This window comes from Gymnoscopelus microlampas (assembly GCF_963454915.1).
Source record: "Gymnoscopelus microlampas genome assembly, chromosome: 4".
Taxonomy (NCBI): domain Eukaryota; kingdom Metazoa; phylum Chordata; class Actinopteri; order Myctophiformes; family Myctophidae; genus Gymnoscopelus; species Gymnoscopelus microlampas.
Window position 1 is genome coordinate 37,677,104 of NC_139941.1, and position 72,089 is coordinate 37,749,192.

Genomic DNA, 72,089 nt, shown 5'->3' on the forward strand with positions numbered 1-72,089 from the left:
ACTGTGTGTGTGTGTGTGTGTGTGTGTGTGTGTGTGTGTGTGTGTGTGTGTGTGTGTGTGTGCGTGCGTGCGTGCGTGCGCGCAATCAGCCGCAGCTGTTGAGGTCAAGCTGAGGTTGTGCTCAAACAGACACACAGACAAAGTCAAATGTAGAGCGGTTGGCACCGCTAAAAACAAATACCGGTATATGACTAGAAAAGGGCGCTCCTTAGAGCGCAGATCTCTGCCAGTCTGTGTGGCACCCAGTGCTATGTCAGTCGCGGGGTGCAGCCGATAGGACGCGAAGAAGCTGCAGGGGGAAGTGTACGACAGTGAACCTCTCTCCTTGAAAGGAGAGTGCATTACTGCACACTAGTCTTTCAACGCTTAGCTTAGCTGCAGCTGCTGGATCACATAACTTGACTTTATTCTTTACGGCATGCTTATGCTTATCTGTAATGGACAGTCACTATTAATATTTGAATATGTTATTAGCTTCTGGATTACGTAACTTGCTGCTTATGTGTCTCTGTAATGTACAGTCGGTACTCTAAAGCCTATTAATGTGTGAGCATTTTTGCCGGTCGGTTGCACTAGTCACTTGTAATTATGTTTAATAATACTACAACAAGTTTACATTTCGTAGTGTCTTATGCAACAACGTACATGTTCTGTCAGTGTTTGCATGTATCAGACAGCGCAAGTGAGTGCACATCAGAGAAAAGGCACATCAGAGAGAGATTGAATTGGCCCGGGCTAATACATTGCAGACCAAAGGCCAGGGCTGGGCTTGCGCTGGAGTTTTGGGCCTGTGCAGGGCTCACGGACACATGGACACACGGGGCCAAAACATAATCCAGCCTTGCGGACATAAAATAATAATAACATATAAATGATAATGCTGATTTCTCCTGGGAGGGCCAAATGCCACATATCACCCACATGCATGCTTATTGGTATATCTAGTCTATGTGTGTTTGTGTGTCATTATAATATTAGAGAATATTATAGAGGGCTGGTGACATTCGATAAAACCCAAGGCTACACAGAGGATTTCTTGCTGTGTGGCCCCATGGTGAAAAGTGAGAGTGGGTGTCTTCCCCCTGCAGAGAAGACCTTAGGAATAAAAAGCCAGTTCCATGTGTGGCACAATTATCTTCTCATAAAACAGTAGATCAAAACGCAAATGCTTTCATCAACTTTCCAAATAGTCTGGTCTGTCGGTAAGGTTTTATTTTTCTTGCGCCATTAATGAAAAAGACTGTGTGGGATGCTGCCATCTTACAGTTCTGTGGCTGTGTCCATTACTGTTTAAAAGCAACTTTGTAACACAGGCAACACACATCTTTTGAATGTCCATGTCCATCAGCATCGTTGTTAGCAGCTAACTAATATTAAAAAAATAGAAGTCTGCACATTGTAACTTTGCAAAAAGATCCCCGTCAAGACTTTTTTTAATGGATGAATGTTTTGACACAAGGTCTTCTTCAGAATGAGGCGCAAGACAAACACAACACTTTTTATAAGTGGTAACACCTCAGACCAGCCACCAATCAGTGCTGGGCTGAAATGATCACACAGGTGCAATCAATATGCTGTTGACTTACTCAAGGTTCAAAAACAGCCTTTAGTAGGACTGAACTATTTATATATACTGTAGCCTTACAGTATCTCCTCTCCTCACTCTCTCCTCACACTCTCACCATCCTCCTCCCAGCATTTCTCTCGTTCTCTCGTTCTCTCTCTCTCTCTCTCTCCAGCTTTTCATGATAAGCTGGTAAGGGGCTCCCTAAAGTTTGAAAGCTACTGTATTATATTTGTGTGTACCAGAAGCTAGAGTAGGGAGGATACGAGAGGTCCTAGCATAAATCAGTTTACAATTTGTACCGCCAGAAGACACCTAAACATTAAAACAAGATAAAATATAGCTGCAAGCAGCGATAATACGGGGCCAGTGAATAGAGAGAGAGAGAGAGACATGGAAACGGAATAGATTGAAGAGAGAGAGAGTGACATGGAAACAATAGATTGATGAGAGAGAGAGATGGAAACATAATGGTTTGATTGGACATCTCAACCTACTGCCATTAACAGGATTCAAACTCTCAACCTTCAGACTAATAGGCTGCAACACTACCTATAGTGCTATAGCTTTGTCCAGGCTGATATTGTCTGTTGAAGATCATAAACTCTTGCCTTCTTTCATGAACCAAGCCCCTGTTTCACTAACACTAAGATCACTCGTTCACAAACCATTTACCAATGAAGAAATTGTACATCTCCTCAGAACCAAAACTAGTGAAAGTAGCCGATCTACAAGCTCACAAACCATGAAAAGTTGTGAGATTGTAGATCAGCTATTTTCAGATAAAGTATGTCATACGTTGAAAAAACGTACTCTCAAATAAGCATTTCAGGTTATCTTTACCCTTTGCACATGTATTCATTGATACAGTCATGTTGTTTGCAATTCAACTTAAATTAAGTCTGCATCAAGTGAGGCTTGAACTGGCGACCATACGATTGTGAGGCATTCATTTAAGGGAGACGCCATTGGCCCAACAGACAAGTAACTGTGAAAAAGGAGATCACACAGATGATACAGTTTCACGCAAATAGCTGAAAAATCCTGGGTTTAAGTGTTTTTCAAACTGCTCAAAATTGCGGACAATCTAAGGGCGGAGCTTAATGGTCAAATCGATACGTGTGTTCCTCATGAGTCAAGGCACATGTGTAAGCAAGTTTCACGACTTTCGGCGAAACGAGGCATGACTTATGCCTGTTTAAAGTCTGCATTTAAAAAAAATTGCTATAGCGCCCCCTTTTGGCCAATTGGAGTGAGATTGGTTTCAGTGATATTTGGAATGACCCTGTACATTTCTGCAAAGTTTCAAAGAAATGTGAGTCTGCATGTATGTTTTAGGCACAGATGAATAATTTTCATAAAACTGTAATAGTTAAAATCTATCTCCTCCTGGGATTTTTGAGCAATCTGCACGAAACGTTTAACACTTGAACTTTGGACCACTGCCTACAAAAATTTCCAACGGATTTTCCATAAGTGAAAAAATGCAGAAGTTAGGAGCCAATGACTGTTTTTCATATAATTCAAAATGGTGGGAGATCTAAAGGTCAGAGGTCAAAAGTCAAACCACGAAAGTTGTCGGGCATGAAGAGACGCATGTGTGTATCGAAGTTTCATGGCTGTAGGTCAAACAGGGCATGAGTTGTACCTGTTCAAAGTTGGTATTTTCAATTGAGTGCTATAGCGCCACCTTTTGACGAAAGATTGTGAGAATTATTTTTTGATCGTTTTTCATGACCATCTACCATATGACCGAGTTTCGTAAAAAGCGTATGCACGGTTCAGCCAGAACTAAGATTAGCCTTGAATTGAGAGGGAGCGAAAAACAATTCGTAATATAGCTGCAAGCAGCGATAATACGGGGCCAGTGAATAGAGAGAGAGAGAGAGACATGGAAACGGAATAGATTGAAGAGAGAGAGAGTGACATGGAAACAATAGATTGATGAGAGAGAGAGATGGAAACATAATGGTTTGATTGGACATCTCAACCTACTGCCATTAACAGGATTCGAACTATCAACCTTCAGACTAATAGGCTGCAACACTACCTATAGTGCTATAGCTTTGTCCAGGCTGATATTGTCTGTTGAAGATCATAAACTCTTGCCTTCTTTCATGAACCAAGCCCCTGTTTCACTAACACTAAGATCACTCGTTCACAAACCATTTACCAATGAAGAAATTGTACATCTCCTCAGAACCAAAACTAGTGAAAGTAGCCGATCTACAAGCTCACAAACCATGAAAAGTTGTGAGATTGTAGATCAGCTATTTTCAGAATGAAGTATGTCATACGTAAAAAACGTACTCTCAAATAAGCATTTCAGGTTATCTTTACCATTTGCACATGTATTCATTGATATACAGTCAACTTAAATTAAGTCTACATCAAGTGAGGCTTGAACTGGCGACCTTGAGATTGTGAGGCATTCATTTAAGGGAGACGCCATTGGCCCAACAGACAAGTAACTGTGAAAAAGGAGATCACACAGATGATACAGTTTCACGCAAATAGCTGAAAAATCCTGGGTTTAAGTGTTTTTCAAACTGCTCAAAATTGCGGACAATCTAAAGGCGGAGCTTAATGGTCAAATCGATACGTGTGTTCCTCATGAGTCAAGGCACATGTGTAAGCAAGTTTCACGACTTTCGGCCAAACGAGGCATGACTTATGCCTGTTTAAAGTCTGCCTTTTCAAAAAATTGCTAAAGCGCCCCCTTTTGGCCAATTGGAGTGAGATTGGTTTCAGTGATATTTGGAATGACCCTGTACATTTCTGCAAAGTTTCAAAGAAATGTGAGTCTGCATGTATGTTTTAGGCACAGATGAATAATTTTCATAAAACTGTAATAGTTAAAATCTATCTCCTCCTGGGATTTTTGAGCAATCTGCACGAAACGTTTAACACTTGAACTTTGGACCACTGCCTACAAAAATTTCCAACAGATTTTCCATAAGTGAAAAAATGCAGAAGTTAGGAGCCAATGACTGTTTTTCATATAATTCAAAATGGTGGGAGATCTAAAGGTCAGAGGTCAAAAGTCAGAGGGTGAAAGTTGTTCAGCATGAGGAGACGCATATGTGTATCCAAGTTCCATGGCTGTAGGTCAAACAGGTCATGAGTTGTACCTGTTCAAAGTTGGCATTTTCAATTGAGTGCTATAGCGCCACCTTTGGACGAAAGATTGTGAGAATTATTTTTTGATCGTTTTTCATGACCATCTACCATATGGCCGAGTTTCGTAAAAAGCGACAGCACAGTTAAGCCAGAACTAAGATTAGCCTTGAATTGAGAGGGAGCGAAAAACAATTCGTAATATAGCTGCAAGCAGCGATAATACGGGGCCAGGAGAGAGAAAGAGAAATGATAATTCCTTTAACAGGTCAGTTCATGAAAGTCCTTGCGGTCTTTTTTCCAATGAGGGCCTGTGAGCAATTAGGGGTTAAGAGTCTTGCTCAGGGACAAATTTCATCGACACATTTGCTGACCTGGCCTGGAATCGTACCTGGGTCAACCAGAGCCTCTGGCTCCCTAGGCGGGCTCACTAACCACTCAGCTATGGCCGACCCTCAGAGAGAGAGAGAGAGAGAGAGAGAGAGAAGAAATAAAAGATAGAAAAATAGAAAAGATAGAAACGGAATAGATTGAAGAGACAGACATGGAAACGGAATAGATTGAAGAGAGAGAGAGAGCCATGGAAACGGAATAGATTGAGTCATGTTTTTTGCAATTCAACTTAAATGAGTCTGCATCAAGTGAGGCTTGAACCGGCAACCTTGCGATCGTGAGGCACGCTTAGGTAGCTGCAACACTACCTATAGTGCTATAGCTTTGTCCAGGCTGATATTGTCTGTTGAGGATCACAAACTCTTGCCTTCTGTCATGACCCAAGCCCCTGTTTCACTAACACAAAGATCACTCGTTCACAAACCATTTACCAATGAAGAAATTGTACATCTCCTCAGAACCAAAACTAGTGAAAGTAGCCGATCTACAAGCTCACAAACCATTAAAAGTTGTCAGATAGTACATCGGCTATTTTCACAATGAAGTATGTTATACATTGAAAAAACATACTCTCATTGCTATCTGAAAAGTTCTGAGATTGTAGATCAGCTGTATGTAAAAAACACTGAATTAAGTATTTCATGTTATCTTTAACAATTGCAGATGTATTCATTGATAGTCATGTTGTGTGAAATGCAACTTAGATGAAGTCTGCACCAAGTGAGACTTGAACTGGTGACCTTCAGGTTGTGGGGCACACATTTAAGCGAGAAGCCACCAACAGACAAGAACCTGTGAAAGGAGATCACACAGATGATACAGTTTCACGCAAATAGCTGAAAAATCCTGGGTTTAAGTGTTTTTCAAACTGCTCAAGATTGCGGACAATCTAAGGGCGGTGCTTACTGGTCAACGTGATAGATGTGTTCCTCATTAGTCAAGGCACATGTGTAAGCAGGTCTAATGGCTGTCGGCCAAACGAGGCATGACTTTTGCCTGTTTAAAGTTTCAATTTTCAAAAAATTGCTATAGCGCCCCCGTTTGACCAATTGGAGTAAGATTGGTTTCAGTGATATTTGGAATGGCCCTTTACATTTCTGCAAAGTTTCAAAGAATGGTAAGTCTGCATGTATGTGTTAGGGGCAGATGAATAATTGTCATAAAACTGCAATATTCATTGGCTCATTAAAGCTTAATTTTTTCACTTATGGAAGATATTTTGCAAACGTTTTTTGGTATAGGTCCAAAGTTCATGTGTAAAAAGTTTCGTGCAGATTACTCAAAAATCCCAGGAGGAGATAGGTTTTAACTGTTTTTCATATAATTCCAAATGGTGGGAGATCTAAAGGTCAGAGGTCAAAAGTCAGAGTGTGAAAGTTGTTCAGCATGAGGAGACGCATGTGTGCATCGAAGTTTCATGGCTGTAGGTCAAACACGGCATGAGTTGTACCTGTTCAAAGTTGGCATTTTTCAATTGAGTGCTATAGCGCCACCTTTTGACGAAAGATTGTGAGAATTATTTCTTGATCGTTTTTCATGACCATCTATCATATGGCCGAGTTTCATAAAAAGCGACTGCACGGTTCAGCCAGAACTGCCAAAAGTGGCAGAAGAAGAAATGGAATAATGCGAATAACAATATGGGTCCATGCTGGAAGCCTGGCCCCATAATAATCTTCAATCTATTAATTAATAAAAAACCTGTGGATGTGTGTATGTATGTGTGTGTCCCAGGCATAACTTAGGCTCTGTTTGACTGAACGGACTCAACCTTGGCTTGTGTGTCCCATATGATCTTGGGGTGTGCAGTGCCAGGTGACGAATCTGTATCTGTCTGACCATGGGTCTACGGAGAACGCACCGAATCTCTGTGTGTTTCGGGGAAGTGTATGCATCGGCTTTCCTGATTGGTCAACCTGACATGTCAATCATTATTGATTGACATGTAACACTACTGATGGCTTTGATGAGCACACAGGGCAGGGTGTCTTGCTCCGAGGCACTTTGACACATACATACAGTATACTGGGAGAGACCGGAGTCAATCCAGCTACCTTCCAATTCCCAAAAGGCCTCTCTACCCACTCAGCTACAGTATGGCAGCCCCATTATCTGAGTATTGAAATGCCACATCACATACTCATTGCTGTTTCAACTTGCATGGGCATCTCAATCACGTTTTGTTGTCTTGCTTCAGGAGTTAAGCGCATGTGTGACTAATAGCTCATCTGGGAGAAGGAGAGAAATTTGCATATCATTTCTCGGCTGTTTCCCCTTATTAAGTCAGGAAATAATTGTTATGCCATGGCTCTGCAGGAGGCTAGTTGTCTATAAGAGGGTTGGTCTGTATGCCTGTCTGTCTCTCTGTGTCCAGAGCTAATCTCAAACTGATGGACCGTGCGCACTTGCCAGTATGTTTATTACTTTTTTAAATATTTAATTTTGTAATGGAAGTCAACGGGGCTCAGGTTGGGCTGTAAGTCAGCCAGTATGTCAGCCAGTATGTGGCTCAGGTCGGCCATTATGTCATCATTAGTAGCTTAGAGGTAAAGAGAAAAGGTGGCCATTTGTGTAACATTTCCAATCAGACAAGGAGATCCACTTTAATATTTTATTGCATTTAGTGTTAAATAATGCCATGTGACCTGTCAAATAGCTCTAATTACCGGGGATTGAACCCTGAACACAAGGTTGCTACGGGATGGTGTAACCGGCTTTGTCGGGCGTCTTCGTGAACACAATTGGCCTGTGTTTGGGAGAGGGAAGCTGGGCAGGGAGAGTGATATTGGTCATTGTATGTACTCCTACTGGCTGCGGTGGCACCTGTCAGTGGGGAGTGTTGTGCGGGAGGAGTAGGATGAAGTCTTACGTCCTGCTGGTGAGGGCTCCTCACTGCCAGGTGAGTCAGTAGGATACATCAGCGGCGTCAACACAAAAATGAGTGTGGGGAGGAATCAATTGGCATAACTAAATTGGGGAGAAAAGGGGGTTTGTAGTGGTGTTAATTGTATGAGTCAATAACAAGGAAGCGAACAGAGATGACATTTTAGGTAGAGTTGGAACAGGTGGGCTGAGGGAAACTGCAGATTTGTGGAGCCCTATGTATCAGCACCAATGCACTGTGACAGGAGGCAGGTGAAGATTGACCGCTTCCGCAACTCATTTGGACAGGGCTAAAGCACTGAGCTGTACTTCAACACACATACTGTACAGTACTCTCGCACACATACTGTACCCATGGACTAAATGCATGCTGTCAGTCCCCACTTGACAGCCTACTGTACTTCCTACTGCCTCAACAAACTGACACAGGCAAGCTGCGCAATTTAGTCCCCACCTCAATCGCTTCACAACTCCACTCAAGTTTGAACTTCACACGGTTTTTAAGTTTCATCCTAAAAATCTGCGCTTCAATGCAACCACTGGGTTCTGGGGGCTTGGTATAATATCCTATTAAAATTGGCTAATGGGAGGGCGGGCGGACCTCTGACGTCATATTAGGAGTTGTCAATGCAGCTACACCCAAATATGGAGTGTGTTGTCTAACCTCAATGTGTAGTCATGGCATCGGCCTCAAGCAAGTCAGTCAGCTCCATATATGGGCACAAAAGGTGGCATTCCCATAGATTGGCATAAACTGATGATATCATCGATCTCCCTATATGGGCATAAAAGGGACAAGAACTGACAGAGAGATCGGGTTGTCCAGAGACATGCAGATATCCGACCGCTATGCCCATATATGGTCATATGCATACTATATGGGACTAACCGACTTCAAACGTGGCGCTCGCATCGGCAAGGACTCGAGGGAGAGTGGTGCCTGCCATCGTGTAGTTTGGTTATCCAGTTGTCCAGAACCGCCGATCCAACCGATATGCCCATATGGGCATTACGATATATGGGCATAAAAGGGACACAGGTAGACAAACAGAAACAGACATCTCCATATTTGTGCACAAAAGAGACACAGACAGACGGGCACAACGGGTACTCTGAAAATTCCCCCAACACCATGACTCAGACTTATTGGTCGGACCGGCAGTGCGACGTAGGTGTGAATGCGGCCCCAACCTCACGATAGGAATAAGCAGCAGGGTGTACTGGCATAATGGCCATGAGCAAGAAACTGAACTGCTGCCGACGAGCAGGTTGGTGCTCTGCGTGGTTGCCTCCCCCATTGTGTGAATGGCTGAATTTAACCCACATTGCACTTAGGATATATAGGCACTATACTGTATACTGTACCAAATTAATTCAGACACACAGCATGCTTATGGTGTATGGTTTCCACGATAGGGAAAGGTTGTTTTATTGCTTCAGTTCTGTCTTGTTTTTTTTATATGAATATTGATGTGAAAATGAAATTGTACTGTGATGTATCTCGATGACACTGCAAATGAGGGCAACCTCACTGTCTTTCGAGAATAGGGGCGGCCATAGCTGAATGGTTAGTGAGCCCGCCTAGGGAGCCAGAGGCCCTGGTTGCCCCGAGTTTGATTCCAGGCCAGGTCAGCATATGTGTTGATGAAATTAAATTTGTCCCTGAGCAAGACTCTTAACCCCTAATTGCTCACAGGTTCTCATTGGAAACAAGACCGCAAGGACTTTCATGAACGACCTGTTAAAAGGAATTATCCTTATCCTTATCCTAATAAACAAAGGTTTGAAATGAAATGAAATGAAACAGTAAAATCCTGTCAAACTGGTGTTTTTGCCCCACTTTTGATAGAGCTGCATTGAAGTGGTGAGACAGCCACAGATAACTACAGTGAGTGAATGTGAATTCTGAAGCCCTTCTACAAAACAGAATGGATTAGTGTGTAAATTCGAGGTGGGATTATATTCATTCATATTTTAGTATATCCAATTTGTTTGTTTTTGTCATGAGAACCTAATTCCTTATTGGTTCTGTATCAAATCACTAAAGGGATGTATTCAAAAGCTATCTGTGGTACAGTGTGTTTCTGTAAATTATATATATATATATATATATATATATATATATATATATATATATATATATATATTACATAACAGCTGATTGCTCAATCAGTTTGATAGCCTTGATGATACCATGGCACATCTGCTATTTGAGGATTTCTCAAGGGGGCTCTTTCAGGAAGCAGGCTTCAGTTGGCTTAATGTTTAGTGTCAGCTGAATGACTAAATTGTCAAATGAAACCGGATGTGTATGAGGTATTCAACCTTTTTTAAACCTCAGTTTCACATTGATGGGAGATTCCCTCATTATTGATGCATGACATCTATTACTTTCACCAGTCAGATTGGGTCTCTAAGGTTACAATTTAACCATTATCTCCCACACCCTAACTGTAGATTAAACAGATTACAACTGCACCAATAGATCCTCAATCTCTGCCATTTCTGATTTTTTGCAACACTACACCATTTGATTACCACAAAAGTTGATCAGGAGCCCCCTGATCCCTTGCTTGGTCCTGAATGGACCAGGCTCTTTAAAATGTGTTTATATATTTGAATATTATAGCAAGCTTGCATGCACACGCTCGTTTGCGCTCGTGTGCACACACACACACACACACACACACACACACACACACACACACACACACACACACACACACACACACACACACACACACACACACACACACACACACATACAGTATGCACACACATGCACACACACAGCAAAGCTTAATAATGATCAGTATAATCCTGTTGTGAGTAGGAGGACATTTTTGGCAGTGAGTCTCGTGAACTGTGCAAATGCAAGGTGAATTGTCTCAACTTAAAGGTAGGGTAAGTGAAATGTAAGGTTAAAGTACTATATTCTGATAGATAGTAACTTGCTACAGAGCGTTTGGGAGAGCACTGAAAATGCATTTTCTGTTTAATAAAGAGCTGGAGAGACATGGGAGACTCCTTTTACTGAACAAGCACTCTATAGCAATGAGTACTATCAGAATATATATCTATTTAACACTTATTTTAACTAAAGTAAATCACTTACCTTACCTTTAACTCTAATAATGAGCTTTTATGGAAACATTCTCAATTAGGTGGAATACAAAAACCTTAGTTGACCAGAGTCCCCCAGGGCTCTATAATAGGCCCCCTTCTGTTTTTCCTCAACACTAAATATCTTTGCTGAAAATAGCTGATCTACAAGCTTGTAGCTCGAACTTGTAAATCTATACTTTTATTGAACCCAGAATAGCTACGGTAGTGATCATGTGGTTAAGAGTTACCTAGATTATTTCCTTTTAAGTGGATTAGGGGGAGAGGGACTGCTGTGTACTGTCCCTTTTGATGTTAAGAAGCATTAAAAAGAAAATTACCTTGCAGCAGTCTAGCAGCATACCAAATACAGAAAACTGCCTCCAGACATAAGAATAGAAGCAAACAACAATTGCAGCTGTCAATTTGCAACTTTTTAAGTAGCCCCTTAATGCGTTAATTTGCTATGGGCCAGTCCCTTCAGGGATTGACACCAACTGATATCAGACTCACTGATTGGTTGGCCACAATATCTGTCGGCACAAGTTTATATTTCAGGTCAAACCATGTAAATTGGATTAGCCTTTAATTGGCATGTTTACAGTTTTATTTATAGTGGCTGTTTTGGTGGGAAAGTGTGGATCAAGGCTACATTCACAGTTCAGTTATATTAGAAGGGTGCAATGCCCCAACAACACTTTAAATTGATGCATTTGCAGTATATTATAATAGCCTACATGTACAATGTGCACAATTCTATACAGATACTGCTGATCTGGTGTGTTGTTAATATCTCAACTTAAAGAAATTGATACATTTAATACATGTTTTTTAACATTAAGTAAACAAAAAGTGGGTTAACATGCATAATATGGTGTGCTAAATCACATACTGTATTCTCTCATTTACCAAACCTGAGCAAGTCTGAACAACCTGCAGGTTCCCATGCACTCGGGCACTGAGACTGCCCTAGTAAAAGTTATAAATGACAATATAGCTGCAAGCAGCGATAATACGGGGCCAGTGAATAGAGAGAGAGAGAGACATGGAAACGGAATAGATTGAAGAGAGAGAGAGTGACATGGAAACAATAGATTGATGAGAGAGAGAGATGGAAACATAATGGTTTGATTGGACATCTCAACCTACTGCCATTAACAGGATTCGAACTCTCAACCTTCAGACTAATAGGCTGCAACACTACCTATAGTGCTATAGCTTTGTCCAGGCTGATATTGTCTGTTGAAGATCATAAACTCTTGCCTTCTTTCATGAACCAAGCCCCTGTTTCACTAACACCAAGATCACTCGTTCACAAACCATTTACCAATGAAGAAATTGTACATCTCCTCAGAACCAAAACTAGTGAAAGTAGCCGATCTACAAGCTCACAAACCATGACAAGTTGTGAGATTGTAGATCAGCTATTTTCAGAATGAAGTATGTCATACGTTGAAAAAACGTACTCTCAAATAAGCATTTCAGGTTATCTTTACCATTTGCACATGTATTTATTGATACAGTCATGTTGTTTGCAATTCAACTTAAATTAAGTCTGCATCAAGTGAGGCTTGAACTGGCGACCTTGAGATTGTGAGGCATTCATTTAAGGGAGACGCCATTGGCCCAACAGACAAGTAACTGTGAAAAAGGAGATCACACAGATGATACAGTTTCACGCAAATAGCTGAAAATCCTGGGTTTAAGTGTTTTTCAAACTGCTCAAAATTGCGGAAAATCTAAGGGCGGAGCTTAATGGTCAAACTGATACGTGTGTTCCTCATGAGTCAAGGCACATGTGTAAGCAAGTTTCACGACTTTCGGCCAAACGAGGCATGACTTATGCCTGTTTAAAGTCTGCCTTTTCAAAAAATTGCTATAGCGCCCCCTTTTGGCCAATTGGAGTAAGATTGGTTTCAGTGATATTTGGAATGACCCTGTACATTTCTGCAAAGTTTCAAAGAAATGTGAGTCTGCATGTATGTTTTAGGCACAGATGAATAATTTTCATAAAACTGTAATAGTTAAAATCTATCTCCTCCTGGGATTTTTGAGCAATCTGCACGAAACGTTTAACACTTGAACTTTGGACCTCTGCCTACAAAAATTTCCAACGGATTTTCCATAAGTGAAAAAATGCAGAAGTTAGGAGCCAATGACTGTTTTTCATATAATTCAAAATGGTGGGCGATCTAAAGGTCAGAGGTCAAAAGTCAGACCACGAAAGTTGTCGGGCATGAAGAGACGCATGTGTGTATCGAAGTTTCATGGCTGTAGGTCTAACAGGGCATGAGTTGTACCTGTTCAAAGTTGGCATTTTCAATTGAGTGCTATAGCGCCACCTTTGGACGAAAGATTGTGAGAATTATTTTTTGATCGTTTTTCATGACCATCTACCATATGGCCGAGTTTCGTAAAAAGCGACAGCACGGTTCAGCCAGAACTGCGAAAAGTGGCAGAAGTGACAGAATACTGCCAATAACAATACGGTTCCAGAGCAGAGCTCTGGCCCCGTAATTATGACCAAAATGGATGCCAACAAACTCTCCCTCTTATTATTACTTGACCTGAATGCAGCATTTAACATCACGAATCATGGATCATTAATTATTTTAGAATGACTCCACAATCTGGTTGGCCTCTCTGGTACAGTTCTTAATTGGTTCAGGTCTTTTTAATTGCATTTTAAATATATTTTAGATATGGAGCATGGATGGCTCAGAACTTTCTGCACCTGAATCAGAACAAAACTGAAGTACTGGTTATTGGTGCTAAGGCCAAGAGAGAGAAACACTCCAAAAAACGAAACAACAAAAATATCATACTGTACCTTGCTTGGTAACCAGGTCACCAAGTATCCCAGAACCTCACAAAGTAAAAAATAAGGCTGTTTCTCTCTCAAGCCAAGACCTAGAATGCATGCTTTTATCACATGCAGGCTGGATTACTGTAATGCTCATATGTCTGGCCTCGCAAATAAATATAGATATTTCTAACTTGAAACACTCTTTTAGCCTGGGGTTATATACAGTGCTTTTTAGTTTATTTTTGTTAGGCATTTTACTATTTGTGTTTCATAACTTTTTTAAATCTCTGCCAGGCTGACAGCAGGGCCAGAGGTCATGTTTTCAGCCCTGTTTGTCTGTGCGACTCTTCTAATGAAATGCGGCTAATCTACTCTATCAGCGACACATGTATTGTGCACAGTGGCAATAGGCAAAGGAACGTAAGGGATCTATTAATAGTGAGACAGTGCATGCATAATCCAACTCCACTGTTTTACAGTTCACCAGAGAGAGAGAAGGAGAAATAATCTGTGCATGAAAAACATTTATATATTTCCAGTGAATCGCTTAGTTACACCTACATTGTTGTGGTGAAATAACAAATTCATTGCACAACCCACGGTTCAAGAGTTACAGGCCAAAATGTAAAGCAGCCTGGATTAGCACCATCATGAGGCCGATTCGGGTGGAGTGACTTCCTTGGCCTACTGGCAGTGTGCACAAAATGTTTTAAGATGAACGGTCCAGTGGTTGATATTAGCTGTGCACAGACAGACACACACAGAGACACAGACAGACACACAGAGATGGGGGCGAAAACATAACCTCCGCCTCCCAGCCTTCTGGCCTGGCAGAGATAAAGATCGTTTGTGACTCTAATAAGTGCAGAGTGGCTGCCTGTCGTGAGCACTCATGTGCTCATAGCCCGAGAGTAACGCCTGTTGACGTTGCTGCTGTGAGGTTGGACTGTCATGGAGGAGATGCAGGCGGTCCACTAGCGATGCCTGTTACTTCATGTTATGAATTGAAATGTCAACATGCTGGCCAGGGCAGTTCTTCTGTTGACCTTGCTGATGCAAACCTCTCATTCTTAACCTTTATTTATCATTGGCTGAATACACTCCCTCGTAGGAATCCTTGCTTGACACTCATACAGTTGCATAAGTGTGCATCCCAATGCTCAGGATGCTGTTGCATGAGAGCCCTTTTCTTTACTCCCTTATTAGTCAGAGTTCACTAAGTAATATTGTGATTTCAAGAGCATATCGCATGCCTAAATGTGTTTCTTTATGATATATCTATCTGTCTTGCTGAGTTGGAAAGTAAATTTGCATAATGCACCGTATGTATGTCTCTTCTTGACAAGGAGGCTATATTATAATAGTGGATATAGTCTCCTGTGTGGAAAGATAAATTGCGTTTTCTAACTGAACCAGTGGTTTTTGAGCACATGAACCTTGTATTTGATCTGATTAGTGTTTGCGCATGAGTGAACACAGCAGCCCCCTGATCCCAGTGACCTTTTAAAACCAACTGCTTTATTTACAAAGTGAAGAAATGCACTGCCACTGTCACAACCCTGACACGTTATCTCAGAAAACGGTAACAATGCACTTACAGTATCAGAGGGCTACATCGTGGGTCGGCTCCAACACAATAAATAATAGTGGTTTATTAATTTATAAATATGACAGTCTGTCCATAGGATTGTTCATAGGATATGCACAATAGATTAAAAAAAAACAGAGGTAGAGCAAAAGCACACACTGCTTAAATGATTACCTTTGACATGGTTTGATAGGCTACAGGTCATGTAGAGTTCATTTGTTCAGATGGGAGTGTAGTCACAGAGGTGTCAACCACATCCTTGGCTGAGAAGAGCACGAGGAAACACCTTCAACAACCAATCATAGCAAAGTCCTGAGTGTCAATAATAACTCTAAGGGTGTAACATTTTTAAATGAACACTTGGGATTTTAGCTGTGATGGAGCAGAAGTGTTTCCTGACATTGTTACTTTTGTCTCTTGTAGATTCAGGGGTTAGCCTGGCTCCAGCCCCTGAATCACTAGCCACGCTTCAGGGGTCTGGTGATGCCGGCCCAATGGGGATGGGGATGATCCAGTAAGATCCCACTTTGGCCATGCCCCCATCCCAATGGCTGCACTGAGAGGGCTTTCAGACTGAATAATGGAGTGAAACAAAATGAAAATTCAGGCTGAGTGTCAGGCTACCCAGGAGTGGTAATGAGCAGTGCACCCGCCTCATTTTCAGTTTCCTGCATCAGCTTTTAAGTAAAAACCCAGCACGCTAGCAGCCAACCCTGAAATTAAATGGATCATGGTAAAAGAAAAAAAGAAATGTCTTACATCATCATCGTTCAATCACAAAATGTATATTGTGCACTTCTGTTTTCTTATGTGTGGGTTAACCGTGGTACTTTACTATGAAATGTACTATGCATTTGTTTTTGTGCCATGATTAATGAATACAGTAGCATGTTAGACAGATGTGTTCATGCAGACACCAATGAACAAAGTGCTAGAGGTGGGTTGTTTATGTTTGTCTGCTTTCAGTAACCTGGTATTATTCATCAGCTATAGTGCAATTGAATTAGATGACATGATCGAATTGACAGATATGAGAGACTGGCAATTAATTGATCAACATAATGGCAACATAATCTTTACTATTTTTTTTGTTCAAACTTGTTTTTGTCTTGAAAACGCTTTTGAATACTGGAAAATTAATCTACAGCATGTATAGTTCTATAGATCTCAGAAGTCCTCCCCTTCATACTTAAGTTTGACCTGGAAAGTCATCGTCACAATCCAATAGTTTCACATCAGTTTGGCAAAGGTGTGGTAACTCAATGAACTTTCAATCCGCAGAGTTATTGACAAAGTGTGCCTGTCTATAAAAACATTAAAGAGTCGCCGCAGATTCATGGCTTCAAGTGATTTATTTAGGCCGTAGATCACTAAAATAACTGACATTTTGACATTATGGCTGCCTTCAAATGTGCTTGTCTGTCATCTCTTCTTTGTCACTATAGGTATAGAACCAGGGCTGAACCATGGAATGTGCACAAAAGCCTTGTCAACTTGAATAGACCATCAACTACACTCCGTGATCACTCCCCTCAAAGAAATAGAATGACTGAGTCATACAGGTCAGACACTAGTCTGTCTAAGTGATCATCTACTGCCGTGGAAGAGAAAGCCTCCAACAGAGCCTTCTGTTCTGTCACACTGTGTCTTATCTATAGGGTGGAGGTAGGGTGGCAGTGACTCAGGAGGCGCAGCGGCTGTCTTGGAATCGGAAGGTCCTCAGTTTGATCCCTGGCTGTGTGCCGAAGTGTCCTTGAGTAAGACACTTAACCCCTTACTACTTCCGATGAGCAGGTTGCCTTGTCTCCTCTGCCGTCGGTGTGTGAATGGGTGAATACAAATACAATGTAAAGCACTCTGAAGGACAGACTAGAAAGGCAGTATATACAGTAAGGTATATGCAGTCCATTTACCATGTACAAACCCATCAGGCACAAGCTGCCCTTTAAGCTGCAATTATACAGGGACTGTATAGCCTCATTTTTGTAATGTTTCCATTCCTGTTGCATGGTGGAGGCTCAGCTAGTGCGTACTGTATACCACACTGGAACAGTCCTGGTCTTGCCATCAAGGGTTTGAATCCAAATTCAAAGATGTCCCTGTGTCTCTTCCGAAAATATTATTTCCAATATGCTGAGTGAATTGCCATCAAAATCATCTGTAACAAAATAATGACACAGGAGCTTCTGCTCGTCACACTTTCAGGGCTTCATGCACACCCACAGCTGACAGGCGGCGGTTGATGTTGCGATAACGACAGCGGAGCAGGTCCCGGTAGGTCGAGCGCAGGTCACGGTTGAAGAAGGCGTAGATGAAGGGGTTCATGAGTGAATTGGCATAACCCAGCCACAGCAACGTGCGCTCCAGCCAGATAGGCATGCAGCTGCACTCGACACCACAGATAAAAGGCCTGGCTGTGGTCAGGATGAAAAATGGCAACCAACACACAGTGAAGACCCCCACGATCACCCCCAGCGTGGTCGCCGCCTTCTGCTCCCGCTTGAAAATGGAAATGTTGCGTCGCTCACGACCCAGTAGGCGTGATAAGGTGGCACACTCCTCAGGCACGATGGCGCTACCCCCAACTCCGCTGGGAGCCTTCAGGCCCTGCATTCGCAGTGCCTCACTGGCAGCAACCGCGATCACTGTCATCTCTGCCCGCTCGTATCGCTGCCGACGCGCCAGGTCAGTGAAGCGATGTTTGGCACCGCTCTTGCGCGCTGCCCGGAAGATCTTGTAATACATGACCAGCATGACCAGCATAGGGATGTAGAAGGCTACAGCTGTGGAGTATATGGTGTAGCCAAAATCCTGGCTGATCAGGCACACGCCGGCCGTATGCACATTCTTGGCCCAGCCACAGAATGGAGGCAAGGTGATGGAGGCAGACACGAGCCACACGCCAAGGATCATCTTGGCCATTAGCTGACCATTCTGACGGGCAGGGTAGGTGAGGGGCCGTGTGATCCCCAGGTACCTGGTGGAGAGGAGAGGACAAGAATTAATTGAGTTTAAAGTGACAATAACTTTGTATAAGATAATGATAAGAAACTTGAACCCAAGCATCCCTATTCTGGAGGGAACATTCTGCAAAAATAGCAGATCTATCACAATGTCTTGTAAGCTTGTTGTAGATCTGCTATTTTCGGTAAAGAGATTTGGTGTAGAGGGAAATAGTGGCGTGTATAGAGCCCTGGGGCACTCCGGTGAAGTAAGTATACAGGGTTTTTATAATAATAATAATACATTTTATTTGTAATGGCATGAAGTATCATTTCAAACATGGGAACATGATATAATCACGATATTTCATCCTAATTGGTAAACATTGGAAGGTTTATATTTAGAACTGTGTTTGATTTTGAGACAATTATAAGTGGGCCTAAGTCAGAGAGCTAGCAGGAGGAGATATGAATACAGAGGAATGTTTCTGCTATTGATGTGAAGTCTGATTTAATCAGTCACACCCTGAAATTCCTGCCTTTTGTTCTGCAACAGCAGAGCCCAGCTTTAAGTGTGAACCAAAACAAGTCACCAGGCCAATCCTTTTGTACCAAGTGGCTGATCATAAATACTATTGTCCTTATGCAAGGTGATGGCTAATGTGAATGCAGCTGTGCTCTCTCAATCCCCACAGACTTCTGGTAAAGCCAGATTGAAGTCATACTGTATTATTCTTATTTCTTGGTAAAAGATTATTTTGTATTAAGTAACACAAGTGTGAACGAATGTGGATGGGAGAAGCCAGTTAGTTGCACGTAAACTTTTCTTCTTGTCATGTTGTTATAATCATCTCTTTTGGTTTAACTCATTCATACCAGAATAAGAGTCTTATACTGTATGACTTGTGCTGTTAACAAAGAGAAACATCAGAAAGTATTCAGTCTGAAGTAACTGCTGTCTTTTAGATTCATTGTATTTCTAACTGCTGTTTGTAACCATGAATGTATAAAGTGTGTGGAATCATTCTAGAGCTTGAGAGATGCTGAATAAGAATTATCAAACAGGTTATATTTTGAAATACTGTGTCTAAGTATAATTGATAATTTGTATGTGTCATATAAGAGAATACATTCTAATGTGTTTCAACTGACTGTGGGCGGGGCTCGGCCACGAACCTCGTAGTAATGAATGTATTTGATGTGTGATAGGCATGTAGAAATTGGGGGCTGGGCTTGAACCACCTGGCCCCGCCTCTGGTTGCAGAAAGTGATCTCAGTATAGGGCATCGCAGTTCGCCCACTTCCTGGTGCCGGAAGTAAATACTCAATGCATTTTTCCCATTGACTTTTCCAAAAATATTTATATCAATTAATTTCAGCCTAGAATCAAGCCATCCAGGATCCTGGTGAATCATGACCATAAAACCTTTTTTTCTGTGATTTTTTTTATTTTATATTTAATGATATGATATACTATATTTAATAAATACCCTTTTTTTTGCCGTTTTCAAAAAAGTTTTTTCACAGAATCAAACGTTTTATGGTCATGATTCACCAGGATCCTGGATAGCTTGATTCTAGGCTTAAATTAATTGATATAAATATTTTTGGAAAAGTCAATGGGAAAAATGCATTGAGTATTTACTTCCGGCACCAGGAAGTGGGCGGGAACTGCGATGCCCTATAAGTTGTTGTGTTTTGACCTGTGACTGCGCGCTGCTAATCAGACCTAACCTGGCAGTTGCCATGGGGAGGCATACGTAAGTCCGACATCCCATTTCTCCGACTACGTGGCATCCGCGTGCGGTTAGGGTTAGGGTTCGGGTTAGGTATAGGGTTAGTATAGTAAACGTCGGAGGCATGCGCTGTCGGAGGAATGGTCTGTCGGACTAACGTATTGCACCCGTTGCCATGTCGGGCGGAAATAAAATATGCTCTGACTTGAAACCTGGACTGGACTTCTCTCCTTAAAAGCCTGCTTTCCCAGGAAACTGTATTATTGCCCGCCTTTTGGATCGAAAATATACTTCAGGCACTTTACATTTTCACAAATCTCAAAGTGCTACAGAGCTTTAAAAACATTGTCATAAAAACAGCACAGGCAAAAAACAACATAAGACTACTAGGAAGTAGACTAGTAAAAACTAAGTATAATCAAGGCAAAGGTAAAAAAAAAAGACCAAAGGATAAAACTAAGAAAAAGCTTTGTTAAAAAGGTAGGTTTTTAGTCCATTTTTAAAAGCGATAAGTAGACTGTGGTGCTCTCGTGGTCGGAGAGGACATTCCACAGACATGGAGCAGCAGAGCAGAAGGCCCGGTTGCCCATGGTGTGGAGCTTGGTCGTGGAAGGAGAAGGTTGCAAGTGGAGGTTTGTGGGGTGAGGAGATCTTTGAGGTAGGGGGGAGCATTGCTGTGGATGCACTGATGTGTTAGAAGGGAGATTTTGTATTCGGTCCTGAAGGAGATGGGGAGAGAGTGAAGTGAAGGAGGGGTGTGATGTGGTGGTATTTTCGCACTCTCATCGCTGTTTTGAGTGTACTGAAGCCTCTGGAGGCTCTTGCTAGGGATCCCGATGAGTAGTGCATTGCAGTAATCCAGCCTATAGGGAAGACAAGCACGGATTTGTCACATTAAAAATAGCACATTAAAAAAAGCTTTTCCCTAAAAGTTTTAAGTGTACGTAGCACTGATTTAGCAAAATAAGTACCTCGGTAGTATTCCGGCTACTACACATTGATACAGCAGCTGATCAGGTCAGGCCAGTGCATTAAGAGAAATGTGGCAGAGAGATAGAGTATAGCTGAGCTCCACTACAGTAAATTGAGGATTTATTTTTCCCTTCAAATTATGCGGGGTTATCTTAGCTCAACAAACCTGTTATTTTATGTTTCATTTGGGTGCTTCACACACCCACGCAGTTTCCCACACTCGCATCTGGTGCCGTTCTGTACTACCACGGTCTATTGTTGGCTGCTGACCAAAAGAAGACCATAATATTCCGCTCATTTTCTATTCTATTGGGATTATCATTATGGACGTCATGTCAGTCATTAAGGTTGCTTAACGTTGTGCCAAGGACTCCTGAATAGCTATAGCCTCTGGCTGCAGCCCCCCTATTATTGGGCAGTTCCGGAGTTCCATGTATGGGTATAAACAGACTTGCCCGCTCGCATCTCCTCCATCCTCATGTGAGTCTTACATGCAGCCGATTGCTCGCATCTCTGAAATGATGTTTGTTTTTGCTTGTTATTTTATCTTTAGCGGTGCCAGCCGCTCTACTTTGACCGTGTGTGTTTGTGTGTCAATCCATCTCTCCCTCCGTCCGTCCGTCCGTCCTGATGTATGAGCACGGCATCAACAGCTGCAGCTGATTGCAACACAAAGATGCAACCAATTACACTAATGAAACACATACAGGAGACAGTGCAACACATATGCCACAGGCTGGCACAGCACACGTGTGCGCAAAGCATCAGGAATATCAGGACAGAACCTCAGGACAGTAGGAACATCAGGGCCGAACATCAGTGTGTGTGTGTGTGTGTGTGTATATATATATATATATATATATATATACTGTATACTGTACACACACTTACAGTATAGGTATAGTAATCTACATCTGCAAAGTAACCAGTAACAAAAGTTGTCAAATAATTGTAGTGGAGTAAAAAGTACAATATGTGGCTCTGAGATGTACAGTAGTGGAGTAGATTAAGTATAAATCATCGAAAATTTTAAATACTCAAGTAAAGTAAAAGAACCTCAAAATTGTACTTCACAGCTAAATGCATGTGTAGCACACTTACAGTACATATTGTTCCTGGGCCGTTGATATACTGTATGGAAGGGCAGTCGTTTTGCGCCTGCTGTTGAGTTAAGTACACAAATCCTCTGTGTTTAACTCTGAGAATGTACAAATGAAACGTGTCCATTTGGTTACATTTGTACAGTCTCAGAGTTACAAATGGATAAATCAACACTGAGGACTTTACTGTGTATGTAGTCAAAACATACGCCTACACAGTGGTGTACTGTGGATGTTTTACCTTGCACTCGTCACCTCTGTAATTAAATTCATGAATAGATTGATTAATTGAACACTTTATTAACAGTTTGCAGTTAGTACAGAGGTACGATTTACAATGATTGTTAAAAGGATAATACAAGAAGCCCTAGGGGCTTGTTTCCATTGTGGTCCTGTGTATTCAATTCATTAAGATTAATCAGAAGAATATCTGACAGTATGCCTACACCTACAGTACTTAACAGGTCACACAATGGACCATTGAAGTGCATCCAGCCAGGGTCATTCCCATGTTAAGTCACACTGTTGACACTCGGCAGCTTTTGTAAGCTTTTTTTAAGAGGTGCGAAGGTGGTTGTTTTTGATCGATACGCATGGTAGACACACTCTCACGGGCGAGCGTGCAGCTCAGACAACTAGTCAAAGGCTCTGAACTAGTGGAGTGGCGCTCCACCGCGCCCCACCTCCAGTACACCCCTGCGCCTACACTGTAGAAACCTTGCAGCTGGCCTAGACCCCTTGACAATGTCATCCTAAAGTAGTGGATCTTTACGGTTTCTCGTTTGCGTCCTCTTAGTGGTTGTAAAGCAGTCCCGGTATGACTGTTTTATGACCTCAGAAACATAAGCTGCCTTGCTGTTCAAAGACTCAGAATCATTGATAACTATGACAGGTTGCTACGAGTGCTAGAATGATGGTGGCTCTAAAGCTGAATTTATACTTTGTCGTACGAAGGAGTCGCACACCAAAGTATAAATCTGGCATAATAGCACTCTACTCTACAGCTGCTCTGTCAGTAAGCACTGTGATTCTATGGCACCATGTTTCATTTTATAACAAGGTCGAACTGGAACTCCTCATTGTAATGCATTGAAGTGCGGAAAGGTCTATTGGTATCCCAACATGAACATTTTGTTTCTGTTTACCAAAGTGGGAGGCCCCTGATTTTTTGACCGAACAAACACTCTATATCAATGATTACTAAGGGAATTTAGAGCTACAGGGTTAGGGTCACTATACTGTATGTGTGAGTTTAGATTTGAGTCTAGTACTGAAGTAAACATGGTGCTAAAGGCTATCTGTATATACTGTATGTCTACATAAATAATAGACCTTAGTAGTACTTCAGGTCTAAACTTGATCAAATCAACATGAAGAAATCAGAGTATGGGCCTGGAGGGTGGTATACTATAACAAATACAAGTTGCAATAATTTCCAAATCAGTAGCTTGTTAACCACTTCAACCCTGGCGGTCTTCCTGTGTATTTTTCCGTTTTTGCTTTTTCCGGGTGTTGGCAGAATCAATTGCTTTTAAATTCCCAATAAAAAAATATCAAATCAAAAGGAGCAAACATTCTGCCTCTCCCTCTCTCCCAGGTTTACATATGGCCTTTAAAACAAAGACTGTTTGAAAAATGTAGTTACCATGGAGACCCTAGAGGCAAGTGTTTCATCTGACTCAAGTTTGTCCAGCTTTGCAGGGAACCATCAGTTGCTGTAGACAATAGATACAGTAGCTGCTTGGACCAACACTCATTTCGAGGTTTTGTGCAGTGAAAAGGAGAGTGAGAAGAGGAGTTGTATCTTGAGTCATTAATCCGTGCCGTTTGAAACAAAGACCAATGTGTAGGACTGTGCTTTATCCGCCCACCTCTGTTGTCCTTCACTGCCCTTTCATGCAGCAACTCAAAAGAAAATCTGATTGAGATCCCTATACTAAAGATAACAGCCTGCGGCAGGAATAGGAAGAAACTTTACTCATAGTGACATGTACTGTAAAGTCTTCTGAAGTCTAGTAGCACAACATTGTTACAATTATATGAATAATAATAATATTTATGAGTTTTTTTAAATATCTTTGGTTACTCAGTTGTAAATGGATAGTGACTTATTTTTGTGTACTGTACATGGTTAACAGTGTACCCGCCCCCATCCCTGCATGATGTCCTTGTGCAGGAGGTGCAGAGTTATCAACAACAAACAGGGGTGGACACTACGGTTGCCTGATTGCCAGGGGCAAGTAAAACAAAATATTCTGTGTTTGCTTTCTGGTTGCTTGTCTGTGGAGCTACCTCTGGTGGAATAACTGTGTACATCACTAACCTTAGAAAAGTAATTGACTAGATATTTGGGTAAATTGGCTATCACCTTGTTTAGAATCAACCATACACATTTTAATATGCAATACTGATCCACTTGAGGCTCATAAAATGAGCAGGGAGAAGATGTCCTCTGGGTTTTTTGTTGGATACAAGGATTTAATCATTGTCATGTTTGGGTAGAATTCATAAAAACATGCAGCTTGAGGGATGCATGCCTAAGTGAAACACAACATGTATAAAGCAGGTTTGTGTGGTTTGTAAGATATCTTTCCTTCCACATCATTGTACGGCGAGTCCTCAAAATACCAAGCATACAAGCTTGGAAAAAATGCATCACTGCACCTTGGGGAATTTTCAATTAGGCCCACAGTGTTGTTCCTGCCCACGATATGGACCGTGTCAAAACATTGTGAATAAACATTTGGGAGTATTGGAAGCAGTTTGCAAAATTTCTTTCCCTTTTTAAACATCCATCCTCCAGCACCTGTCAAATGCTGTTTTTGTGTTGTGTGTATGTCCACTCCTTTCTGCATTAGTTCAGTGTTGTACTCAATAGGAAAGACAAAAAGAACAGTAAGGAACTCTCTCTAGTCTCCATATGGAGCAATGGTTCTCAGTATTTGTTCAATGCTTGATAATGGCAAACAGACAGCATTTACAAGTGCCAGTTCTAATTTTCCGCTTTTTCATTGCATGTGCCTTATTCATGGGTGTGCGCTAATTAGTTTGTCACTAATGACACTAATGCATTGCATAACACAACGCATTATTATTATAATACATACAACTATACAAAAAGTTATGAATTATATTTTAATTGACTATATTTGCCCACGGGGGAGGAGAGAATGCACTCATTCCCCAATCCAGAGCCAAATTTTGTACCCTAAAGATTTATCAACCACTTTCAACCTCTAGTCCCTACTTTGGGCATGTCATTATAGGCAAACATTATAAAAATCTAATTAGAGCCTGAGCACTGGACCACTGCGAAGCCTTGGTGAAATGCAAGGAAGTAAATGTTTTATTAGGGCCCAAGCACTGGATCAGGGTGAAGCCTTATTGAAATGCAAGGAATGAATCGTTGGAAGATAAATTCAAATTTGGATGGCCTAAACGTGCACAAAAGTTTCGTAGTAACGTTGCACATGCATCAGATCAGATCAGTTTCCACCAGGCATTTTTTTGGGCTGGCCAATGTGGCAGATAAGATTCTATTTTACCCGTCAGATGTTAAATTAACTGGCCATAATGTAATACACATCATGTGTATGCAGATACATGATCACTACATCTCGTGACTGTAGGTAATAGGGTTTCTTTCCACCACTTTATCATAGATGCACTGCGCTGTGCCTGCATTTATACAGTTTCCTAAAGCATATTTTATACTCTATAACTACTACAGCAACTTGCAATGGGCCTGGTCTACAAGATACACTACACCACAAAGGCACCCATGTACCTGTCAAACTACTTCAAAAATGTTGAATACACAGGACCCCAATGGAAACAAGCCATAGTGATGTCTTGGGTTTATCCTTTTAGCATCCTTTTGTATAGAACTGTTACCTCTGTGCTTTTTTTTGCAAACTGTTAATAAAGTATTCAATCAATCAATCAATATCATGCAAGCCCGTCGCTTGCCAAAAAGAAGAGAAAGTAGTCAGGACAGACAAGTGATATATCTACAAACTTACACCACGTTGTGAGATGTAAGCTGTTCGGTTTTATTGCGACCGTAGGTCGCATTTACTATAGAAACCTGCTCCAGGTGTCCGTGCGTCACCCCGTCACTCCGTCACACACGTCCCGTCACTCCGTCACACACGTCACACTTTTGCCCTGCTCATATCTCCGCACCCGTTGCCCCGATCCATGCCAGATTTTGCACACACACTCCTTACCTGCCAAACTACACCCTCCAAGGACCCCCGGAGCTCCAGGGACCCCCAGCTGCCTCGGGGACCCCCAAGTGTAAAAAATGAGCACATGTGGACAAATTACCAAATGACCACCCCAACGGGGCTGCTCACGGGGCATTCCCGGGGACCACCCACTCCTGGTGCTCCAGAACGGATGCAAAAGTGGTGGCGCCCCCAGTGGAGGACCCCCTGCCACTGCAGCTCACATAAAATGCCGTAACTCGGGCTAGGAGCGTCCGGGAGAGCCGCGGCCGGTACCTATTCGTCCGCCAAGGCAACGCGGACACCCCACCCCTAATTTCTCACATGGCCCTTCTAGCGCCACCTTCAGGCCGCTTTTCACAACACATTTTTGCCCACTACTCCTACAGTTTTGCCCCTAAAAACACGCAAATTGCTACACACTACACAGTATGTCTACACTCATGTCATCAACATGCCTGCCACCACATTTCTTAGACCACCAAACAAAACTATACATTGCCCACACAACTAGGAACCAATCGCCGTTACAGCCCTCTTCTGTATACATGTGACCTACGGTCGCTTATCTCCCGATTAGGGAGTCTTACTGGTTTGGTACACTCGTACTGCAGAGTATAAACCAACTAGGCTGAGCATGTTTGGGGCTTTCCATCTCATTAAACCTTTATGTTCATAATCAGCTTTTTCTGTTACTACATGTTCACTGTTTCATGATGCCAAGGAAGTCTTTTTTTACCCCCTTTTTTCCCCAATTTAGTCGTTTGATTCCTCCAACCCACGGTTGTATTCTACTAACTAGCTTGTACAGTATTTTACTTACTAGCTCACCTGCCAGTGAGGAGAAGCCCCCACCAGGAGGACGTAGAGTCTACGTCGTAGACCCTCTGTCCTACTCCTCCCGCTGACAGGTGCCACCCCAGCCTGTAGGAGTATGTGAAGTGAGAAATATCACCCTCCCCGCCGGCTTCCCTCCCTCAAACACGGGCCAATCGTGTTTGTATAGAATAGAATAGAATGCGCCACCCGAGCGCCCTAAAGGAAGACACTTTGTTGACACAATTTGTCACTCCAACGCACTCTGTATGTCAATGACAGTGTCAATTGATCCTTAATCAGTACTGCTACGATCATAGATGGGCAGTATTTTAAATACAAGTATTTGAAATACTTTTTTTTAGCCGCATGCGCTAGCAGCGCGGCTCTATAAACAGCACTAGTCTTAGTCCAACACCCGAGTGAAAAGTGTCGACACCTGAGTGAAAAGTGTCGACACCTAAGTGTCATTGGCTGTCCTGGCTGTCCATCACACTTCCCCCTTTTAAGCCCCCCTTTTAAGCCAATGGGGAGACGGAAATGTAATGGACACGTTAGTCAACGAATTAGACGAGACGAAAATGTTAGGGCGGGACGAATGGAGAAGAGATCCAATCAGAATTACTCTTTTTGAGGGACTAGTTGGGAAGGGATCCAATCAGAACGATCCTCATTTTTAAGTTAGGTTGAACCACCCGGAAGCAGACCATATTAGGGGCCAGCATGGACGAACACAAATCACAACAAGGCAACGCACGGAGTTACACAGCAGAGAGAGAGAGAAAGGGAGACAGCTTCAGCCAGGAGGGTTAGCCTAAATGCTATAGCGTGCTTCATTAGACCTAGTTTGGCTATTAAGTTATTATTTGCCCATGTTCACACTGACTTCAATCTTAGCTATTGTTGGGAAGACCCGTGTGGTGTCACAAAATGTTGCCACCACTTATATAAAAAACATTAGAGCGTTAATTTGCGACGCTAAATGTTGCCAGGTTTGGTGAGAGAAACAAGCAATCCAAAAAACAAGTAATCAGGTCTATGAAAAGATTGGGGCCAAAAAAGCCTGCCACATGCGGCTTTATTATGACTTTGGTCATACTTGTTGTATTATCATTTCTATGAAAGAATTATGTAATTTGTATCAAGATACTTTCAGATCTTGAATTTTCTGTATTTTAAATACTTAAAATGCACATGCTATTATGTTGTTTTATTCTCAAATATAATATTTTAAACATTTACACATGTTTACTTTATACTGTGGGATAAATAAATAAAACACAATGTGAGATGTCACTTCTACCCCGCCTCTGATTGGCTTACCCACCCTCCAAACAAATTCTTCACAAATGAGGGGCAGAGTAGGGTGTCTTTCTTGAGACAGACTTCATATCACCTTGCCTCAACTAGTGAATGAAGCCTCATGGAATTGTCCTTATTACAGGTAGTTTACTTTTGTGATAACTACATTACTGCATAACCCATAAATGGTCAGACAAGCCTAATATTTGATTATTTGTGATGCTATGTGTTAGTATCCTGGTGTCAGTATCATGGTCCTGGTGTCAGTATCCTTCTCAGTATCCTGGTGTCAGTATCATGGTCCTGGTGTCAGTATCCTGGTGTCAGTATCCTGCTCAGTACCCTGGTGTCAGTATCATGGTCCTGGTGTCAGTATCCTGGTGTCAGTATCTTGGTCAGTATCATGGTCGTCAATTCTGGTGTCAGCATAGTGGTCAGTATCCTGGTCAATGGCCTGGTGTCAGTATCCTGGTGTCAGTATCCTGGTCAATATCCTGGTCAGTATCCTGGTGTTAGTATTCTGGTCAGTATCCTGGTGTCAATATCCTGGAGTCAGTATCATGGTGTCAGTATCCTGGTCAGTATCCTGGTGTCAGTATCTTGGTGTTAATAAACTGGTGTCAGTATCCTGGTCAGTATCCTGGTGTCAGTAACCTGGTGTCAGTATCCTGGTCAATATCTTGCATGGTGTTAGTATCCTGGTGTCAGTATACTGGTCAGTATCCTGGTGTCAGTATCATGGTCAGTATCCTGGTGTCAGTATCCTGGTGTCTGTGAAGTACAGGCACGAAACCAAGATGATAAGAATTTATTTTCAATTAATTGTGGCATTTTAATGCTTTTTTTAATTGCGAACGCGGAAGGAGCCTCCGCCCAAGTGGAGCTTACTATGAAAGTCTGCTCGGCTTGTGTGTGTGTGTGTGTCTGTGTCTAGTGCACTGCCTGGGTGCGGCCGACAGAGTGCGCCAGAGTGCAGCTACAGTCAAAACACAAACACACACACACACACACACACACAAAGTCCGTAAATACACAATATTTTCGAGCTGCGTTCGCTTCCAGCGTTCGCGCGTCTTACTTGTTATTATTACAGCGGCTGTACTTACATAAACTCCTCCTGGGAGCATAGTCAGATCTGCCCCAAACTTGCTCAGGGTAGACAAAAGACTTTAACAATGAAAAGCTATCAAAAGCGTGAGGCTTCATCAAATAGTGTGGCCATGTTTTGCCACCAAACAGGAAGTGGTTAGTAACTTAACTGTACATGGTCAAATCTGACCCAAACATCATATGCTTGATAAGAGACGGGCCTGAACACATCTAGGTGCCAAAATTGAGTTAGTCATAGGGCCCTATTTTCCGCACCGCCTTACCCCTTGGCACTACCCGCTACCCGTGAATTAAGCATAAGGCAGCTGGCGCTGTCCCTAAACAGTATCTCAACGAATCTCTGTGATTCAAATTTTCCTATAATCAGCAGAAGTGAGAGCGTCAATTAATTGATTGCTCTGGGGATAATAGCTTGCGCAGCCTGGTCTTAAAGGCAATGGCATCTGGCACAAAGATTGGTTTTATTAATGTAACGCCCAAACCACACCTATGCATAATGTAATGGGTTGCGCAGGTGTTTTAGGGATAAGGTTGGTGTCGGAAGATAGCAACTATTGCACGGGAATGCCCCTTGGACCATGCTAAATCCCTAAATAGTGGGTATAGCAACTTCGGCCGAAAATAGAGCCCATACCGCTCTATTCTGGGTCGCACCTGTTAACCATTACCCGTGATTTTCTACCCATTACCTGTGAAGTACGGATAATGGAGCTGGCACTGTCCCTAAACGCTATTCTGCACCTGCTATACCCGTTCTGCATTATGCCGACTCCGTTATTTGCGGGTGGAGCCGTGCCCGTGGGCGTGTTGTTGCTATATCCCCAAAATTGCTATTCTGCCCACACACCTTTGGGAAAGTGCACAGCAGACTCTAAACCCCCCACCCCCCCCCCCCCCCCCCGCAAGAGCGTTCAGGCTGCAATGGATTCATGGAGACGGCCAGGACGCACAGTGCGGCACCTCTCTCTACTAGGCTATTATTGTCAACAAATCTCTGTGATTCTAATTTTCCTATAATCAGCAGAAGGGAGGGTGTCCATTCCTCAATTGTGTTTATAAAAGATGATAGTCTAAGATAGTCTAAAACAAATTACACCTCAGTTTTATTCATCGATTACGCAGGAAATAATGAACTGATTACAAAAATATAAAATTCTCTCTACTCAGTAACATGTAGCTGATACGTATGTCTATCAAATGTGGTTTTATTGAAAGGCAATCAAAGGCCAGAGCTTAGAAACCCAACGTCGGGTGTATGTTTCCATGTAAATTCCTCACAGTGTGCTGCAGCTGCTGCTGCACAGGAGTTGTGTTGCCAGAATTTGCGAGAGAAATAAGCAACCAGGTCTATGAAAACAAGCGTGCATATTTTTATATGTTGGCTATTTGAAAATAGCCGATCTACAAGCTCACAACCGTTCTACCATTATTTACAAGCAACTTCAGAAAAACAAGCCCAATGTGGCTTATAATAATCAGACCAGGCAACACTGCAGACAGGGATAATGTAACGGGTAGTGCAGGTGTTTTGCGGGTAATGCAGGTGTCCCAGAATAGCAACTTTTGCCGGGGAACGCCCCTTGCCTAGTCCTATATCCTATATTAGTGGCTTTAGCAACTTCGGTCCGGAATAGGGCCCATAGTGCCTCCTACTTGCAACATCATACAACGCCACCTACTGGCAACAGGACGTTCTAATTTTACTCCATGGGGTCAGATCTTTTCCAAAACTGGCAACAGTCAACTGTCAAAATTCTGACAGCTGAAATGTCAGCGTTCTAGTGCATCCGAATGCAGTTCAGCATGCAGTAAGAAATTGATTCACCCAGTCCATGCCTCGGCAATGGTTACAAAGAGGAGTAGAATTTAAATTGAATTGACTCCAAGCCTGGCGTTGATAGAGATCAGAATAATAGCCTGAGGACAGGAATTGATGTTCCTGTTCTTCAATAGTTTACTTTAAAATAGACAAAGTACCTGGTGACAGGAATATCCATTACAAAGGCAATTCCACTGCTCTACTTTTCCCCCCTTTGCATAAGCAGAAGGGTAAATAATACATTTCTCAAGCTGTGCATGTCTTGACATGTCTGTTAGCACCATTTACACAGTTTGTCTCTATAACGAGCTGAGAGATGATAAAGAGTACGACTGCAGGTGAGCAAACAAAAAGTGTACAATGATGCTACAACACTAAAGATAACATGTAGTAGCTTGTAAAATAAGGGCTGGTCTTAAGGAGAGTGTAATGCTTGTACAGTATAACAGGACACTATGCATATCCAGTGACATAAGTACTATATTCTGATGACAACTGGATATCCGAACTACTCGATGGCGGTCACCGCACTCCCTCGAGTCCCTGCCGCTGCGCGCGTCCAGTTTGAAGTCGTTGGTCCCATTATGCACATGACCATATGGGCATGGCGGTTGGATCTGTGGCTCTGGCCAACCGAATCTCTGTATCAGTCAGTCCCTTGTCCCTTTTATGCCCATATATGGAGATCGCTGATGTCATCAGTATATGCCCATTTATGGGCATGCTCCCTTTTGTGCCCATATGGAGCTGACTGATTTGTTTGCGGCTGATGCCATGACGACACATTGAGGTTAAACAACACACATATTTGGGCGTAGCATGCATTGGGAACACCTTATATGGTTATGGCTGGGTCAGAGTGACGTCAGAGGTCCGCCCACCCTCCCGCTGGCCGGCCGGCCCTCCCATTAGCCAATAGTAATGTGAGTTTGCCACGTCAGAACTTATTCGGCAAAGGTGTTTCCATTTCACATTTATCATATTAACTATTTTTCGAAAAAGGCAACCAAAACCTAATTTTTTGTCCCCGCCAGGAGTTTTCACTTTCCGTACCCCCCCCCCCCCTCGGCCAAGCTAACATTGGTCAAGCCTCACGTGACACGTGACAATACGTTGAAAGAGTGTGCTCTGATTGGCTAGTGAGACGCATGACGTATAGCGGCCTATAAATAGATGTGTCACTTTGAAAGAGTCTGTCTCTCTTTCAAAGTGAGGTAAGACAGGAATAATCACGAAATGGCTGAGAAATGGCGGAGCAATACATTATGTAGACACACTGGTGTCATCACAATATGTAATATATTCCAATATTTGCTGGCGGAGACTTGTGCTCCGAGGAGCACATTTTCTAGTTTCCATTTTTATTCCATTACATTATTCCATTTATGATTTATTCATGAGCAGATCAAAAAGTAGCATAAAAACAGGTTGATAGAAACACACATAATGTTTAGAAAATGACCAATGACAAGTGTGATGTTCTAATCCAATTATATCACTACTAATCTGATTACTGTATGTCTGTATATGTATATGACTGTATATGTTATGAGGGCCTGATGAAACTAGGCTACAGTGATTCTGATAGCGTTTGGCAGAGATTTTGTTTCCTGATATCATTATATCACATTATTAATGCTGCTTAGAGACTCTTAGGACATTTTTAAATCTAGGCTAAAAACCTATATTTTCCCTTGCATTATGGTTCCCCCTAGTTTTATTGAATTCATTGCTATGACCATCTCTTCTTGCCCTGTGGTTTTAAACACTGGTGTCAATTTTCTTTTCTTTTTTGCTGATCTGTACATTTTGCAGCTGTGCACTGCTGCATGGTAATTGTTTGACCATACGTGCAGGCACATTTTACTGTGTTTCTTTGCTACTGTGTTTTTTTTGTATGACTGTTGTGAAGTGCACGGAGACCCCCTGGGGTGATGTTGCACTATAAATAAAATTGATCTGAACTGAAACTGAAACTCCTGCAGATGATCAAATACAATTTTGGTCAGCAGAACATTTTTGTGTCAGCTAAATATGTCATTTAAATAACAATGTGCTATGATGAAGGTGCAACAACTTAAAGGGAATAGGAGACTACACTCTGGTTGGTCTAAATTAGACTTGCCCAGAAAAATTGAGAACATCCCCATGACTAATTCAGAGTTGCGCTGTTTGCGCTGTGCACATCACTTTATGCTCAGGTAACGCAAAGTTTACCCACCACAAGGCACACTGCATCCTGTGCCCTGTGCCATTGCTCGTCTAAATATGGCCCATTGTGTGTAAAAAAATGTATGCAACATTCTCGACTCACAATTATAACTTGAAAACTGTGCACTGGATCAGTTAATGATAAAGAAGGCAATGACAGCACTCCAAATTGACAATTTATTGCTACACAAATGTTTTTCCCAAATTTGAACGCAATTTTAAAAGTTTATGTGTCACTATCTGCTAGACTTTGTGCAGAATTTCATAAAAAATGGCATACTGTAGAATAGATATTAGCAGTTCCCTTTGAAGAAATGGCAACCTTTGTTGTCCTTTTCTGCCCATTCAAGATCAATGTTTTGTTTTATCAAGGTAAAACATTGCCCCGGCATACATTAGCTGATATAGGTCATACTTTAATTGTACAATGTGACAGGTAGACTCAATTCAACTCGCACAGTCTGACAAGGTGGATAATCATGATTTTACCATTCCTGTAATGCACGTACAAGACAGCAAAAACAGTACAGTGCACCTTAACACATAAAGTACTAAAGCAAGGTATACTATAAAAAAAAAGAAAACTAAAACTAAGTATTTTGAAAAAAGAAATTGCAAACCCACTTTAAATAGTAATTGAAAACAAAAAGTCTAAATGAAATACAAATAAAATCTAATGAAAAAAGGCAAAACTATTATAACCTACACACACACACACACACACACACACACGCACACACACACACACACACACACACACACACACACACACACACACACACACACACACACACACACACACACACACATACACACACACGCCATCTACAATCATAGTGAGGGTAATATGTGTTCACACGATTTTCCTATATAATCATAGAATATTCTCTCTATGCTTTTGACATATGCACTCCCTTGATGCTTGTAATGGCAAGGATTTAACTTGTAAGTCAGTCTAGATTTGAGGATCAGCAATAGGAATGGGAATATTAACAGCATGTGGATATGTTAAACATTCAGCACTATGCTAATCTCCAATCAATCTCCAATGTCATCTGTGGTTTGTGTATACTACAGTATCTCTCGCTTCCATTATGGAAACCCATTATCCTGCTGCCTGGTGAAACTTCTATTGCCTTTTTCCCATTCTAGTCAGATGAATAATGAACCAAGTCTTCATCGTGCCAATCACATAAAATGATTTATGTCACACTACCAAACCACATTTAGAAACCATGTCAGCATTTTTGCCCTTTCCTTTAGGCTCCCACTGAAGATTGGAGGGTAGAGTGGGTGACAAGCACAATGCAGAATCAATCAATCACACAGAACGGGGCAAAATAGCATTATTGCTGGTGTCAGATATAAGTCCAATTCCAAACAAGCACATCATTTGTAATAAGCTGCGACCAGCACTTGGTTTGCCCCTTAAAAAAATGACAAACTAGACTGACCTGTCTTGTCTGTCATTTAGTAATTGTTTGCACGCAGCTAAACTTATTTTGACAAGAACGGCAAAAGTGATGCCTGTTTGCTCATTGACAGCCTGGTATTTTCTATTTTACAAAGGGGGTTTGTGATGGTGAATGTCAAGATGCTGAAAGAAATACTCTGATAAGGCTGACTGTGATGCTTTCCAAGTTGGAACTGTGAGGTGTTGGTCTGCCAGAAATAAAGCCCTGCAGCTAGCTATGTGCCACACAAATGATCTTATCTTGCTTGCTTATGCTCAGTGCAGTGGATAGGAGAGACTATGATGCACTGGTGCGGGCTCTGCACAGACGTTTTGGTAAGAGTTTAGAGCCAAGACCGCTTCGTTCAGAGCTGTGCAACAGGCACAAGCTGCCAGGAGAAACACTCAGGTCACTGGCTAATGACATTGAGAGCTTGGCTCGGTGTGCACACATGCCCACATACCACCCTCTGTGCAGAGCAAGCTTGCCCAATTCCTACAAGCACTCTCCCATACGTGCATCCAGACACATTTGGTGTGTGAGGGGAAATGTGTCCTTTGCATTAACCTGACGATTATGTGAGTGCTTACGGGTCCGAGCACCCATGGCAAGGGCCAAGTACCCATGGGGAAAATGAGCTTGATAGGACTACTCATACTGTATGCGCCAGTCGGGAGGGACCACATTTACATTGATTTGATGGCAAACTCCACCCAGCATACACTGCGTGGCATAGCCCACATTCCAAAACAAGTATGACCCTCCCACTGAAAAGTCATAGTTTTAATGTGATTGGCAAACATAAGATGTGCACTGTTCAGTTTAAAGCAATGTCAGATTAACCGCTAGAGCAAGGCGGAAATTTTAGTCATTGCAGAGGAGTTCGGCTAACTTCTTTTCAATGTGTAGTGCACTTTCTGAAAGGTAATCCTCTCTGTCCCTGTAACAAACTGCAATTTAGAAAGATATTTTTCAGGCCTGAAACCTATCTGCGGTCCACAATGGGGCAACAACTTGCGCCTGACGCTTTGCAACAGGATGGATTATTGAGAATTTCCAGGATATTGACACTGCGTGTGTCTAGAAGTGACTGAAACAACTTTGCAAAAACTCCTCTTAGTTGACGACGACAGTTTGGTTTTTACACTGTCTGGGCCAGTGGTCTTTTTCTATCATGGAAACCAGACAAATCTGCTAGACCGGGCCATGCCAGGCTACTGTAGTCTTTTTGTCTCCAACAGGCCACACGGCCAAAGGCCGGAGCCTATGTTTTGCCACAAATTTACCATAGAGATATATACTGTAGCCTAACACAATATCGCATGGACATGTTTACTGTAGATCCCATAGTCCCATTTCGATTAAATAAATTAGGAAAAAGTGTTGAAAAAGTGTTGTGAAAGTGTTGCAAAAGTGTCAACTAGTTGCAGCGTCTCTTCACTGATCAGCCCTGCGAGCTGATAAACAGCTCCTCAGGTCAAACAAACTAAAACTGACTGAGTGAAACATGCAAGCTGAACCTAATTACTGTAGGTCTGTATCAATCAAGGGGCATCCAATCACAATTACTGTGTTAACAAGGACTTTCCTACAGTGAAACTGAGAAGAATTTAACCCAAAAAGGCATTTCCAAAAGTAGTTGATACAGTAAATGGTGCATTGGTTGTTTAGGATTGGAATTCTATATACAGTAGATACTGTATATAGATGTATGTATCCAAATACTATGGGACAGAAGTCCCGAGCTGAGTGGACAGACGGGTGCATGCAGACTCTTAGTAAACAGTCTATAGAAACAGTCCACACTCACAAAGTAATTTTTCTTTGATTTTTTTAATTTACCGCAGCAGCAGTCTCTGACAAACGGACGCGTTTCGGCTACTCAGGCCTTCATTAGCATTTGAAACGACGCTGATGAAGGCCTAAGTAGCCGAAACACATCCGTTTGTCACAGACTGATGCTGCGGTAAATTAAAAAATTCTAAGAAAGATTACCGTGAGTGCGGACTGTTTCTATAAAAAAAGATATATATATACTATATATATACTGTGTATATATACATATATACTGTGTGTGTGTGTGTGTGTGTGTGTGTGTGTGTGTGTGTGTACTGTGTATATATACTGTGTAAATACAAGCGGAATACAAATTATGGACAAGAATAATACATTTTGGCGATGTATGGAAATTTCACCATCTTAAATTTAAAAACAGACAATATACTGTACACAAATACATAACAAAATCCCATGAGATATATGGACTACTTTCAGTACATTTTTAGTGCTGTGGTCCCTTATATTCATTTTGTAGTCAAGCTTTGAAAAGGCCACTTCAGGTGATCAGAGTTGATGAAGCACCCAGCCCTTCGCATAAGTATCACAACCACAGATCACTAACAGAGCGTATAAATTTAACACCAGTGAAGTGCAGTAGTCCCACTCCCCAGCCATTTTTTGTTGAGTTACATAAGCCCCCGGACTGTTTCACATAATATTAAGAACTACCACCTTCAAGCCAGATACATAGTGGAGGTGAGGAATCGCTTTGAGCTGCTAACACAAAGTACTGTATGAGCGCTATGGCACTGCGAATGTGGAGGCGACTAGGATGTGTGTGCCAGTGATTTGGAAGATCAGAATCCCCCCCGAGTCAATGCAGAGTTCATGGCGGCTGTGAAGAGGGGATTTTGCATGCCTTTCCTGCTATAACAGTACATCTACAGTATGATTGTCAAAAAGAACACAGACATCACAAAACTAAAGAAATGTGTGCGATTGACCTATAAACTTCCATCTAGAACCCCTCTCTTTCCAGCTCATTTTATCAGCCTCAGATGGCTGAGAGTGGAAGAGAGAGCTTTGCAGATTAAACTGTGGCTATTTCACAGGATTGTCTATATAATGTCACAAAGTACCTGTGCAATAATTAACCTGTGCAATTTCTTTACCCGTATTACGGAAAACCATATATATGCCACAAATGGTTCCCTCAGCTGCCATTCTGTGGAATGGGCTACCATACCATACCTGAGCATTAAGATAATTAACTCTATAGCTAGCTTTATACTCAATATTCCAATATACAGTTCGTTCTAAAATGTGTATTGGCATGTTTATGGATTAATATTGTGATACATTGTATTGTGATTGATCTTTGTTTTCAAATAAAATAATGTAAATTTATAAGCACATCCATAGCTTTCCTTTTCATGAAGCCCCTTCAACACCATCCACCCACCACAACTGCGACTGTAGAGTCTGTTCTCCTATATGGCTGTGAATGCTGGTCCCTGGATGGGTGCTACCCTAGAACATTACATTATTAGCACATTACCATTGAGTATAGAAAGCACACAAGGCAACCTTAAACCCCCTCACTCAGTACTATTAGCCAGCAGTTCTTTTGCAGGGAAGGAGCCTACAAAAGACCATGCAGTCTCTGTAGAACAAGTGGACAAACAAGGCACATGAAATCCAAGCCTATGAAAATGACATGCACTTCTAACTACATTATGTGCAAACTTTCTAGGAACCCCCCAAATGCCCCATCACCCCCCTGAAAACAGCAGACAGTCTTATACTTTTGTATGACCAAATCAATCCTGTTGAGGAAGAACTGCCTGAACTATTCATGATCTTATAGCCACCTTCCTGGAAGTACAGTACAAGCAGCTGTCTGCTCTATGAACTATTCATGATCTTAGCCACCTTCCTGGAAGCAGCTGTCTGCTCTCTTAAAACACTAGGTCCCCTTACACTGACAGCATCCGTGCAGAACAACTGAAGCAGGGCTCTCCACCCTCCACACATCATCCAAGGTTTGGGGAGTTGAGTACATTACCCAACAGTCATGGGCTTCAAACATAACCTGAACTGTACATACTACAGACAAGAAACAGTGAATTGGCTTTGCTTGTGTCTTACATATTTGGAATAAGGAAATGTATTTCCTTTATTTCATATCTATTTCAAATCCTTTCTACGATTTAGTGCACAGCATGTCTCCCTTTGTTTCATATGCCAATACAAAAGCTCAAATAGGCATAGAATAAAAGAAGTGGAAGCTCTTGCAGTGTTGCTCTACTGATTTGTGTGACATGTATCTGCAGAATTGGTGTAAGCAATGATAAATGATGATCCTTTTCAAATGAATTTACAATTAAAATGACATGAAACAGACGGTAGTCATTGCAGAAACCATGCTCTGGTAGTTTACAAACAAGGCATTTCCTAAATTCTTCATTTTCAAATAAACCCACCAGGTCTACAGTGTTTATATTTTGTCTGAGCCAGTCATTGCCATGCCATGGACAGTTTGATGAGCCAATTGACAATTGGAAGCGTGCCAACATTATTGCGCCCTTGTTTGCCTATAGTTTCATTTTATGGGCTGCATAGAACCCCTCTGTGTTTGGTTGCAGACAATGCTGGAGTGTGAGACATATTGCACCAGTGAAAGGAGGCAAGGAACCATGAACTAGGCCTTTCTGTCTCTCAAACCTGCAGTACAACTCATTCAGGTACCTTGCTTGGCAGATTTGATTCCTTTCGTCAGTGTTGGTTTGTAGCGCTGTTTATCACCATTCTGCAGACATCTACATTAGAGTGAGGCTTGTCATTGTTGTGGTGGAAATGCAGCTGTCTGTACAAAAACTAATCTTTGACATCACAATGTCAGTGTAATCATCCAGGATTGTGGCTGTGGCTCTTAAAACCCTCCAATCAGTGCAGTCAAAGCAGTACTGTAAGTCTTTAATACCCTCTCTTGTCCGCGCTACGAACATTGTTGTCAGGGTTAACTTAACTTATTAAATTAACAGTTAACTTAACTGTTGCTTGTAAGTCCAATACTTTATCCTCGAACTGCTGTAACCCTGTGGTTTTATTGCATTTCTAATAAGTCAAATCAAATCAAATCAAAGGGACCTTCCCTGACAACAATGCAAGCAGCAAAATATACACAAGAGGGACACTGTTGTAAATACAGCCTGATTTATGCTTCAGCAAGAACAGTCATGGTGCAACAAAATTATGAAAAAAATAATATTTTCAGCTGAAAAGGGTATGGACCAGTCCACTCCAGCATACATTTGCAGAATAGCCATGATGCCAACCCTGGGTTGGATATATAGTTATATATAGTGCAATCTGGGAACCCATCGCCAAATAAAAAAGGAAAAACAGCGCCCTCTGCTGTTTTTTACTCTTTCACTTAGCTCTGGGGGGAGCTAAATGGAGCACCCGTGCGCAAGGAAACCGGGGTTTTGGTCTGCCTTCAGCCTTTCACTTCCGGTGGTGCGACTATGTTTTCATTCCCACTAACAATATTTCTACACGGAACACTAACACCACTTCTCCCAGAGAACATGGATCGTTTTGGTTATAAGCCCACTTGTTTCTATGATGAAAGAGCAAGTTAAAATGTGTATATCTTTCCGTGGTTTTGTCTGCTCCGAGGACGCTATTGTTAAATGAGTTTCGGTTTGTTTCTAGTGGGGAAGGATCGGTACACACGTAAATCCCGCCCACTACATTTGATTGGGTAAAGCGCGGCCTGCTTCCTGATCTGAAGGCACGCCCACTTGTAGGCCAGTGTGTACACGATATGACGAACCCCCCCGTGTAAATCCCAAAATGGTTTGGGACCTGGCTACTTCTATTTCCAGTAGTATCAAAATAAAACGTATGTGGAATTATAACATTACAAGTATAGATAAAAAAAACTCTGATTATGAAATGTGCATCATTTTGAAAGGAAACAGATTTCCACGAAGGTCCCTTGACGACGTGGGTCAAGCCTCCGTTCTCCGTTCTCCCATGAGTCCCATCAGTAAACGTAAACAACACAGACGTGAACGATATGGAATATAAAAGGAATATAAATATAAATACTTTAGGGCAAAAGTTCATATTTACCACCATGCTCTCTGAAACCAAGACAATATGCCTTAGGACAAAAGTGTGTTCTCTTTCGTCATCTTTGCAGAAGGTGAGTAAATCTAATGCTGACAGTGGTGGAAAGTAACTAGTACATGTACTGTACTCAAATATCATTTTAAGGTATTTTTACTTGACCGGAGTATTTCCAATTTGCATTACTTTTACTTCTACTCCACTGCATCTCCGAGGCAAATATTATAGCCTACTTTTACTCCACTACAATTATTTGAAAATTTAGCTACTATATTTCTTTGCCTTTGCAGCTTGATTTTAATTGACAAAACATACATAAACCACTTCAGCCCTATTTAAACTTTTGAAAATAGCCGATCTACAAGCTCACAAGCGTTGCAACGTGTTGTGAGCTTGTAGATCTGCTATTCTGAAAATATTTTAATATATTGATTTTGGCCATGGACCCCCATCTGAAAATGTTTTGTGCCAGGGACCCCCAAAAGAGAACATTTGTTAGCTCTGTTTTCATCATGCAGCCATGGGTGGGCCTGGGTATAAAGCTGGCCCACCCAATAGATTTTGCAAAAAAATATATATATATTTTGATTAATTTATTTATTTTTGATAATAAATCGGTAAAATCAGGCAAAAATTAGAATTAAATAACACAACCCTAACCTAACCCTAACCCTAAAACTGAAATAAAGTAAAAGAAGAAGCACTTTGAAACTGAAGATGATGGCCAATGTTGATGATAATTGATAACAAAATATATATAATATATATATATATAAAAACAATTAAATAAGCCCCCCCCCTAGCTGCAACGTTTCCTTTTTCCCATACATATACACTTCATGGAGTACATTATTTTGTACCGAATTAACCGAATTAAAGTAATACAAAACGGCAATAAAAGGGGAATAACCGCGAAAAAACGCGAAATAAAAGGGGAATAACCACGCGTGCATATGTGACGCGCGGACCCCCTCCAGCCTCAAGACGGATTGACGCCACTGGTGTAGTATATAGAGACTCTGTTAGCATGGATGTTTTATTAATGGGGTCTGAATTTTAAGGGCAGTGGGTTTAAGAATCCCGACTGGGACAACGACAGTGAACAGAGGTTGGCTCATGAGGCTACTATTGGGGTTACTCTTTATTTAATTGATTCACTCATTCAAGCTTTATTTATAATCAAAATGGATTTTAATTATACTGTGTAATTAAACTCATATACAGTGTCATCGAGTAAATATATTATTCTGCATCACAGTATTTTGAAATGTTTTTTTTTTTAAACACATTTTAAAAGAATCATTTAAAAACTTTTACATATTATGGTGACCTGTTTGGTCACCAAGGTTAATCTAAACAGACCCATGCACACTACAGTTTCTAATTTCAGTGTATCATGCAGCCAGGGTATTCCATGAGGTAGGGGGGCATAAAAGCCAGTACACACTCTAGGTAATTTAAGTGTGAGCCAATTATTTGATCCATTGTCCATTCCAATAATGAAGACATGTAATTTGAACAATCTCCAATTATGGCTTTATAGACGGGTTTCCTGTTAGTAAACATGAGAGGATATGACCGTGCAGAGGAGGGGTAAGCCTATAGAGGGCGCCATTACCCGCAGCAGCTCTGGTCAAATGTCCATTCATAAAAGAAATGATCTTCACCGGGTTTAATGAAAGTAGATTAAATTATGCAGTTTGTAATACCTTGTTTACTCAATAAAAATGATTTGTCGGAAGTTGGATCTGTTTGTATATAATAGCAGCATTATGCCTATTATGCCTATAATAGCAGAATTATGGCTATCTAACTCCCAAACACAACAACAGAGTGAACGGCGCTTCCGGTTCGTTTCCCCCGAGCATGCGCAGATTGCGCATTCTGCTCTGTGATGACGTTGCGCGGAAATCCGTCTATATAGAAACAGTCAAACAGATGACAATGCAACTCACGTCTCTCTACTGGAGCGAATCAACCAACCTTATTATATAGGGGACAATCTTGAGTACCATAATTATCACTAGTGGTCTGATTATATAGGGGCGTAAGAGTGGAGGCTGCCACATGTCTATTAATTACATCTCCATAATCCAAAAGAGACAAGAGACACTGCTTCGACAACAACTCTTTCTGATAATCATAGCGAACTTGGCTGAACTTGGCTCTCAGTTCAATCATCTGCTGCCATGTAAGAACTCCCACACGGTATTTAAAAGTAAATCCCTCATCAAGCCAAGGTATTTGAGACTCTTTCAATTTCAGTACTATTCACAGTAGATATGTAACGGACCCGCGGTTCAAGCTTTTATTTTTGAAGGTGTATATTCGTGGTGTTGTGACAGGAAGTCCTTTATTTGACAGACATTGTGCCAGCTGATCACAGCTGATGAGAATCAGTTGATTGGGAGCAATTTGGGACCCAGCTCAGCTGTGGCACTGGGGTTAAAAACATGGAGACGCTGTCTCAGTGGAGAAAAAGGCTGGAGGACACAACAAGGTTTCGGAGAAGTTTGTTTGTTTGTTATGGAGCAAGGATGGACTAAGGAAAGGACGGTTTAGGGACGGTCGATGAAAAGCACCTTGTTAAATAGACATAGAAATGAATACATTGATTAGAGATTAATTTAACTGAGCTGTTGAGCCATGCTCAATGGGGTTAAGGCCCCATTGAGCAGAGAGACTGCACATACACATTCAACACCACTTAAGTATGATCCACAGTCACTGTGAAGTGGGAACTCTTCACCCTTTCTCCTCCTCATCTGTTTCTCTGTCCCCCTGCTCTCTCTCTTCCTCTTTCTCTCCATCTAAGTCCCACCCCTCCCTTTCTCTCCAACACTCACCTTCACTTTCCCCTGATTCTCTCATCCATCTCTCTCTGCTTGTCACACTCAGTCTCTCATCTGTGTTTATCCAAGCCAGGGGGCTCAGACTGCCAAGACGCAATGACAGGGGAAATGTCACAGATTATTTCCACCACAGTGACCCAGTGTTTCGCTGAGCATCCTTACATACGTCTCGCCATTGAACCATAAGGAGCTCTTACAGTATAGAAACAATCGATAGCCAGCGCAACAGTGGTGCACCTAACCTTCGTGGTGAGAGATTGTATATATGGGGGACTACAGTATATAGTGCTCACCCATGTATTCATCTGTGATATTCCCAAGCATCAGAGTAGATGGTCTGATTTAGTGTGTCTGATTCAGTGAGTCATTTATAGTACATTTTAAGCATTAGCCTCAGTAAGCTGCCCAGTGCAGGATCACACTACTTCCATCAACAACTCCCTGGTGGCTTCTGTTCCAACTGCCAAGAGCCTGGGTGTTATCCTGGACAGTCAGATGTCCTTCAAGGCACACGTTTACACTTAACAATATCCAAAGGATCAGATCCTCCAGGAGTCTGCTCAGCTCCTTATCCAGACCTCAGTTATCTCAAAGCTTGACCACTGCTATTTCCTCCTTATTGGCCTCCTGTCATGCTCATTTACATAAGCCCATCCAAATGATCCAGAATGCTGCAGCACGCCAGGTCTTCAACCTCCCCAAATGTTCACGTCTACCCCCTTTTCCGTTCCTTTCATTGGCATCCAGTTGCTGTCCGTACCCAGCACAAAACACTGGTGGTGGCGGACAAGGCAACCAAAGGCATGGCAGCACAAATCTTCAAACCCTACAACCCTTCCTGCCCACTTAGATCAGCTAACACAGGAATACTAAGCCTTCCCCTAAAACACCCTGGACAACAACCCCCCCTATGTGCAGGCACTAGGTAGGCAACCCAGCCTGGAGGTGACCTGCGCTCTGAGGAGTGCACTTTTAAAGTTTTATCTCATCTTCCTTTTTATCATATACATTCAATCTCCTACCAGTGCAGACATGTTAGTCATTTTGGCTGTAATTTGTTCTGATTGTAATTTTTCCGTTTATTACACATGTAGTTGTCCCTTGCAACAAGCATTCCATAACTGCAAAACAACAAGGCACTCAGTAGAGTGTAGACCTCCATCTCCCCAGTTTGCTCATTTGAAAGTTTGGCCTAATTGGTGGTGCTAGAGGAAAGGTTACGAGGTCACAAATCAATAGGTTTCTTCCTCTTGGGTGCATCAGTGTGCCCAGGAAATTGTGTCTGTACGACCAAGGGTTTGGCAGATAGGTCTGCACGTATTTCATAACTGAAAGTTTGGCCATGGGGTCAACCTGGGAGCAGGAAATTTCAAAGCAATCTGACATTTACTTTAAAAATATGTTGGAGACAGGAGGACGAACAGACAGGGGCAAAAACATAACTTACAATTTAGGCATTTAGCAGACGCTCGTGTTTACCTAGTAAGCAAGGTAAACACGAGGTAATTACATCAAATGCATAGAAATAGTAACCTACTTGGCAGAATGTTTTCACAAAAATGTAAATAAAGCGTACAGAACTGAATCCCTCTGAAAAGCTGGTGTGACAATGAAATGCTGTTGGATTATTTCCTTTGCTAGAACAGGGGTTCTCAACCTTTTCAGGCCGCGACCCCCAAAATAATGATATTATTTCCCGCGACCCCCCGCGTGCACGTTTATTATCAAAACATTTTTGCAAAAAGTGGGTAAATTGAGTAAATTAACTGATAAAACATGAATTAATGATAACATAAAAAAATGTTTTGTAAAAAAAAAAAAGAAAAAAAAAATTTTTTCACATATATATATATATATATATATATATATATATATATATATATATATATATATATATATATATATATATATTATATGTATATATATGTATATATATATATATATATATATATATATATATATGAGAGAGAGATAGATGGATAGATATAGATATTATATATAGAGAGAGAGATATATACATAGTGTATTCTATATATTTCACTTTGATTTTAAAGGGCTTAAAAATGAACTAAAATCTTACCATTGCCTTTTTTTAAAGGCAACTAGGAATCCACAAGCCAGTGGAAACAATTTCCAGAACTAAAAAGATGTTCTCAGTAGACCGAAAGTCTCTGCCAAGAAGCATGCCATAATACCACTCTCCATCTTTCTCTCTGACTCTCTGACAGATTGGACTTAGTTGAATGTGAGTGGACATTAAGACTCTGAAAGATTACCAGTTGTAAATCGTCTCTGCCCGTGTTGGGCAAGCTGCAGTTACTCTACATTAAAGGAAGCTTCACTAAACTGAAGCTATTTTTGACAAATCTTGACAAATCGTCTCTTATGGGTGTCCCTGGCAGACAATCCTTTCACGTGGGGGACTGCGGCAATACAGTTTGAGGGTTGACATAAAAATGTTTCAGAACCACTTTTTTGAGGTTCTAGAGGTGTTTTTTCAGCTTAGTTTAGGCAACTATAGCACCATTTGACAAATGTGATATATTGAACCTTTAAAATAGGTTTTATGTAGCACAGTGGTTCTCAACCTGTGGGGATTTTGGGGGGGTACCCAGATGACAGTGAAGTGACAATTTAAGGACTTTTATGAACTTTTTAATACCTAATAAAAAATACCTACAGCCCTAATTTAATACCTAAAAAAAAGACCATTACTGCATAAAAAATAATCAACAACCCAACTGGGCAACGCTTGTAGATCTACGATTTTCAGAATATTTATCAGAATAGTCATTATAAAATGCTTTGTTATGATTATTGCTATTATGAATATGTATATATAACTATATAATGTTATAAACACATTATAATGAATTATAAATATGTTTATAATGCATTTGTGTTACACTGATGTTGTTACTAATATCTTAGTGTCTAAATTATTGTTATTGTAATGTTATTGTTGCACAGTATTTTGTGGCCCTCAAACTTGCATTTTGCTGCTTTCACCTGTAGTGGCAGATAAATCTTGATCCTTGATCTTACTTGATAATTCTATCTATTTATTATAGAACAAGTTGTTTCATGTGATTGTCAAAGACACATTCCACCTGCATTAATAATCCCCATAAAAAAACAGCTGTGTTTTATTTGATTACTATACCAACCCTTGTGGCAACAAGATGAATGTGCAGCAATGTTTCTTGCTTGGTTTTTACTGTTTTATTTTCAGTATATATGGGCCCTGGCATCACATGCCCTGGTGCTGCTGAGGATACCTACAGCATTACATCACAGTACAGAATGCTCTCTTGGAAATGATTGCCATAATAAAAGCCAGGTAATGAGTATGCTAGAGTGAATAGCCACCACGTTCCTTCTAACCACTTATGCATCAATCTTCTCCAGTTACTTTGAATTCTAACCCATGTATGAATGGTCCCTTAAATTACTGGAACTGGGAAATGTATTGTTTGTTAATGCTTATTATCTCCTCCTGGCCGGAACGGCCGGAGGCCTGGATTGCGGTCTCGCCCCCTGTCGGTCCATTTGTCTGTCTGTGTGTCTGTGCACAGCAAATTTCGGGGCACTGTCGGTCCGATCAGCATGAAACTTTGCACGCACACTCCCAGGAGGCCAAGGAAGAACCATTACTCCAACATTTTCAAATCGGCCTTATGGTGGCACTATAACAGTGCACTTCACGTTTTGGCCTATAACTCTTGAACCGCGGGCCATACAATCAATTCCTTGGATCATGATGACAAACTTTGTCCACATCTCACACTTCCGTTCTGATTGGCTACGACTGGCTTCCAAAGTTAGCGAGAGGGTCCTTTTAGAAAAAAATGGCACAAACCATGAATCATGGGAGTTCGATCTGCCCCAAATTTTAATCAAACATTGATTAAAGGGTCTCTAAACAACGCAATGCCAAAAGCGATTTCACTTACACCCATGGGGGCACCACAAATGCTACAAATATCGCTGTTTGTTGCAGAAACATGATATTGTTTCCCCCTACAAACTTAGGCACAAATGGTCTTGTTAGTCATGACAATAACCATGATACTTTTCCAGTAATTGCTATTTCTTACAAAAGTTGCCATGTATGATGAACGCAAAATCCAATTATACCCAAATTGGAATCATGTGTCGTTCCATTGGGCGCACGTCCAAAATCGCTTTCACGTCTACCCATAGGAGGTGTCACAAAAGCGAACCGTTACACCACCTGTTGTACAAACTCTATTTAAACCTGGAGCTTCATTTCCTGATGGCTGCACCCCACGACTGACACAGACCAGGGTAGGCAACCAGGCCTGGTGGAGATCTGCGTTCCAAGGAGCACACTTTTTTATATTCATGTCTTAAAAGGGAGTCTTCTTCCTTTTAAAACCACAGTGTGTTGGTTTTAAAAGTGTGGTTCCTTTGTTAGCGGTTTCACTCTGACGTTTGGCCAAATGAAACATGAAACATGATGAACTATTTTCTTTTTTTTCAAATCAATTGTTTTTATTAATTATATCACAAAAACAATATTATGCCAGCATAACATAGTATACATAGATGCATCAAAACAAGATACATATACAACACAACACACACAACATAAAATTACCACAACAAAAGAAAAAGTTATAAAATAAAATAACAGTTAAACCCAACCACCCACCTCTCCCAGGACCAAGGACGTCATGAAAACACCTCACACACCTGACACTCTCTTTAGAGTGGGCAGTACAGTGACACAGAGATAAACACTATGAAAGAAAACATGGGAGAAAGGGCTTTTAATGGAATCCATTCCAGTACCATCAAGGATAGATTTAGATCTAGAGTGCTATCTCACCAGCCAGCAACAGCAGTGTCCCTAAGGTGAATGGGCAGCTTAAAGCAAAGCTGAGAGATAGACATTACAGGAAAGGCCCAGGGGAGAATGCTTTGAAAGGATGAGCCACTCCAAGGCCATCAAGGATAGTTGTGGATCTAGAGACAAGGATCTTTTGCTGAACCATGTCATATAGATACTTCTTATTAAAGGTAGGGTAAGTGATATATTTTGGTTAAACAAAATGTTTTTTGTTAAAAGGTTCAAAAGCTCTATATTGTGATAGTAATAGAATTACTGTAGAGCAGGGGTCTTCAACAGGGGGTCCGTGACCCCTAGGGGGCCCTCAGAGTTACTATATAGGGGCCGCCAAATCTTTGTGTGATAAGAATGTTGTTTAGGCACCTTCGTCATATTTTTAAATCTCAGGTACTAGTGTAAATATGCAGATAACTTGTTTGGCCTTTTTGTTGCTCTCCTGTTTGATCTCCCTTCACACTTGCCCCCCCCCCCCCCCCCCCTCTTCTGCCTCCCCCTCTTCTTTCTATGGAAATAACGTTGCGATGGGAATGTTGTACGAAAGCGAATTTCACCCACTTTTTTACCTTGTAACCCTGATTCTGATTCTGATTGTGAACCACTTGAACTCTAGCATCCCTATTCTGAGGGGAGCATTAGCCAAAAAATAGCAGATCTACAAGTGAGCTTGTAGGATCGGCTATTTTCGGCCAAGAGGTTTGGTGTAGAGGGAAAAAAGACAGACCAAGTACAGAGCCATTAACATGAATCCCACATAATAGAAAAGATACAAACAAAAGAACATGAACTTACACAAAAATGATGATAGTGCTGTCAAACAAGAAGGTATCTATGAAGTTTAATCTGCAACACTATTTTATGCAATATGTAGTGGGGGTCCCTGCTTCATCTCTCTCTCAGCTAAGGGGTCCTTGTCCTGAAAAACGTTGAAGACCCCTGTTATAGAGAGTTTGTTCAGTAACAGGAGTCTCCCTGTCTCTCCAGCTCTTTAATAAACAAAATTCATTTTCAGCTTGGTGACAAAATTTCAGCCTATCGGGAGAGAGTACCCATTTATCAACTTCATTGTAATAGTGTTCCAGTTCCAATTTTGTCTGCTCATTTCTTTGTGTCATCACTTCCAATTGACTTGTTTTATCGATATCCTGACTGAGTTCTCTGTGGATAAGTGGATAAAAATCCCGACCTGAAAATGCATTTTATGTTTAATGAAGAGCTGGAGAGAGATGGAGACTCCTGTTACTGAACAAACACTCTATAGCAGGGGTAGCAACCTTATGCATGGGTGCCAACATTGGCACAGGGGAGGGTAATCACTGGCACACTGGCATAAGTGTGAGAGAGAGGTTTTTTCTTGTAAAATGAAATATATTTTTAATGTAGTCAATTAAATGAAGTCCCCTCACATCTGTATGCATCATTCTACATTCATTCAAACTCTGCACTCTGACCTGGGAAGGAGTCTTGGAGTTATTATGATTACAATGTCCTGTTGTGAAAGAAAATATTTCAGAAGAAGAAAAAAAAAAGGTTTTGATGTATATGGACAATCAACATATGTTGGAAATATTTTATTTTGATGTGGTGTCATAATTTAACTTAATGTTGATATGGCACACTGACTATCAAGAAAATAAAACAAACAGATTCCCCCTGCTCTATAGCAATGAGTATACACAATATAGAGCTATTTAACACTTATTTTAACCAAAGGAAAGCACTTACCCCACCTTTAATGAGGATGAATATGTATGTATGTATGTATGTAGACATACATAACATACATAGGCCTACATACAGACAGACAGACACACAAGCGTGTGTGTGTGTGTGTGTGTGTGTGTGTGTGTGTGTGTGTGTGTGTGTGTGTGTGTGTGTGTGTGTGTGTGTGCGCGTGCGTGCGTGCGTGCGTGCGTGTGTGTGTGTGTATGCGCGCGCGTGTGCGTGCGTGTGTGAACATCTTGGTCATAATTTTAAGCAGACAACAATCAGCAACTTACTTATCGATAACTCACCTGTCCACGCTGATCACGCACAGGGTCATGATAGAAGCGGTGCAGCACATAACATCCATGCCAATGAAGATGTTGCAGAACACCTCTCCAAAGAGCCACTTGCCCCCAGTTAGGTCCGTCACTATAACAAACGGCATGACAGCTATGGCCACCGAAAGGTCCGCGACGGCCAAGGATACCAGGAGATAGTTTGAAGGTTGCCTTAATTTTTTTACCACGCTAACGGCAATCACCACCAACGTGTTTCCCATCACTGTCACCGCGGTGATGACCGCCAGCATCACACCGATCATGATCTTCTCTGGTCGGCCGAAATCCCGTAGCTCCCCGCACGACTCGTTCCACATGCTGGTTGTGGGACTGATTGTGACGAAGACGTCGTAGAAAAGCTGCACGGTGCCATTGATAACTTCGGAAATGTCCTCTATTTTATTCAAAGAAGTGGATTCGATGCCCGACGTATTGAACATCATTCACGACAACGTTATTCCAGAGTCACTGCAGCGGACACCTCGCCGATATATTCCAATTACGCGCATATTGATCCGTACGGACCTGATGTTGGGTCCAGCCAAGTAGTTGGTTCTTCTCCCACGCGCAAAAAGCCTGCTGTAGGTAGGCTACGTCAAACCCTGTAGGTGCGTTCAGCACTTCAAAGCCTTAAATCAACTTTGTTGTGTAGCTGGCTATTATAACTATGGCATGGTCGCTGGTGAATACCAAAACGCTCGCCCAAAAACACAGTTGCCCCGCGGCAAATCCGGCGACCTCGGAACGGTCGCCACCTGGTGTTCCTAAACGTAACCAAAGTAAACTATGCCTGGCTGGCTAACCTTATTCCTAAACGTAACCTCAGTAAAACGGTGCCAAATCCTAACCTTATTCCTATAACCTCAGTACAACTATGTCTAACCCTAAACTTATTTCAAACCAATATCCTCAGTAAAACAAATACAAGAATACAAGAACCACTTTTTCGAGCGGTCCGCGAAAAGAAATGGGGGTGAGCGTGTTTTGGGGCGAGTCTTCCGGTTACCTCGCTGGTGTCTCCTAGTTGCGCCTAGAAGTGACCCGCGCGCGCCTTGGAAATGCGCAGGAAGGCATGATAACAGTTTTCTCAACACTCACTCCAAATCTGCTCAAGTCAACGGTAAAGTTAGTTTAGCCAAGTGTAGCGTTTTCCACGCTTATGTTGCAAGACAATCGATTTTCTGAAAGGCAGCTCTGTCTGTACTTGAGACCAGCTTGAGACGCACAGGCGCTGCAAAAGGTTGCAGAAGTGGGCGTGCACCTGAGTGGTCTATTTCATTGGTTCTCAAAGTGGGGTCCGGGGACCCCCAGGGGTCCTCGAGGGAGTTCCAGGGGGTCCCCAGCTAAATGATGGATAGTTAGGAACCAAATGGATCCTAATGGGTCTGTAACACTGAGAGTGTATGCTACAAATGGAACCAATTGGACCCGTTATTGATTTTACAATATAAATTGGGGTCCCAGAGATAGAAATGCCATTAAATGGGGTCCATAGCCTAATGCATGTTAAACTGGGGGTTCTTGAAATTAAAATGGTTGAGAATCACTGCTAGAGCCGTAAAAATCTTCTCTTATGGGGGTCCCTTTTCAAATGAGGGTCCACGGGCTATTAAGTGTCAATTTGGGGGTCCTTGATGAAAAGATGTTAGAACCACTGGTCTATTTTAATAACAAGTCCTGTGAAAACCAAGCACTCCCATCCTTCAACTGTAGACTACTAGGCTAGCCTATTTCCATGTCGTTTTGCTTTCCTACAGTTTATCAAAACAAAACAAAACTAGACTACTTCTACAGACGTTTAGAATGAAGCCTTAAAGCCTATTTATTTATTTATTTAATGACACAGCTGTGAGATCGTGTTCTAATGCATGAACACACAATTAACATCATGATCTTTTTGGGGAGACTAATAATACTAACTAAATAATGTTTTTGAAATATGCCTGGTTTTCCCACAGATACTCCACACATGAGGACACCCTGAATGAATGCATCATGGCATTCATTCTGGCAGCAGATGTGTCACTTGTGTGTTTTAATGGGGGAGCACATGTGTACTGTCACAGTTGTCTGGCTGTATGTTTTCCAATTATGAATATTGATCATGTGTCTGTGTTAATGCCTTAGGTACATCCGAGGTCCTTAAGCCAACTAAGACAAATCATGTTTCAATGTCTGCATCATCCTCTAGGAAGGAGGAACAGCTGTGGTGTGTGTGTGTGTGTGTGTGTGTGTGTGTGTGTGTGTGTGTGTGTGTGTGTGTGTGTGTGTGTGTGTGCGTGCGTGCGTGCGTGCGTGCGTGCGTGCGTGCGTGCGTGCGTGTAGTGTAGTGTGCCTTCATTCACACTACACATAACAGGCAGACCTGTAATCATCATCACATCAGATTAACAGTGCATGGCCACTGGCACTTGCTGGTAGCCCTTGTGTTCCTGTCTGTCAGTGGAATATTGTTCCATTTACACAAAATTATAAAATGTGTTGCACACTGAGGACAACACCAACGATTTTCTGGTGCAGAAAAGATTTTAGATGAGTTCTGTGGTTTTGTTTATGCAAAATAAGATGAGAGGATGTCAGTTTATCTGAAGCACTCCAATGAGTGGTAAGCATGTTTGGGTTTACACTTAGTTTGTGTACTTTGCAAAAGTGAAGATAGAGATTTTAAGCTTAATGCATTGCTACCAAAATAAGTTTTGATTTGTTTATTATGCCGTAAAGCATCTAATCTAATCTAGATGTCATCGATATGATTTTGTTTTATAAAGTGATGGTAAATCCCTCTATCAGTCCCTCAATAACCCTCATCTGAACCACTATTGTTTCAGTGGAGCAGCTAAATGGCTAAAAGTAGAAGACGAGATGGGTCACTAGACAAACTTGCACACTGACAAAACATTTTTGAGGGTGTTCGGAAGTAAACAACAGATTGATTTACAAAGTGACAAAATCCACACAGTGAAAACCCCTACTAACTACAACATTGTTAATGAGCTGATTGGTGGCACCCTGTGCCATTCCCAATGACCCCCACCTGGTTGTCTATTTAAAGCCAAGATGGGAAACATGGATCAGTGCTGATGATGGTCTGTGGACAAAGAAATCCTTTCTTTTTTCACTGTGTAAAAAATGGTCAGTGTTGCAGGCTTTTTTCGTTTATACCAAGGGCCAAGGCTTGGATATTTACGATGAGCCCAACACGGAAGCTTATGAATGGCCAGAGTGTGGCACTGTTTTACCCTGCGCCGACCTGCGGTGTCAGAAATAATTTATTTTAACGCAAGTGAATGTTTTTTTTGACAAACTTTAGACTAGATTTTCTTACCGTAATAAAAATTGTCATACATTCTATATGCTTCCAGTCGCTAGTTTAAAGTCTCCTTTCAATCATCAGGATATGCGTTTTGCTAAATTATGGTCCCATTTATTCTAAAATTGACGATAAAGTAGGCTATGCTCCAGGAGGGGCGGGATGATTTGAGTGACAACCTACACAACCAATAGCATTCATTCCCCGCCCCGCTCTTGATTGACAAGCTACCCAACCAATAGGATTCTTTGGGGGTTGTTTTCCGGTTCCCTGGTCACATGTCTGGTCTCAACCAATAGCGTTTGAGTTCCGGCGTGGCCAACTGTATATATTAAAGATGGGAGGATACACGTTCCTGAACTATCGGCTTCATTTTCGGTCTGTAGAAAGCAGACCTATTTACAGTCTATGGTTTATACTAACTGGACTATCATGCCGGCCTGTTGTACCTATAGCTCAATTGCTGGTAAGTCTTGAGTCAATAGTTTTCTAGATTACTTTTTGAACACCTCCCAGATTTCATTCAACACCAGGATAAATCAAGGCAAAAAAGTGTCTTTCTTGGAGAACACAAATGAGCCTATACTGCCTGGCCCAAAGGACTGATTCTTAATATTCCATGACCAGGTTTACAGATTGTGAGCCACTCCCACTTCTTCCAGTGTGGGCAGTCAGTCAATCATGATTCTGCAGGAAACGTGTTGGAAGAAATCAATTCAATTAACCTGCTCTATGGGAGTGTTGTGAATCCACACATCATCCTGGAGACTACTGTCTATGATTGCTTGGAGCCCATCCAAAATGTCCTAGTCTAAATTAATTCTCTATTGAGCCCTCTGTATGTGTTGTAATTCAGTGAAACACGATAGGCGGGCACTTTAACTCAAATTGTGTAATTATTTTTCTTCTTTCACCAGAAGTAGATTTTTACTTAATGCTTAAACTAAATAGCACAAGGTATAGCTGCTGCTAAGGCAATTGGTAAACAATTGATTCAGCTAATTAGACACAGCCGTGTCTATTTCTGAAGAACTAAAGGAAAATGAGAGCCCCTTCCTTAGTTTTTCAGAAATAGATTGTGCTTATTGTCGTTAAATTTGTTCTGTCTTCAGTGGCCCTCAACATAACCCGTGCATATCCTGGTTTGCTGCCAGTAAACAGATTTCTGAGTATGACCATAACATCTAGCAAGGAGTGGGCAATAAATAGACCATGAATAAGACTACAAAATGCAAGTGAATATACTTGTTTGTAGATGCTTGGATGTTTTTCATCCAAGCATCTTGTTTAATAATTCAACCTCAGATGGCTTTGAACTGCAACTGCAACTAAAATGCGTTGACTCCTTTTGTCTTCCAAAATTGTGGTGGTATTCTTTGTCTGGTGCATTGTAATAAGATATTAAAAAAAACTTATTTGATGGTTACACGCTTGTTAGGACTTTTATTTACAGTAATGACGTTTTTTAACGTAGTAAGAAAAAAAACGTATTACTGTTACATCACTGTTCCTGTAAATTAATGCTGTTGTTATTTTAAGGTTAATCTACATTAACTTATTGAATAATTGTGATAGAAATGAATGGCGACTGTAGCCAGCGGAACAGTATTACTTTCTGGCACAGTGATTCAATTATTCCTGCCCAGACCAGGTGTGGGCAGAAAGTAATCAATTTAATTCTCCTGGGAACATCGATGATTTACTCAAGCAACTCTGAGCCACATCGCCATGTGTTGTCATCTCCTGAGAAACAAAGATATCATTCCGTTTTTGAGGGACCTTTAGAGCACTTTGCTTGAAATCATACACATGTAATTAAGAGAATGTCTATATTTGGAGCAGTGTGATTAGAGTGTAGGTAGCCTACAAAGGCACCTCTAGAGCAGGCAGAGGTTGCAGTGACTTTCTCAAGGACAAGGACGGAGACTTACAGTAATTGCCTGCTATGTGATGTAGAATGTAGCCTACCTCTATTATGACCCCTAATGCTTGATTTATAGTCTGTCGTACGAAGGTGTCATCTACGAGATCGCAACAAATGTTTTGGTTAAAACAAGTTTTTTGTTAATAGGTTAAAGCACTATATTGTGATAGTGACCGTAATCCTTGCTATAGATAGTAGAGTGTGTGTTCAGTCGCAAGGGTCTCTGCGTCTCTCCAGATCTTTAAACAGAAAATACATTTTCGGGTGGGTGGGCAATCTTCAGCCATGGTCAGGAGAAAGTATCCATTATCAGCTTCAATTAGTGTAGTTCCAATTTTGTCTGCGCGTTTCTTTGTGGCATCACTTCCGATTTCACTTGTTTCATCTGTATCCTGTGTGAGGTTTCTGTCCTTATTGGATAAAATTGGTGACCTGAAAATGTATTTTCTGTTTAATCAAGAGCTGGAGCGACGGTTTATTTATGGACATAGTTTAACAGCAGACTAGCTAGCAACATTTTCAACTCTCTTTGACCCGCACTGTCCCAAGGTGCCTCAAATCATCAATCACCATGCCCTTTCCCAAGCAATGCGAGTTGCCTGAACGACTGATAGCCACATGCTTTGGGAAGCTGATTTTCTCTTGTGGCAAGTGGTGTCCCACACAGGCAGCCACTTCTTTAGAAGTCCATTTTGCCTTTAAATCCTGAAAGCCCCTTTCAACAAAGAAGATCACTAGAGCAGCTAATTAATGTAATTAAAAATTCAGCTCTTATATTTATCATGCTTACACGGTCTGTTATTGTTAGTTAGGCACTTTGTAAACAATTTAATGAAGCATAATTTTTTTTTGTAATTAATGTCACTCTCTTCTTTTCTCTTTCACTCTCTTTCTTTTTGTGAAGAAGATGATAGGTTACTTTACACTTTAGATGCTTGTGGGTTGTAATCACCATCATCCCCAAAGCCCAATATTTCTGGGAAAACATTGGTGAGTATTTGTGCAAAACAATCTAGTGTGTGTGTGTGTGTGTGTGTGTGTGTGTGTGTGTGTGTGTCTCAGTGTAGTATTGTACGGTAATGATTTTTTTATTAATAATAGTAATAGCATTTGTTTGGCTTTTACAAAATGCAACAGAATGACTTAGTCCTGTATTTATTTAAAATGTAGCAGTTCAGGAATCTGTGAACCATCATCTATAGCTTGTGAAACTGAATAGATTAGAGAGAATAGCTATCTTAATATAACTTTGAAATTCTTGCTCAATAATGATAAAAACAATCGATTTTTAATAAACTTGTTGCGTTGAATTACGTGAATTATTTGTGAATTAAATTTGTCCAATCTGTATGGTAGAGTATGTTAGTTAATACAATATAACTGATACAATTGGGGCGGTTGTATTTGGTCTTACTGCTCTTCTATTGAGACATTTAGATCCTGTGCCTGGTTTGACATGACCTTTGACACAATCCTGTTTCTGGTTTGAATTTGACACATATTGTGACTTGAAGGTCAAAACTTTATTTCTCCCCTGAGCATCAGACAGGTTCTATTACCGTCATGTTAGTTTTAACATGCAATATGCCATCAATGAGTAATACAAATGATATATTCATATATATTTTAGTACATAGTTGCAAAGATGCTCTGATGGAAGAGTGCATCTGTCTGCCCAGACAGTGTGTAAATATAGTATCACTACTAGAAAGCCACCTTGGGGACTTGGGGATGGATATGGAGTTGAGCCAGAGGACAGTAGGGCTATAGCTGTTATGCCTTGTGTTGATGGACAAAAATGCAAGTCATGTTGAAGTATAAACTAGCCTGAAGAAGCGAGAGTGTGGTTGCACACAAAATACTAAAGCCTTGTAGTGCCTAGCTATCAATAAACGTTTGTTAAACCAATGTAAAGTAATAAACCAATATAATCATTTGTTCATGCTGTTATCTTAGCTGATTTCTTAACCATGAATTTTACATTGAATTACCTTCAGTTCCTACATTACAAACATTAAATAGCAATTGCTTAAAGTGCCCACTGTCACTAACATGTTACTAGTATTACAAGAGTAACTAGAAAAAGTGCTCCTCGGAGCACAGGTCTCCGCCAGGTCAGGTAGGTTATTATGGGCCAGCAATGTTTGGAATGCACCAAACAGGATGGAATATGAAAAATCGGACAGATCCGAAGGCAATGTTAAAAGGCATTTGTTCCTAAACGTAGTGCGAATGTGCGTGCAAAGTTTACTTTCACGCAAACGGACGCTGCGTTCATGATTGCAGTATTTTGTTCAAAACTGGCCATTCCTGCAAACTTTAGATGTTAATCTTAGCCAATCAGGATAGAATATGACAAATCAAACAGATCCGTCTTGATTACATGACAATAGAGATCATGTTATATCAAAAAAAATGTTTCACATAAGTCTGCCTCCTGGTGGTGCTATAAAAAGGCATATGTGAAAAATGCAGGGCAAAGGTTTTTCCTTGGCCTTTAGGGATTGCACATTCAAAGTTTTACGCAGATCTGTGCAGTTATAGGTAAAAACGCAAATTGGCCTGTTATAGTGCCACCATGAGGCTGATTTGAAAAATTTCGAGTGGCATTTCTTTCTCGGACTAGTGGGAATGTGCGTGCAAATTTTCAATTTCAATTGCATGCTGCGTTCATGATTTGAGGCATTTTGTTCAAAACAGAGCACTCCTGCAAACTTCGGAAGCCAATCTTAGCCAATCAGGATGTAATATGAAAAATCTGATTGACCCGTTTCGTTTAATGACTATAGAGATACTGTGTACCGATTTGCGTGATGTTTGGACAACATCTGTAGGAGTACTGTCAAAGAATGTGTTTAGCAAAAAACGGCCTCCTGGTGGCGCTATAACAGGCCTATGTTAAAGATTGGGGCAGAGGTTCTACTCTGGCATCCAGGGAGTGTGTGTGCACAGTTTCGCTTCGATCAAGCCAGCGGTGCCGAAGATTAGCTGTTCACAGACGGACGAATGGACGTACAGACGGACAGGGTGCAAAACATAGTCTCCCCATGCCTTCAGCCTGGCGGAGACAACAAAAATGTTATTAAAGTAGAAACCTATAAGCAAACGTCAATGTGGATGAGTGCACTATGAAACTTTCCTGTTCAGCGTGTAAGCAGTTTGTGGGTGTGAGTGTATGATCAACATGGCTTTTTGGTGTAAACCAAAAGGAAAACATACAAACAGAAACAACCTGGAGAGAAGAGAGATTGCAGGGATTGGAAGCTGGGATATTTATAGACTTGGCCACACCAGGCACGGGTGTGCCCCATTCTATGATATGCCCCATTCCCCCTGACAATCCTCCTCAACTCCACCCTGCCAATCTGCCCCAACTCCGCCCTGCCAATCCTGCAACACAGAAAGGGAACCATCAACAAACACCAGCAGCCAGGGTGGGGGATGGTCGTCCCACTGCAACGATTATGATAGTCAAGGAGAGAGAAAAGAACATGAGATACTTGTGAAAGAGACAAATCTATTTGTTTGTATTTATTATGCCAGTAATGGGTTGTCCACTTTATTGTTTTTTTACTGAGACAAACAGTAGCAACTGAAAGAGAGATCTTTATCAGCCCTCTTTGCTGTTATAGCCTGTCTGTGGCTCTAGAGAAAGTAGTAAATAAGTCATTAGTTACTGAACTACACTACCCGCAGACAAGTATCTTCTTGTTACTTCTCTCCCATCTTCATTTGACTTATCCATATCTCTTTCTCCTTTTATACATAGAGCTGCTAATGTATTTGACCTAGTGTTCTCTAGAGCCTGTTATCCCTCTAACCTGCTGCTTGCTCTTGCCTCTGCTTACATTCTTCTGCTGTGTGTTTAGTTAATTCTCTTCACAAAATGTTATGTATGGTATTACTTATTTCCTTTCTTTCCAAGGATGACACCAGCTTTCTGTCCATCTCTCATAGAATAGGCTCTTTGCATAACTGCAGTTCCCTTTTAGGGAAAGTAGCATAAACATTTCCTGTTCCAAGTCAGTTTCCCATAGCTTCAGTTGATGGCTTAGCAGCAGATTTGAACCTGCTGCTGAGCCAGGAAACTGACCCGGAACAGGAAATGTTCATGCAACCTTCTGGAAAAGGGAACTAGTCATGCACTAGAGTCTATAACCTGTTGCATTAGCCTGGCATGGCCAGACTAAGAGGGCTATTTATTTATTTTTGCACTGGCAGATTCGTCTGGTTTCCAGGCTACTGTTGAATCCCAAGCCAGGCCTCAGAACAAACATACAAAACACTATCCCTGGCGTTGGTGCTGAACCATTCACCAATCTGCATGTAAGCGATGTGTGCTGTCCTTGGTGCTGAAACATTGTATCACGACTGACAACCTGTTTTCTTTTTTGTGTCCTTCAGAACAAGCTTGTCTTGCGGCTTGCTTGACTCAGTAAGTGAGAATTTGTGTTTATTTTAAGGAAAGGATATTTCAGATATTTAATTAACTATCTGCCTCCTCTGTGTGTTTGTATGTCAGTGGTGAGGCAACTCACACACAATATTGTTGTTCAGGATGTTTAATTACACACTTAATATTATTAATAATAATACAATATAATTTATAAAGCACTTTTCATTCATGAAAACCTTAAAATGTGCACCTGTGGTGCAGTTTGTGTTTTTGGGTGATTTTGTGTGACCCCTCATGAAAATCAAATGTCCCTCCTATTTATTTGTTCTGGCACCAGGTTTGGCTGGCTCACCATGGCTGACAGCTCTCAGACCAGCTTTGTGGACTACGGGGCTTGCCCTCCATGGTTGTCCAAGATAAAATGAGGAGTAGAAGAGTAATCAGTGGCAAATTACCTCTGGTAAATTATGCAATATAACGCCTTTATCCAAAGCGCTTTACAATATGCATTATACATTCACCCATTAGCACACCGACAGCGGAGGAAACCATGCTCATCAGGACCAGTTAGGGGTTCATTGTCTTATTACCTTGGGGAGCCAGGTGTGTGGGAGCGCCATGGAGGGTGATGGCAGCTTCCTAGTTCAACAACATCGTCACTTACCGTACTTACCGTACCGGAAAGATATCCGGTACCATGTGTAAATATGTAGATAATTTGTTTGCTTTTTATTGATCTCTATCCCCTCTTGCCCCCCCCCCCCCCCCTTCTTCTTCTTCCTTCTCTCTTATCCTCCAATAATTCCACAAACCTCCGGTGAGACCAAAATGTGGTGAGACCAAAATTGTTCTGCCCGGTTCTTCTCAGTGGCTGGAGCTATTGATCTGAAATTGCACAGCCATTGACCATTACCATGTGCACCGAACTGCGAAGCCCGTTTTTCGATTTCCCCAACTGTCAGCCGTTTATTTTTATGTAAAAGAATGTCGCCATGGGTACGGCTGCCCAGCTGTGGGATGGCCCCGCGAGCTATGGGATGAATGGCTCCCGGGTTGCCAGATCATGTGCGCATACCCCCCCACGGATGCGTCAACCGGGTATGGACTAGTGGAAATAACAAAAACGAATTTCATCCACTGTTTTACACCTGTAAACCTGTGATGTGACAATGAAGTTGATTCTATTTCTGGGATCGAACCGGAAACTTTACGTTTAGGGGCCGCTGTAGTTAGAAAATATGTGATAGCATTGCACCAGTGATATATTTATGGGTGCTATCATGCATTTTATTTTATAACACTACCTGAAAATTTGATGGGTCAACAAATTAAAAAGGCATGCCTAAGAACATACTGAAAATCAAGGCAAATATATCCTCTGGAAAGGCGTAATTTTCAAGATGGCATCCAATACTTTTCAACCTATAAAGGTGATTTTGCTGTCTAATCCTAGGTTTTTGGGCTCAAGGAATGTGGCTGAATCATTGAAAATACCATCAGTTAATTATTTATTGTCAAATCAAAGATGGCGTCCATCCCATGGTGATGTCGCATTGTACTGAATTATGTAAAAAAAAAAAACACAACAATAGCTGTCACATAGAATCAATTTCTTCAGGTCAATCTTGTGCTAAAGGTCAGGTCAAGGTCTCTCTCGCACCTTCTCATGCAAGCAGGCAGCAGATATGGTCATTGGTTGACATGGGAATGACATGTACAGTATTCACCTCACCCATTGGTATGCAGCTGCTTGTTGTAACCTGCAGTGTAGCAAGTATGCTGGAACCAGCCAGTACAGTTCTATAATTTAAATAATTGTGCATCCCGGTGGGATGCATGTTATACAGTCATTCCTCAGCTGCATTGCAAAACAGATGGAAGGTTCAGCATTGGAAATGCATGTGGTTGCAGCATATGAGGGGCTGACAGGCAACTTCAGTGGTATTGTAAGTCCTGAGCGAAAGCGATGAGGTCCTTTCGGAGTGTATCAGCACAGCAGCACTCTTAAAGTGGTTTCTGTTAACTGGGCCAAAGACATTTGAACGCATAGAGCAGTACCTGGACACTGACCATCTCCAACAGTGGGTAACAACTTAATTCTTCCGACACATCACATCCACCAGTTTGAATGTTCATAGAGACAAGGTGATATTAACTTGACACCTTCTCTCTCATGGAGCACATGATGAAGTACTTCTTCCTTGCTGGCCATGTGCAGTATGCTTGATATCTAACCCAGTACCTGCTGAAGATGCATGTGCTCTATGCCATAGAGGCTAAGCCAGACCTGGTCTGTCAGCACAATGATGGATTCTGCAACACTGTCTTTGATGACCAGTTTGGTGAGCAGACTGTTATAAAAATCAGGAAAGACACTGTCTGCTGAGCTTGTGTGTGAGTGGACTGACGCCTTCCCCAAAATGTTGAAGCACTGGTGTGTCTTGGTCACTAAAAGATTGGGGTGTATCCTCACTCAATGAAGGATCACCGTCCTCATCTCTACAATCCTATCATTGGCTAAATTGCCCCTACTTTATTGTGAATACTGTGAATAGTAATGTCCTTTACCCATATGAGATGTTATCCTGTGAAGAGCAAGAACATTAAGCAGAGGCTGGTGAGCATGCCGTACACCTTCATTGTTGACCATGGATACTGCTATTTATTCATGATGAGGCAGACATCACCATGATTTTTATCACACCCTTTCCATCTCTGGAAATCGTGTGATACACATGCTCAGTGGTTAAACTGATGTGCTTGTCCTGTTGGTGTGTTGGGGGGTATAGATGGAGCATTGGGATTGGACAGCCCTGTGCAACCTCATATGCAAAGGCAACATCAGAGCACAAAACACTTTGCTGACAGGGAACTTCCCAGGCTACCCTAATGTGCTGGGTGAGGTGGGTGCCACAAGTCAACCAGTTGCCCTGTTGCACCACGTGTTGAGGGCAAGTGATGTTGTGGAAAGTGGCAGACCACCAAGCTTCACCTGACAAGTTGGCTGATGTCACAACATTTGGAGATCCAAATTTTGCCAACTGGACCACCAGAGCTACGAGACGTGGTCCAGTATCAATTTAGGGCACAGAGTAAGAAGTGCATCACTGAGGTAACTGCTCTGGTGAAGACGGGATGTTCAAGCTACAGATGAGGAGTGATGTTGATATGGAGGATACTTTTGAAGATGAGGTAGACCAGGGTGAGAGAACTTTGTGGGGATGAGTTGGAGATCATGTGTTGGAGCATACAGATATTTAATGTAGTTCCAAAATATTACTATTATCATATTTTATATGTTATACTCATGTTATTACAAATGTCAGTTCTTGTGACATGTTAATGACAGTTTTCACACAAAACAATCATGAACGTTCATCAAGTTGTTTCTATTTGTTGTTCCCAGAGGTCAAATTTAACCTTGACCTGACTTTTAACATGTGAGATTGACCATGTGAGATTTAAAATGTAACTTTTGAACCGATGTCCTAGAACGATGTGTAATACCTCTTTTTATTTCTACATAATGTGTAGAATCCATTCCTGATGCTATATATATAGAGAGGTATTACACATTGTTCTAGAACAAGCGGTTCAAAAGTTACATTTTCACCATGGCGTTCAGTGGCCATTTTGGATTATGCAAATTAACAGAGTTTGGGCAACCACGCTCAAATTGTTCTAGGTCCCCATATGAATACACATCAACAACAAAAACTTCATATAAACAACATTTCTAGGACCAAAAGGTGATATTCATGTATGTAATGGTAAACAGAAAGTTATCCTATGCATTACTTACACACTTGCACTATATTTAGTTTATTCGATTTCAGAAAACATTTCCTTAGAATTAATGTTCTAAGGTGGTTTGACATCTTTAGGTTATTTACAGAGTAAACCTTTGTGGTACAGTACATCTTTCATGAAAACAGAAGTACATCTCATGTAATAGTCACTATGTTGTCACTGCCTGTAATAGATAACATTTCTAGAGATGCACATTTTAACATTTTTTCTGAAAGAATTATAGTCTGAGCTTTATCCCAACCATTTTTCAAAGAGAGAGGGTCAATAATAAGAGAGAACCATAAGTTTGAAGAATGCTTCATTCGGTTGTATGTATAATTTTTTCAACTGCGTTTTGCTATGTGGTTATAAATGGAGTGATAATACACAGAAAGCTACCACCGCTGCAATGCTATCACATATTTCCTAGTACTAGGGGTGTATACCTTCTCAAAAATCACTATGATAATTATTCCCCCCAGATGGTACCGATGACCCCATATTTTGGGCCCTATCTCACGGTCTAATGCAGTAGGTACAGTTTTTGATTGATTGAATACTTTATTAAAACAATTATTAACAGTACAGGCAGTACAGACAAAGGTTATGCTAAAGGATGACACAAAAATCAAGGTGTTAAACTATGTTCCCATTTTGAGGACAGGAATTCTTTTGGGTTAGCTTTGGGTAGGGAGTCGAGAACCTTTATTTCTTTTGGAAGGTCATTCCACATTTTCATGGCAGCATAGTAGAATGTATTTTTACCCATGTTTGACCCGAATTTGGGGGGAACGAGGTCAGATTATCTCCTTCTGGTGTTAAACCCATGGGCATAACTCACTCTACTAGAGAAGTACTTTGACAGGTATCTGGGCACTGATCCTCTGAGTATCTTGAAGAACAGACCCATTGGGGGATGTTGCACTCTGTCTTTTACTATGAGCATTGAGCAACCCAGATATATAGCAAAGTGAGCTGGGAGGTGAATACTGGGGAGAGGCCTAGCAGTAGTCTTATTAGTAGGTAGAATACACTCAACAAGACGTAAAGACGTGACAAAGCACCAGGATAATCTTAATGTTCATACAACACCTTTCTTTTTTTTGGCCTTATAGAGAAAGCAATCAAAGTCTTACATTTTCCACAGAAATTGTCTTTATAGTGTACACAACGCTGAACTTTATTTTACATGTAGCATAAAAGTGAACTAGACTCTTTCCAATTTGGGATTGTGTAATGTGTGCACATGCTTGTCATTCAGCCAAAGGAAAGGTCAAAGCCTGGAGGGAAGTTAAAAGAAACAAGAAATGACTAAAGTCATAATATAGCCGCTAGCGGCAGGCTTTTTTTGCCCCAATCTGCCGTTGAAAAAAGGAAATTTAAAAAAAAAAACTTTTTGAAAAAACTTTTTTTTTTTTTTTTTAAAGAAAAACTTTTTTGAAAAAATATATGTCCTTTTGAAAGAAAACAAGAATAAATATGATTTGACAGTCATATTATTAGCAGCTGTATTGTGTGTGTGTGCCCCCCCCAACTACTCAAGTGAAAGTATCAATACTGCAATGTAGAAGAACTCTGCCAAAAAATGGCATACCTCAATATGACATTTTGCGGCTATATTATGACTTTGTCATTTCTTGTTTTTTTTTATAGTGCTGTAACATGTTATGGCCTAATCACTGTCATTCAAGCATAAATGTCTTAACATTAAAATAAAAATAAGTAACTGGTATAGGATTAGCCTACCTATTGTGGTACAAAACAAGTCCTTCTGCGGTGAATTACAACATTAGAATTGTGCAGAATTCAAGAAGCTTTATTTGTTACGGACTCATAAAGATACAAGCAGCTAAATGTTGTTGGAACTTGTACCACAGATTGTTCTACATATAATTGATATAATGAAGAAAAGAAAATATTAAGCAAGAAAATAAAATGGACAATAATAAATAAATAAAAATAGCCTACAGATATATACAGTTTTAGGAATACTCTGGGACTTGTCTTAGACAGGCATGTCATCAGTGGTGTAAAGTAAGTACATGTACTCAAGTACTGTATTTAAGTACAATTTTGAGGTATTGTTCACTTTACTGTTGTATTTCCAGTTTTCAGTACTTGTACTTGTACTCCACTACATCTCAGAGGCAAATATTGTACTTTTACTCCACTACAATTGCTTGAAAACTTGAGTTACTAGTTACTTTGCAGATATAAATGATTACATTATAAAACATACATTAACCACTTTAGCCCTATTTTATACCAAGGCTATTTGATAAATAGCTGATCTACAAGCTCACAATGTGTCGCATCGCGACCGAGTTTTTATGACTTAATGAAGAGGGTTATGAAGAGCTTAATATGCATACTTGTATAAAGTATAAAGTATCTATAAAACAACAAAGTAGAACCTCTCTGCACCCCAAGGATCATATCCCACCAGAACTTCTCTCCTATGCCTCCTCTGTAACAGTCTGTCTCTGCACGTGTCAATAAAGGACAACATTATTTGAGTAGTAGACTGTACATTCTCCTCTAAAACAAATGGACATGGTACAGGAATTCTGTCCCTGTACTGTTTTTTGCTGATTTAAAATATCAACACTTTAGTTTACAATATGTGGTGGGACTGCTGATTAAACTGTAGCTAATAGAGATCATAGTTACAATGCTCCACAAGTTCTGTTTGGCACATCATAGATAGTGATTATGTACTATAATCACGATCACGATCTATGGTCTATTTATCATTCATTGAGGTATCTCAATATCTTGTCATCTTTTGGCAAAGGTCACTTTTTGGATCTGAAATGGTTGCTGGCAGTGGCTGTGAGGAGTATCCAAAACTGGGTCAGTGAGCCTTATTTATGCAAGTTTTCATAATCATAATACTGTGATTTTATTAGACTTTTTGGCGACAGCTCTGAGAGCTCTGTTGTTATTAGAGTGTTTGTTTATACAGAAGTACGACTCAAAAAGGAATGCTACAGGGGCCTAGCGACAGTTTTTGGCACGCCCAGGTCATATTATGTATCAAAGCACCTATCTCAATTTTACATCGAGGATGACTGTTTTTTTAAATGAATAATTCTTTCAGATGTATAATATGAATCCAAGCTATCCTTGAAAGCTTGGATTCTACTAAGATACATAGAGGAGTTTACTTAAATAATGAATAGGATATGATGAAGTAAAACAGGCAATTCATTTCAAGTGATTTAAATAATTAAAATAATGTATAACTAACCCTCCATTATCATATTGCTATATTTCCAACAAGGCCTAATAATCTCCCTTCTTGCTTATTTGAAAGTTTAACCTGAAGGTGGCACTAGATGACAGGTAATGGGGAGCATGTACCATACACCAACAATTATTTTTTGAAATATGTTGGTCATAGACAGACAGACAGACAACTGGGACAAAAACCTACTTGGCGGAGGAAATAATTATGTTATCATGAAAATCACAACTATCAACAACAGTTTGTATATCAACTCCATCAGAAATGCTGGTGTGAAAGTGAAATTCTGTCCAATCAGATTTTCTGGAGAACAAATGTATTCAGGCTTTTGTTGATGTTGCTGTACTCACAATTTGATTGATTGATTAAATATTTGGTTGACACATTTTTGAGTAGCAGTATGAGTAAAAAACTAAACAAAACAAAAACTGCTTGTTCACCCATTAAACATTCCAAACTCAAACAACTGGACAAACAAGGATACAAAATTGAATTGTACCATTTTAAAACAGTTCATGGTGTCTTAAAACAGTAAAATAAAATAATAAGTTGATTTAATTTTTACATTTCAAATAAATGTATCCTCTTTATCTCCCAGTGTCTGACCCCCAATTCAGCCCCTGATTGAGCATTATGCTGTGAGCAAATCAGATCTATACAGGGAATTTTTGTCAGACATGACAAAGCATGTTTGACACTAGCCAGACAGCCACTTCTCTGCCGGATTACCAGATGTGCATTTTCCTTACCAAGCACAAAAATGTTCTTTTGGGATGCTGCTGTGACATTCAACAATCAAAATTGAACACCTGTAATCTATAGCCTAATAAACTACAGTTTATATATAATAATTAGAAACATAACTCAATATGCTGACAACAAACACAGGATACCGAGGACAGGTGCGTGCGTGCGTGCGTGCGTGCGTGCGTGCGTGCGTGCGTGCGTGTGTGTGTGTGTGTGTGTGTGTGCACGTGTGTGCGTGCGTGTGCGCATGCGTGTGTGTGTGCGTGCGTCCAGGGTTAATCTCACAAACCGTCAGTTCGTCAGTAACGTCATAGATAGCTGACGTCAAAGACTGGCCACAAGATGTTTGAGATCCACAGGGAAGCCACACTGTTATTAGACCGCATCTTGTTTATCCACAGAAGAGTCAAAGTTTAGTACACTGTCTGGCATTACTCGTTTCTCCTTTGAAAAGGTTAACTAGCCAAGGGGGATCAGGCTTTGTGGAATCATTGGGGTCATCGACCCAAGATGTACTGTATGGCAAGGCTAGGAGGAATTATGCTGCAAAGGAATGACCTGCAGTGAACTGATTTAGTTCATAGAAACCTTGCTCTCCCGGTGCAAATTATTTTTTAATTAAACTCACAATATGTCTTAAAAGTATTCTAATAGCTAAGGCCTCTATCTCTGAAACCCCATTTACTGTACTGTACCTGTGCTGGCCAAGGATCAAATCCACATAGAATCTCAATTGCCTCCACATTGTCTCACAGACTGTGAGTCACAGTCTACCTCTTAGCGTTCTAAATGTCTGTCTCACTAAAGAAACAAATAGCTACTAATGGGAATGAACTGTGCTTGCAAAAAAGGAGGCGTGCGCAATGTGGTGAAATCCGCTTCAGCCGCCTCAGCGCCAGACATACGTGGGTCCGACCGTTTCCGACGTCACCGGATTTGACCTCGGGCGAGCATGTTTTGGGGCGACCGTTCTTGTATTTGTCTACACAGACATAGAATACAGACACTTTATTTACCTTCCATGCTGGATGTTACATCCTCCATTTCACATAATCCATCTATATCCTCAATAAGGGTAGCCTACACAGTACACACATGTAATCATACAGTACATACATAGGCCTACATATAGTATGTATATACTGTACATACATACATACATACATACATACATACATACATACATACATACATACATACATACATACATACATACATACATACATACATATGCTACTAGTACTGTACACACACACACACACACACACACACACACACACACACACACACACACACACACACACACACACACACACACACACACAGTACTTCTGAAGTCTTTCATAGCCATCCTAGCAGCTGTAGCTTTATTTTTAATTATGCTTATTTTTTCTTACAGATATTTGTTGCAGGGAGAGGTGTTAGTAGGCTACCCACCCTTATTGAGGATATAAATGGAGGATGTGAAACGGACATCCAGAATGGAAGTTAAATAAAGTGAAAATGTTTCCTTGCCGAAGTTGCCGTTCATATGCAACTATGAGTGTCTTGCTGCATACTATTGTGTCTCAATATAGTCACACACACACACACACACACAAACAGATTCTATACAATTTAAAATAGCACAAACATAGCTCACTACCTCCTCTAGGAGGCAGTGTTGCATCGCTAGTACCAAACTCCTCTACTTTTGTCAATTTGTTCACAGTTGTTGTCCTTCAGTAGGTTTAAAGAAACTAATGCTATTGAATTGAGAATTATATTGAAAATGATCATGCATGCATGCATGAAAAATTACTTTACAACGGCACAGCTATAATGGTCGTCATGCTGTCAGTAGTGCCACAGTATAGTCACCCGAGCGAAGCGCTTGCCTGTTCATCGTGATACATGGCGATTAGCGAAGCTTTCGATTCTACTAGTGTAGCCCATTGGTTCTCAAAGTGGGGTCCTTGGGGTGGTTCCAGCCCCCAGGGGGTCCCCAGCAGAAGTAGTTAATGTAGCATCACAATCATTTTAACCACAGTATCCACAGTACATTTATAAGTTGGAAATTCAAAAATAGCAGAGAAATAGCAGAGAAACTCAGAGCAGAAGCTCTGAGTTTATACATCTGCTATTTTTGAAAATGTTTGAAAAATCTAGATTTAAAAAATATATATCTTGTTTTGTTTTTTTAACACAAATCTTCTCTTGAGGTCCCTGGCTCAAAACATTTTCAGATGGGGGTCCGCGGACAAATATATATCAATTTGGGGGACATGAAAAAGTGTGAGAACCACGGTAGCCATGTGTCACATTGGTGCCACTGACACGGACACGTGGATTCTTTCCCGATGTCCTCAGGTAACTGGCCTTAATGGCCAGAGAGAGAGAGAGAGAGAAAGAGTGACAGAGAGCGAGAGGAAGAGTGACAGAGAGCGAGAGGGAGAGGGAGAGAGAGAGAGAGAGAGAGAGAGAGAGAGAGAGAGAGAGAGAGAGAGAGAGAGAGAGAGAGAGAGAGAGAGAGAGAGAGGGAGGGAGGGAGAGACGGAGAGAGGGAGGGGGGGGGGGGGGTAACCTTTGGTTGATGATCATACAGAGTCAAGCTGTTAAATATTTATCTTGGATGGCCATGCTAGGAGCAGTATCTGGAGGAATTCGCTGGTGCAAGTCACTGAGGTAAGGTGGATCACTAAGAACGAAAAGAGAGCAATCATAATGCTGAGAAACATACATTAAATTAGAGTAATTAACAGCTCATAATGATATCACAGCAAGGTAAATCTCTATCATGCTGCAAAATGTATTACCACTATGGCGCTTTACTGATGTGATGTCTAACAAACTGCTGCTGTAAACTTTCCCTAAAGTGGCTAAGCGGGTTCTGATATTGGAGCTCAGCTCAACATGGAAACCCTGATTCTGCCCCAAGGCTGCTGTGTTTGTGCACGCATAGACCTACAGTAGGCTACAGTACACACGCACGCACACACACACACCAAAAATAAGACTTGGGTAAATAAATAAATAAATACTTGAAGACAAACACTTTGGCAAATAGAAAAACAACAACAACCAAAGCAATGTCATTTCACAAAGGGCCCTGGCAGAACTCTCCTCTTTGCTGCTGTCTGTTTGCCAGCAGTAAACACAACGAAGGTTACAAAGGTAACCACGGTTATGTGACCCGGTTGGATGACTCCAATGTGGGTATCACTCCGCAGCGGAGGAATATTTCGAGGTAAGGATGAACTGATTCACTACCGTGCGCACCTGTGCGTGCGTGGGGGTGGGGCCTGCCTTATATAGGCCCACCACGCCCACGCGGGCCGGCCATTCCCCTGGTGGAATGAGCCACCACACCAACTGGCTCAGGCCAACCAGCCAGACCACATGCCAACTGGATTGTGTGCACAATCCAATGTGACAGCCTCTACTTAGACAGACTTGACCCCAGGACCCCCAGGACCCCTGGACTCACATATGCCTGCAGAGCCCTTAAAGGCAAAGCACACTGGGGGCAGAACCTGGAAGCACTCAGGGCTTACTGAAAGAGCATGCAACTCACCAACCCACTTGGTGGAAGTGGTTGTTAGCAAAAAGGCCACCTTCCTAGAAAGGTGCTTCAACGAAGCAGCCTCAAGGGGTTCGAATGAAGGTCTAGTAAGGGCCATCAAAACAATGTCCAGCGTACAGCCTTCCTATCTGGCTGGACGCAGACGTCTGCCCCCCTTCATGAACCTAGAGACCAAGGGGTGTCTCCCCACTGAACCCTTTGGAAGATGGACATGAACAGGAAATATGGCTGCCAAGTACACCTTCATAGTGGAGGCAGACAAACACTTATCCAGACAAGATTGCAAG

At 41.3% G+C, this 72,089-nt stretch overlaps 1 protein-coding gene across 1 annotated transcript; it reads right to left on the minus strand.

Moving 5' to 3' along the window:
- Nucleotides 1-17,646: 17,646 nt before the first annotated feature.
- htr7c (5-hydroxytryptamine (serotonin) receptor 7c) lies at nucleotides 17,647-51,267 on the minus strand (the record flags this gene model as incomplete). The annotated part of the gene is made up of 2 exons (XM_084055057.1): nucleotides 17,647-18,430; nucleotides 50,798-51,267. 2 exons carry the CDS (start codon nucleotides 51,265-51,267, stop codon nucleotides 17,647-17,649), a joined length of 1,254 nt encoding a protein of 417 aa, XP_083911183.1.
- Nucleotides 51,268-72,089: the final 20,822 nt, after the last annotated feature.